Source organism: Coloeus monedula, assembly GCF_965178545.1.
Source record: "Coloeus monedula genome assembly, chromosome: 4".
NCBI lineage: Eukaryota > Metazoa > Chordata > Aves > Passeriformes > Corvidae > Coloeus > Coloeus monedula.
In genome coordinates this window covers 18,586,727-18,658,815 of record NC_138784.1, presented here as the reverse complement: position 1 = coordinate 18,658,815, position 72,089 = coordinate 18,586,727, and the positions used below count along the sequence as shown (strand labels likewise).

Genomic DNA, 72,089 nt, shown 5'->3' with positions numbered 1-72,089 from the left:
TGTCATTAAAGGAACTACATTTGCACAAAGCCTTAATAAATTCTGAATATGAACTGACAGTTTTCAGTCAGGATCTTCAAACAGTTCTTAAAAAGAGCTGTTGGATCCTGTCCTCCCTGGCAGGCAGACCTTCCTGGGCCACGTGTTCTTGTATGTTTTTTTCTTATTCTGGCAGAAATGCCTTGGAAGCCTGTGCTTTTATGGATGATTATTATTAACATTATGAGAAAGGTACTCTGAAATACAAAGGGATTGTTTCTAACAAGGGGTTCCTTGGTTAAACTGGGCTAGAAAACCCAGCTGTCCTAGTTTACTGGAGCTGTTTGCCCTTCTAATTCTCCTTTGCAATGTGAGGGAGAAACAAGGTCTGGTTGCTTTTCTGCATTTGTATTCTTTTAGGTGCAGGGTGAATTTGCAGAGACAGCTGATAGATAAATCACTGCTGCTCTTGTCCATGCAGAGTGCATTTAAAATTCAATATTGTAAATATGCCACATTCTCACTTTTCTACAGTTAGCTTTTGGCATGGGGCCTCACTTTGTGGTCCTAAATGCACTGCTGACAGGCTTTAAAGGCAACAGTCAAAATGTAGCAGAAGCTTCTGTCTCAACTTGGCACCTAAACACCTCCTTCCAGGATTGTGGGGGTGAGTTGCCAAATAAATTCTGCTCAGTGTTATCTGTGCATCTGGCCCTCTCTTGGCATGGGATGGGCCTGTGCAGTGGGAAATGAAGCTACAGCTTCAGCAGAATGTTGAAATGTAGCAAATTAAAGCCCCTAGCCAAATGAAACTTGGTGTGAGAGAGTGGGTCAGGCAGGTTCAGCGTTCTGCCTGGGTTGCAGAACTGTTGTAATTATCCTGTGTGGTTTTTAATACTTCTGAGAAGAAAAAAAAAGGTGCACTAATTTTTAGAACTCCACTCTGTTGCCAGCACGCAGCTGGAGTCTGAGGGCACCTGAGCATTTCAGCCAGATGAAGCATTTGTGAGCACTAAGGCTGGGTCAAAAATTACTGTTGCCAGCACAGGCTGAGTTACTTTTAAAGTAATGTGACTTCTTGTGGACGTAGCCATTAGACTGCCATTGAGATTGTAATTTAATTTCAAGATCGGACCCTTTCTCTCCGTTCCAATGCAGAGCATCTGCTGGAAACATGAGAGGACACACTAAAAAATGTAATTTTACTGTTGGCCCTTCTTAACTTTCAATAGTTGGCTTTTTTCTTTCCCCTTATCCTTGAGGGCATTCTTAATATAACCCTCACACGTAAATTGGTACAGATACACTCAAACACACAGGTGTATTGAGAGAGACATTGGAATGTGGTGTGCTTGAATAGATTTCACACCTTTCCAGAAACAACCTAGGTGATATGAAAGCTCTCTTGGCAAAAGAATGCCCATATTTGAATGAGGAAGCTCCTAAAATAACTATGTGTGGGAGTTGCTGAATATAGTTAGTCTACATTTGTCTGTCAGAAACAATAAATCTCAAAAAAAAGAAAAAAAAATCTTGATAAGTTGATAGTTCTTTAATCTTGAAGGTGAAGTAACACCCAACCAACTCCTGAATCTGCTGTGCATATGGCAGTCCAAATGCTTGTGAATGCTGGTAGTTCTGCTCAGAGCATTCATGCTTTCTGATACCAAGTTTGTTCAATAGCTATCAAAAGCAATTTACCAGGAAGCAATAAAAGAAAGCACTTTATCTGAAGCAGGGACTTTCAATTCATGTCACTATATATATAATCCATGTTACCAAAAAACAAGCCAGAGTAGTGCTTGGTTGCCACCTTTGAAAGCATTTCACATACTTGTGGGCTCCTAGCAGGCACAGAAAATTCCCCTTGGTGCCCAAATGGTCCTTTCAATAAGATTTTTTCAAAGCATTGAAAGGCAACATCAACAACAACAACAAACAACAAACTACCACATCAGTGCTTTGCTGAGGATGTGGTGTGGATTGTCCCTGGAAAATGATCTGAGGTGGATATTTGAAGGAATGGAGTCCCTACGTGTTTGAGATGGCAAAGGTGAAGCTAACTCAGCTCTTCTAGCTGATGCCAGAGAAAAAACTGCTTGTTTTGAAGGGCACCCAGTTCATAGGAGATTTCACTGATGCCCAGAGGCTTTCATTGATCTGACGGGTGAGAAACAATAAACAGAATACCTTTGGGTGTGGGAATCCAGTAAACTCTTCAAGAACAGGTAAAACTTGTTGGTCTTTTCCTGCAGTACATTCTGAACCATAGCATTTGTACAGAGAATGAAGTTTGAGCACAGTGTTCACGCTGTTCTTTCCTCTTACTTTTGTACTTTGTGAGCAGAGGCTTAGATGTGCAATATTAAAGGGGAGTTCTGTACATATCTGGCATTATTTGCTTCTTTCTTGAAGTGCTTGCATGCTTTAGGAATAGAAACTCCAATTTTTATATGCGACTCGTGATGGCAACTAGGCTTCTTAAGGCTTCAAACATCCTGCAAGGAAGAACCTAGGCCAAAGTTTTCCCTTATGACAAGGTTTTTGATGGTTCCTAAACCACTGAATTCTGTTTACTTGGTGCCTTGTGTCTGGACTCAGTGCCTGGGCTCTCAGGGCAGCCTGCAGCTCAGGTTTGTAAGGACAGGACTAACTCCTTTCTTAGCAATGACTGGTGACTAGGTTATGTATTTTCATAGAATTACAGCTGAGGCTGTAGTTAGCAGACACCCCTTAAATTTTACATCGACTAAGAAGGAAACACAGGATTTATCTTGTGAACAAACTACCTCCAACTTTATTACTGCTGTTAGATTAGCAGATTGCTGCAGTATTCTGCCTTGGAGGCATAACAAGTAAATTATTTCAGTATGAAGTTCTTTCATGCAATTTCAGGCTCTTCCCTCCTAAGTTATGATGTCTTTACCTTTTGTTTTGTTCAGCATTTACTAAGTGACAGATGCAGTACAAACTTTACCCATCTATTAACTGCTACCCACAGGTCTATCCCAGGTCTTTCTCCATTCCCAAATTAGGAACAAGGTTTCTAAACAGGTTTAAAAATGTGCTCTCAGTCTCCCTGGCACTTTACCACATTGCTTGTTTTTATCTAGGTTTCCAGGTGAACTAGGACCTCTAACTCAGGCTGTTAAAAAAAAAAAGGCAGCAGAATAAACCCAGTTTCTAAGTCATCATATTAATTACAAAAGAAGCTCCATAATTTCAAACAGTACATTATTATCCTTCTCCCCTTTACCCCTAATTTTACTCTATCTTTAAGAATGGAGAAAAGAATGAAGACCTATAAACCAAAATGAATCTGTAATCGGAGACCTAGCACTTTAATGATGACTTCTAATGTTTACTACCTAAAATGCTCATTAAAACTAACATGGTAACTGTAATGAGAAAAATGAGTTCCACATTATGCAAATATTTGCACTGGTGGCCCAGGATTTGAATTCATCTGGATTATAGCTGGTGGAAACAGCTAACAAACAAGGTCAAGTTTCCTCCTTGTGTCTGAGAGCTTTTTCACAGCTGACTGGGTTGCTCACTCATCAGCTGGGCAAGACCCAACATCCTTTAAATTATCTCTTAAGGGGGGTGTGACTGCTGCTTTATGTGGGGCTCACATACAAGCTCCTGATCAGGGAGCTGATTAAAGGAATTTCCAGAGCTGGCCTGGTTTGGTTGATGGTGACTACTACAGCTGTAATGTGAGAGTTCTACTCAAAGGAGAGCATAAAAGGATAAAAAGTATGGTGAAGGAAGCTGTCAACATTATGGAAAATCAAAGCTCAAGCAAAAGTACAGTAGATTCTGAAAACAGATGTGGGGGAGGTCTCTTACAGTGGTGATTTTAAGGCCCACTTCAAGAAAGTCTGTAAGCAACTGTTTGGTTTTGTCTCTCAAACTCATATTTTTCCTTTCAGGTAGGGTTATATGAATTTTTTTGGAGGCAGAACTCTTGGCTTGATTAGAACAACAGCAACAACATAGAAGTACAGAAGCAATCAAAACTTGTGAAAAATCTACCTGCTTTGCTGTGAAACTAAACTTTGTGCTGGGGAATGAGCAAACATCTTGTTTTGGTGTCATTGGCCAAGCCCAGGTAATGCTAATGTTAGTTGGAACTAATGTTGCTCTGTCTGCTTCATGTAGCTAGGCAGGGCCACTTGGAGTTTGAATTTCCAACCAGGGGATGAGTTTGCCTTCAAGGGGAAAATACTTCCCAGTCTCCAGCTAAAGTTACCTCAAAGATTTTTTTTTTTCTATCCCCATAAGCCTAAACTAACCAGTTTCACTTTATGACAAGAAGTTTTAAAATCCTAAAGAAATTGCATTGTACTAAAGGGGAGCAACTGGAGCTGTAACCACTTGCACTGTGCACAGAATGGGAAATACTGAGTTACCAGGCTGCTTTTCTCTTGCCAAGTCTTCCAAAGTGGTAGGTATGGAGCATCTCTGGCCTCTCTGGATAGCCAGAGAGGCTATGGCATTCTAGCATGGCACCACTGAGCTGGTAAGAAGTTTTTTCCTAATGCCCAACCTGAATCTCCCACACCCCAGCATGGTGCTGCTGCCCTGTTGCCCCTTGCTTTACCACCTTTCACTGCTGGAACAAGTTTGGTTCTGTGGTCTCTGGGGTTTAGTTTCAAGTATTTGTAGGTTGCTTTACATCCCTGCCACGCACTTAAAAAGTACAGTCTAGTGAGCATGAAGTATTTCAAACCACTCTAAATGCTGTTCTACTTTACTGCTGGGGATGAATAAGAGTTATAGATTCAGTTATGGAAATCCTTTAACAGAACTTGAAAATCCAAGGTGTGGTGATTTAATATTTTTTTACAACTTGCAGTTTTACCACATCTTTGTTTATACCAAGCTACAAGCTCAGTTTTCATATGACTATCCTTCCTAATAATCAAAAGCCTTTTAAGAGCTGTTTATGGGGACAGGTGTCTCATATCAGCAGACTTTAAAAAAATACTCCAAATAGATGTTATCTCTATAGTGCATGCAGCAACCAGACAAATGCAAAGAACTTGGAACTGCACAGACAGGTGTGAGAAAGCTGATCTATCTCCTTATCTGAAAATTACAAGGGTCAGAGATACACAGGTCTGAAAAGGTCATAGCAGGGAGGAGGAGATGGCAAATGATGGAGTATGGGAATAGTCTGCTAAATTCAGCCATGGGTGAAAGCCAGTGGCAGGTGAGTGACCTGTTGTCAGGAGGAAACACGAGCAGGCAGGGCTGTCAAATACCACTTAAAAATGCTGGAGCTGGGGTGTTTCCACCAACCATTGGGGTACAGTTTCTGACTAGTATGTTTGGGCAATTAGAGAACTCCAGCAACTGGGATAATATTACTGAAGATGCTTCCCATCAAAGCTCCTTAGGGAACAATGAATAATAAATAAGCATAAGACATTGGCTCTCTTGTCCCTTCAGAACTTTCCTTCCACATGAATGAAGTTTCAGTGAACAAGGCTGCATCTCCTGATGTAGCCCTGGGAGCCACCACTCTATCAACACAGCTACTGTTGAAATGAAGAAGGACCCAAACAGATGTATCTCACTTTGTTTTGGCAAGAAAATCCTCAAGTCACACTTGAAACACCCTTTGTTTTGAGACCTTCCTTTTCCTCAACCCTGTGGTGAATTTTCTGTGTCTGAAGTTTTGGATTTTATGGAGGTAAGCAATGTGTTACCCTGACTTCACTGCTAAATTTACAGGAGATGGAACTGACTTTGATGTGGGAGCAGAGATGGGACTGCTGGATTATTTCTGGTCTCAACTTTGTCACCTTCAGAAATTGTCTCCTAAGCCAGAGCAAAAACAATTTGTACTTTATAGTGTGCATGCACATTTCAGCATGCCTGTTGTACACAGGACATCCCAAAAAAACAGTAATTGATTTATCTTGGAAGAGGGTGGGGAAGAATCATATTTTGCTTAGTTTTGGAGGAAAGTTATTGTTACAGCCCAGAAAGAGAAAGAATGTTGGCAAGATCTTCACAGAAACTCTCCTTTTCCTCCTTCTTACCCTGACAAAGCAATTGTTAAATGACATGCATGTAACAATCAAACTGTCCCCTTCCAATAAAGGTGCCTCTGCTTAAAGGACAACAGCATCAGCCAGTGTAAACTATGGGCTATTTGCTGTCCTTTTTGTGAAGGTCCTGCTGGGGCTTTGCTTGCAGCCAGAGCTAAACATCCTGGGGTCTGCCTGGGGTGAAGGAGAGAAGCCTTGCCAGTGATGCTGCCAGCAGTCAGGAGGATGTCTTCTTGCCTGAACCACAGGGCCATGAGCATTTAACAAGAATTTCATATTTTATTAGAATTGTAGTAAAATATTTTTCAGGCTTGAGATATTACAGTGATTTTTAATTTTATTTTTGCTTTGTGTCTACTGAGAAACAAAATTCCAGCCTAGGTCCTACTGCCTGACTGCAGGAGTGGAAACAGTGACAGAGCAAAATATGCATCTACCACAGGTGGTTGGTATGAACATGTGAGAGATCAGGGACGGCTCTCCAGGGCTGCACCTTCATTACCTTTGTTTTGTTTCCTGCTGGGAATCAGCTCACTGCTGTTTGCCAACTTCAATGGAGAACCTGAGAGCAGGCACACATTTCCCAAGGCTTTGGCCAGCCACAAGGAACAGGACTGTTTGATTGATGCTGGTAAGTGCATTTTTTCCATGAAGTGAGTGCCCACAGGATGGGTAGAGAGCAGCGTTTGCCTCTGTGCTGTTCAGAGCCCACCCAAGCTGCTGTGTTGTGCCCACCTCAGATTTGTTCAAATGATCCTTGGCCAAGCATCCATCCCACTGCTCTAAGGCAGATGGGCAGAGATTCAGATGGCTCAGGGATGGGGCAGGAAGCTCCCTGCTCCTGTGGGAAAAGTGAGTGTGCACAATGACAGAGCATCCACCGTGTGCCTGACATTTGGTCACTGAAATCACACAGGGAATCTTGCACATGGAACAGTAAATGTTCCTCCAAAGCTGCTCCAGTGCTCTGCTGTGTTGGATCAGGGTGGGGGTGCTGGACTTGTTTTTGTTCTCATTCTGAGTCAGGACATTAGGATTTGAAGGCACATTTCCATTGGATGATGCACAAAATGGTAACAGTGGGGCCCAACTTCTAAATCTACATATAAACACCTTCTTAGATCAGGCCTCAGATTCTTATGCTTTTTTTCTCTCTTTTTTTTTTTTTTTTTAATGCTTATTTAACAAATCCACATCTGTAGCCACTACAGTGGATGTGAAGAACATGAGGTTGCTTTGTAAAACACAGGTCTGTGCCTTTCAGATGCACTAAATAGCTCTTCTTTTATAGGTGAGCATATCATAGACTGTAGAATTCTTTGTGGCCTATTTATTATCCATAACAACCCTCACAATGGGTTAATTACAACCCTGAGGTAATGGTGAATTTGTCCACCTCTCCTCACAACAGCAGAAAATAACTGATGTAATCAGGAAACCTATCCTTGGAGGATGGGTAATCCATGCTGTGTATGCAGCAGGAATTCTTTTAAAGGCCTCTGCTCAAATCTTTCACACCAGAAGACAATCATTCCTCCATCTCTTTATGTCATTCAAACTGTGCCAAATCTTTTGCAATAACACTTGCAACAACATTACTGCTATCCAAAATACCAGTTCTTGACTTCGAGGTTTTAAGTAATTTCAGGTTGAGTAGTAGTACCACTAAAACAAAACACAAAAACTCCCTACAATGCTGGTGCAAATATTGCTTTGTAGATTCTCCTTTTTATCACCATGTATATATCATCAAACCCGAGTTTCTCATCCCAGCCTCCCTTTACGTTAAAAACTCTTATCTCTTGTCCATATGCTTTTAAAGTAACAAATATTATCCTATTATAAAAATAGTATTTCAAGGCTATATGTATCATATGTTTAGAGCACCTTTTTTTCCCAGCATCTGGAGAGAAGGAACTCCTTAAGAACCCCTATTTTAATTTTCAGAAAGATATAATGCCTCCATTGCTCTCACTGCAGCATCCTGCGTGCTGCTGCATTGTAACTGCAATGCAATGGTTGCCAAGGTTCTCCAGTCTTTAACAACTGTGCAGGGTTTAAACTCATACACAGTTTTTAGCTGGGCTAAGCCCAATGTCCAGAGTTTTGAGTTAAAACTCAAGTGTGCTCGTGTATCCTAAGGCACAGTGTGCTTTCCAGGCAGAGTTCAACACTGATAGTACAACATTACTGATTTATTTTGTTGTTATTCCAAGCCAAACACAGCTATTCTGGCTGGAGCCCATTTTCTTATGACCTTCATGGGCTTCAGAAAGTTTCTGAACTTTCTGAAAGATTTCTCCCTCCTTGGCAGCAGCTAAAAAAGCCCCTATCACTATTATTTTTCTGTGGCTCAGACATGGCTATTTCCCTTTCTGGTGAAAACACAGTAAGGATGTATTTTTGAGGGTCAAAAAATGCCTTTAAATTTCTCTAGAACTGAGGAAGACCTTAAGCCTCTTACTGAAGCTGCAGGAGGTCCCAGATGTTTAAGTACAATCGAGGTAGTAGTGGTATCCTTCTGAACCCCAGAAAGAAGAGCAAGGTGGGGATTTTGGGGACCCAGCTTTTTTCAAGGTGCAAGTGCTGGTAGTTACACTCAGTCCTTAGCTGATTACAAATCAGAGCCTCCAAAATGCAGGCACAGGTAAGAGAGGGCCTTGTGCAGATTTGGAGGGAATAGGTATGGGTCAGCACTGGAAAAAACTGCCTGATGATGAGCACTGGATTTGCAGCTGGAGTCCTTGTTCCCTGTCATGGTCATGGTGCTGCTCTGTGATGATGGGTGTGTGCAGAAGCCCCTGATACCGTGGGGGTATTTGCAGTATTGGCTCCAAATTGTAGCTGCTAAGGACATGCCTGCTTCCTCCTCTCTGTATCTGTGCATATTTAGGCTGGTCTGAGAGAGGACTAAGAATAATAAGATACAAATAAGAGAATGGGAGCTTGGGTTGAATAATTGAAAAGTTTTTAAAGAAATGTTAAGTTCCTAAACTTGAATTATTTACGGTCACACTGTATACAGCACTGGAAGATACAGCTGAAGGAAGGATGCAAGCAAATTCTAATTTCTGATCCTAAGCCTAGAGTGCCTCTAATGTGTATTTTAGGATGTTTTTAGCTCTGAACATGTGAAATAAGACAAAATTAGTTTATTTCCCCTTCATATGCAAAGCTATTAATAAATCCAAAGTAAGCCTGTAGAGAAAGGAAAACCCCATATCTGTGTATAATGTCTGCACTAAAGCCCTTTTTGTCTTTGGTGTATTTGAGCAAATCTCCCTGCTGGGTTTTCAGTGGGCAGGTTCTGTGCAACATCTAAACCAATATTCCAGGCATAACTCACATGGTTGCACCAATATCTGATGTTTCAGGGCTTGTCAGGGTGTGCTGTGATGAGCTCAAATATGCATTTCTTCGTCTCTGATTTCTGTTCCCAGATCTTTGTCTCCTATCGGATGATGCCTTAAGGTCATGTTATCTTCCCCATGGGATGGGTCTGGAGTATGAGTAAGGAATGTAAACTGAGGTTTTAATCAGCAGCAGTTTAAGTAAAGGAATGGAAGAGCAGCTGCTGGAGTTTAAATAACTTGGGAAGCACCAGATCTGAACACTTTGCGCAGCTTGTGCATGATTCACTGCTCATCAGGCTGCCTCATGAGCCATCCCCCAAGAGAGCTGTGAAGAGACACTGTTGGGCTTTTTGGCCCTGAAAACTAAAGATGGGAGAATCTGGCAAGCTGGAAGCTAAGTGTGGTGACACAAACAGGCAGCCTGACTGCCCTCAGCTTCAATGGGCTGCCTTTGGAGCACGGACTGCCAGCCTGAACAGTAGCCAGGGGAGGGCTGGGGTTCTCGTGTGTGGTCTATGATGGTGCCAGCTCATTTCACCTGCAGTTTTTTTATGGGTCCAGAAGGGGAGGTTGAACCTCTCTTAATAGACAACATGTTCCTTCTCAAAAGAAAAAAACCTCACAAAATGCCAAGTAACCCAAACCCCGTGTCCATGCACAATATAACGCAATATTTTACATAGTTTAATTCTCTTTAGGAAGGGAGGGAGAAGAAAAAGCACTAATGTTTAGTATTAGTGACAGTAGAAAATAAGGTAGGAGGATGAAATGAGGAAAGGAATGACTAGTTCTCTGGCAATGTCTATAATTTACTACAAAATTATCTGTACTATTCAAGAGTTTCTACTAAAACAATTCCGTGAAAGATGGTTGTAGTGGGTAGTGGTTAACACACAAGACAAGAGGACCTGGGGTCAGTTCCTTGTTTAGCCAAAGACTCTTTGGGCACTGCTCAGCATGTTTAAATTCAAGATTTCAAATCTCCTCTCAGGAAAAGAGTAAGTGGGAATGTTCTATTTCCCAAGCCCAAGACTATGGTGAGGATGATTCTAATTATTTTTGAGATCTCCAGCGGCCCGTGGTGAAGTTTACTGGCAAATACCAATTAAAGAGAGGTTAAAACCAGCAGATTCTGGGTGGTTTGACAGGTCATCAAAACTGGACAAAGAAATTATTTGCAGGGGGACTCTGATGCCAGTAGGAGCATTAGCACAGCTTGCCTTCAGTAACACTGACCTGCTGCAGAAAAATCTAAGTCTCCATACCTAGATTTAATTTAAAAATTCATTTGGCCTTTTGAAGGAAGGGCTAAGGCTTGAAAATACATTTGCTGCATCCCAGCCAAATAGGTTCACTAATAACAAAAAGACCAAAACCAGATTTTTTGCATTAGAGAGAGCACTTTATTATTTCTCTGCTTTGTTTTCTTTGGAGTCTTGCTGAAATGTTTTTGATTGCATACAAGTAGGAGATCAGTTGTAATAAGGCGTGTCTCATATTTCTTGTGTTGCTGCCAGGCCTGAGATACTTCTTTGTGACTTTTGAACACTGCTTTGATTTTAAAGGGGCACTATCATAGATTTTTTTACATTGAAAAAGACCTTTAAAATCACCGCATCAATAGAAACAACCCAAAACCTCTGAATTTCCTTTCTTAGGACATTTTACTGAGAGGTACACATATATCTAAAAGTACCCAGCACCATTGTTTTGTTTTGTTTTTTAAATAGCATGTGAGTTTAACAAAACTAAATGTGTGAGTATTTCTAAAAGCTCCCCTCCTGATCTTTTAGACTGCAATTCTTCTTTCCTATGTTACTCTGTAGTCAGGTTTACTCTTTGTACATTAATATTGGCGACCACTTCTTTTTAGGCAGTAAAAGTAGACTTGTCCAGGTTTCCTGGTATTTATTCATTCACGGCACATGCAGAGTTACTTGGGTTAACAAGTTAGAAGAGAAAGTTGGATTTTAATTGTGTGTTTTCTATCATATTTGAAAAAGTTACAAAAACAATTTCCTCAACATGCGGTGCTGTTAAGTTCCCTTCCCCTGTGTTGTTTTTGGACCTGCAGTATTTTGAATATGACATCTTACAAAATATAATAGTATTTTTAATACCTCCTACTGGAGTGCATTTGATTTAAGTTATTCAAAGTGAATGTGGAGGGCTAACAGCCCTCTGAAAATGATCAGTGACGGGAAAGCAGCATTGTTTGCTTACCTCCCCAGGGGACCTTCTGTTCTGTGTGCACGTGTGGGACTTTCTGGGACTCCTCAGAGAACTATGTGCATCTGCCAGCAGAATTCAGCTCCCTGATATCCAGAAATACATTTGGACACAGTGCAGTGTAACCATCTGCTGGTTCTAAGTTTCTGGTAGGAGCCAGACCTTTAGCCAGGAATGTTGAAATGAAGATGCCTGGTGACCTGCTCGGTGAGGTCCCTACTCCAAGGATTTTGCATCTCCTTCTGGACAAGAGCAGCCATAAAAGCTCCTGTGCCAGCAGTTCAGCGTGAGGGTACAAGATGGGCTCTGTTCGAGCAGCAGCGCTTGTCAATACACGTGACAAAATATCCATTGCCATAAAGGTAGCTCACTTCCCCTAACTTCAGAAGAGTAATGCCAGATCACAGCAGCTGATAACTCAATATTTGTGTGAGAATTTCCTATTGGTTTAATGGACAATCTGACCCCTGGGGGTTTTTTTTTGAGAAAAATCTGACTTACTAAATATAGCAGATGGGGTTTTTTTTAGTGCTTCTTTACCATCTTGAGCGTCATACCATGAAAACAGCCTTCAGGTGCTCAGGAATTTTTTTCCCTCCTGTTATAGATTCCCACATGTGCAGACACAGACCTAAAGTTACCAAATTGCGTGTAATTGCTGTAGGGAGGATGATCATTTCAAGTAAAAGAATATGAAGCAGGATTAGATGAATTCCTTAATCAGCACAGAGCCCAGCCTCTTCTGTGCATGTCTATTACTTCAAAAATAAAAGCAAGACCACACTCCCTTCATTATATATAGATTATCAACAGAATTGTTTCAAAATTGCAATTTTCCTAAAATAATCACTGAATCACCCACGTATAATTTCTACACCAACTAGCAAAGAATGGTGGGTTCAAGTGCAGCCTAAAGTGTCTGAAACATAGTGCCTTAAACCTAGTTCTAGTTAAAACCCTTTCTGGACACAGATAAAACACAACAGCCATATGAGGGAGAATGAGAGAAGCAAGGGATGATAAAATCTATGTAAAATCAGTTTTGCTGCTGTTACTGATGCAATCTCAATGGAAAGAGGCTTAGGAACCAGTGAGCCCATGAAAACAAGCAATACAAAAATAGTAATTTTAACTTCATTGGTGCTTTTATAATGCAGGTAGTGAAATAGCTTCTTGTGCATACTCATGGAGGCTGGAGAGTCTTACTTAGCTTGTGTGAAGAAACAAAAGAGTGAAAAGCTACTAAGTTCTGAGCAGTGCACTTGATGCGTATCCACTGTAGAAAATTTTTGGTATAAAACAGTCTGAAAAGAATTTGCTGCCAATCAGCATTTCAAACTCCTCTGTACAGAACAAAGGCAGTCACCTGGAGCTCTGACTAGTGGTAAACCTGGATGAAACTTCATCTCACACATCCTGGGGAATCCATCTTTGGTTATTCTAATACGGATATATACAGTGACAACAAGGTGATTAGGATTAAAAACTGAAAAAAAACCTACTCTCTGGCCACTCAAGTCTTTATAGAAAATAAAATCCTTTTTTTTCTGAGATACTTTGTGGTTCATGATGGCAACAGCAACCATGTGAAGATGGTTTCATTAACTGCTGTATGATTTCTGTCTTCCATGGTGTTACACTCTGATTCAATCTTTTAGTGAGTTATAGGCTTTTGTGGTCCTGCTGTTGATGAAATCCGCCTTCTTAAAGTCAGCCTTTGGAATGAAAGAAACAGAACAATTCATTATCTTCAGTGCTGATTCTGCAAGGGAAGGGTGGGTCCAGCTGCCTAAAAGCTAAATATGGAGCCATGGTAGGGGTCTAGGCAGAGCCTTGTGCAGTCACAGAGACAGAACAGGCACTGCTTGTTTAGTCCAAGACAGATGAGATGAATAATTGGAATTGCTTCTCTCTCTCCATTGACTGTACCAGGAGTCCGTTCTAGCTCAGCTCTACAGACTCCTAACTTTTAGGTGACTAATAGCTGAGATTAACCTAGCTGAGGTTAACCCTGTCAGAACAAAGAACACAGGGCAATGCCAAAATGGCTCAGGATTTTATCCATTTTATTTGATCAAGTGATTTCTGTGGTTTATTGGACTAAAGTTTCAAAAATGTCTACGCATTAGATGGTTCTGAAGTTTTCAGTGCCATACCTGGTATATCTAGGGGACCTGATTTGCACAGGAACAGCAAATAATCAGCATTTTTGAAAATCAAGTCTGACAAATGTGTCTTATAGGAGTTCCTAAACTACCAGTGACTTCAGAAAATTCATGCCATCAGGGATATTGCTATACAGTAAAGTCAGGAATGCAGTTGTAAAAAACCAGAGGCAACAAAAGCTGGTAAAGAATTTATATGGCACAATACCCTTATTCTTGAACACAGATTTCTGGCCTGTGGGGCAGTACTGCTAAGTGTGATGAAACCCTGTTAAAGTTTATGCTAAGGAACTTTTTTGCAGCAAATTTCAACCAAAAAGATCTTCAAAGAGAAACAGCTGAATAATAAATGCTAACAGCTAGCTTGAGAACTTGGAACAGTTTTAGGTTACAGGGAATTTGAAGGGACAAATTCTGAACAGCAACCAAACAAGCACTGAAAACAGTTTGCAATGCAGGGTGAAGGTAGGTAGGTGGAAGTTAACTCAGCTTTGTGTTGAAAAAGCAGTCACAGAGCTTCAAAAAAACCAAACCAGAAACAAAGTGGTTTATGGCAGACTCATGCTGGTCACTTTTTGTTTGATTTGACTATGACTGTAAACGTTTGCCAACACCTTTCCCAGGCTCTGGGTTTTGTCTGAGCATAACTGACACCTGGGCTACCAGGCCATGCAAACAAGAACAAAACTGCTCTGGTTTTAAAGCAGGAAGCTGCCTCGCCCTGCCTTTGTTTTTGCTGGCACTGTAGATCCTCTGTGCCAGGCTGGTTCAGCCAGTGTGGATGGTCACCTACTCTGCATCACTTCTCACCATCTGACACTTCTGGCAGGCAGCAGCAACACTTTTCATTAGCTTTGCCAGTGGATATAAAACCACAGAGGGAGAGCACATGAACATGGATGAGCAGAAATTAAGGCCGAGCGTTACTTGGGATTACGTACAGGTAACAGGAAAATCACATTCAGGGACCATTTGAAATCCTGTCATAGGTTGACTCATAAATGTGCAGGAATGCTAAGGGGCCCCAGATGACAAATAAGAGAGTTCCAGGTCTAAAAGGACAGATTATTTTTCTTTGTGCTTACCTTTTTGTAAGCGCTGTGGAGATCGGTGTGTGACCACAGGGAGTAGAGGAGGACCGAAGCAGCCCTGCTCGCTTTGCTGAACATATTGCTGCAATTTTGGAAAAAGAATGATGAAACATATTTAAATTCCCACATCATAATCACAGTACATGTACAGACTTCAGCAAACATAACCTCATAGCATTTGTTTTGTCTCTCTTTACTCCTCAACGCTGGTTTGCTACCCTTTAGGTATTGTAGCATGTTCCGTGCTGTCCTTATTTCTGTAACAAATGGAACATGCCTCCCTGCATGTTCTATTTCCTGCATGTTCCTGCTTCACTCATTCTTCAGAATTAGGGGGCAAATCAAGTGCTCTGTACCCTACATCTTAGAGCAGCTATCATACTATTGATTTTCAGCTGAGGAAAATACACCTCAGCACAACAAGCATTTGAAAGAATCTTTCCAGTAGGTAAAATCTCTGGTTAGTTAGACAGGATTTAAACTATTCAGGGCCTCAGGAGGCCTCCTTTACTGAGATTGATTTCTTCTTTCATTTTGCAAAGACAGATCAAGGCAAACAGAATAATTATTCATATTTATAAAGCATTAATTATCTTTTGAGTAAATACTGATTACATATTAAAGGATGATTAAATTTTGAATCTACTCTCTAAAATGCCACTTTATAAATTATTTTTAAGTACCGATCTGTAAGTTCTGTAAAACCTATCCCTGCATTTTATTGCTAAAGATTTTCAGAGCCGTGTTACAATGAACAGGAAAGACATTTTTGGTACAGATGAGATCTGATGATTAGTCACTACATATGTAGCAGAATTTAGATAATGTTGTGCAGTTACCTTCCGAGGAGTTATTTAAAATGCTGGAACGGGGTGAATTTAGCTATGGATGGCAGAGTTGTTGTAAGAGATCTTCCTGTATTTCCCAATCAGTGCAATTCTATTCCCATCACTCGTTTGAGCTGTCCTGTACCTTGAGATGAAGCGTTTTTTCTCCCTGAGTAGCAGAGGCTGCAGGCTTTTTTTGCCCAGGGAAAGAGTGAGACTTGTGGAGCCTCTTACCTGTCATTCATGCTGATGGCAATGACCTTGGGCAGGCCGTGGGCACTGAGGAGCAGGCGGGCGTTGTGGGAGCTGCTCTGGGTCAGGTTGAACAGGGTGTAGCAGATGGAGGCTGTGGTTTCACAGGCAATGTCCGACCCTGGCACACGCTCGGGCAGTATCGACACCAAATCAGGCAGAACTTCTCTGGCTGCAAGGTGGAAGAGAGACAAGCAGTTCCATCACTAACAGGTGCAGATTTACCTTATTCCTCCCATTCTCCCCCATCAGGGTGCTGTGTGCTGCCACTACATGCTCATGGCTTCATCCCTGCCTTACAGCCCCACAATTCAGGTTAAGCTGCATCCACCCTACATTGGACAGCCTGTAATTTGCCTCATGCACAATCCATTAATACCTCATGTGCTGGTCTGACCTCACCAGGCATGTGCCACTTCCCTTTTGGAGATGTTTTATATTAAATTTATCTCCATTTGATATGTAGGTTCATTTTGCTTGATAAATTTAGACTCTTGCATCTACAAAACAGTTGGCCCTCTCAAATGTTTTCCTTTGGCCAAAGTTTTTCTTTGGGAATTTGACCTGAATTCACACATGCTTTCAGTCAATCAAAAAGAGCATCTTTCAATAGAAAAAACATTCACCTGAAATTCCCCCAGTTCTCTCTACCATGGGTAAAGCAAGGAAATGGCTGTGAATGTGCAAGATGAAGCACCTGCCCCCAAAGCTCTGTGTTATTCTGTGCTTCCCATGCTCTCATAAATTATTTTTTTCTGATGAAATCCCCACTGCTCATCAGTTTAATGTCTTCTCTTTCAGGGGGATTCACCACCTGTAATTTTTAACACCATATAGATTATCCCTTTGAAATCAGCCCAATAACATGTTATTATATTTTCATTAATAGGGAATGTTCGCTAAGGATTAAACAAGACCCAGGAGACTGTTCTGCAGAATTCTGGAGGTTAATCTGCCCCATGAGCCATCTGTATACCTGTAATTTCCCCTCTGCCCCTTGGTGGGAACACAGAAAAGGACAACAAATTATATGAACACATTTTATCCGATCAGTAGGAAAAAGTCTTAAATACATAATATATTGAAGTGAGAATATTCAGAATAGAAATGGCTTCTATTTAGAAATTAGATCCTTTAAAAAATGAACTATTTTTACTATAGCATCTTATAGCTTCCATTCTCAAAAAATTTTACAGGAAAACTGTGTGGGCTGCAAACTTCTAAAGCTTTCTGTCTAATAAAAGAGAGTATGATCTTTGCTAGAAGAAGTAGAGATGTTCTGTGATTTCTTGCAAAGCATTACACAGCTGTGGCAGCACAGAACTCGGCACTCACCTTCCTTTACCCTATTTTGAAGCAGAAGAACTCCCTCTCCAAATCTGTAGAGGGACTTTACTTCAATTATGTATTTTTGAAAGGAACACTAATGGAAGCATCTGATGAGGAATATCCAATATAGTGAAAACTTTGTTTAGGCAAAACCCTTTAATTTAAACCCTGTACAGTGACTGCAAGTATCCAGTGAAAAATCGACTAAACTCACAGATGAGGATTTTTTTGCACATTTCTTTTTTTTGAAAGCAGGAAAATTTAAGGTGAAGAGAACAGAGCGAGCTCTCAGTCTTTGCTCACCTATGTCACTTTGCAGGGAGGTGTTTCGAGACAGGTTCCTGAGCAGTGAGACTGCTGTCTTCTTCACAGCAGGGTGGCTGACGTGCAGCATAGCTCGGATGCCTGGGAGGCCGTTTGCCTTTTGAACAACAGTCCGGGCCACTGCGAATGGCATCTGTGAAAAGGCAGTTCTGTGTCATCACCATGAATGCAGAGCCTCAGAAAAAGCTGCACACAGCCAGTCCTCTGTGCCAATTTAAGCATATTTAAAGGAGTTTTAAACCAGATGAGCTGCAACAGGAAAGGAAGGTGATAGAAGGGAAGTTTCAAGCCCTCTTTCTCCCAGGTGCTCTTTACCCAGTTCCTCAGACAGGTATTAGTTTCTTCCACACCAAAGTGATCTGCTGTTATATCAGAGCCCTCCTCTCCCCACAGGACTGTCTTCCATGAAATTACTTTTTTTAGTGCTTTTGGCATCTGCTCATCCCTCATTGTGTAATGAATTAGCAAATCCCACACATGGAGATGTACACAGAGGGAGAAGAAGCAGGCCCCGTATTTGCCAAGCAAGGAAGAGCTGCACTGCTGGGTATGACTCTCCCTTCAGTGTTCTCCATTGTCCTTCACCATGTCAGTAGCCAGTGACTTGTCAGTGATTATTTGAGCACTGCAGCCCTGAACTCTACGCATTCACATCAAGAACTAAGTGACAAGAAAAGGGAAAAAGCTGACTTACTGGTCCAGTGCCAGCTGTGAGGTTCTGAAGAGCTCCCAGGGATGCTTCCTGGGTGTAGTTTCTGGTACTCTTTGCTATTAAGGAGAGGTATATCCTAATCAGTGTAGAATGCCACAGCGATTCAACACCTTTGGGATTGCTCCTTTCCTCAGGTAGTGGGGTGTCCTGCTGCTTCTAAACATGTAAACAGATCAAGCCTTTAGAAACAGTGACCTTTATAACTTAACGCATCACAAGCTAAATTAGCCATTTTATAACTCTCTATGACCAGGTTATTTGCAGACTGTCAGGTTCTGAGCTCAAATAATAATGTGCAAAATTTCAGTATTTAATGATAGTGGCCAGTCCATCCAGTGGAGTATTCCTCAACTAATAAAACATTTTCTATGTCATTGTCATAACCAGCAGCTGAACGAGAGAATTGGTGTCAAGAAGGACTATCAATAAATTTGCATTTTTGGGGCAAGGAAGTGTCACCCTCCCAGATACATCAATAACAGCCTGTTAATTAGATTACAGCCTTATTCTCGAGAGGTTGCTACAAGGTATTAACCAAATGAGATGTAACTAATCATGTACTTTACCTCTTTTACTTTTCTGCTCCGTGTTCCAAAACACCCTGGTGTTTTATCATTGCTAGAAATATTTCTTCTTTGCATATATATGCTCTGGGCATAGCTCTCAGGGAGCTCTATCTCTAGCTGGTAGGAAAGATTGTGAAGAATGCACACACAGTTCTCTGTGGCCTAAAATAACGAAAGAATAGAAATTGAAAGCTTTGGCATGCGTTGAAGGGACACGTATAGACATGGGAAGAGATCTCATTTTTGGATCTTCAGCAACTGACTGCAGAGCTTCTACTGCCTTATGGAAGAGCCGGGCTTCATGCCCATGATCCACCAGACTGCCCTTACACTGATAAATGAAACATGCCCTGGGATGTTCCTGAGCACCAAGGCCAGCTGGCAAACGAGGCTGCATTCGGAGTGGGGTGCGTGCCTGTTGGAAACCGTCCTGGGACATTTTAATTCCTGAACTGTGCCTGGGAATTGTTTGGGCGAGTGCTACTTGACACAGGCCACAAGTGTGCCAAGAAATGTCTAAGAGCTGAGTAAAGATGATCATGTACACACTTCACCATAGCATAAGCAAGAGGGAAGCTTTTTAACTTCCCCAAGGAGAAAGCATTTTTCTGTGGTAGAATGCTTTTTAAAATAAGACATTCCTTTCTGAACGTGGCTAAGGTCAGGTCTACAATTTCTGAGTGATGAGTCTAGTGGCAAATTGCTTTATTACCAGTTCCTCCTTTCTTGAAAGTCAAAAAGGAATGAGTGGTTTTGAGACAAAATGCAGCAGGGAGATATTGGCACACGTGTAATGTGCTGGATTCTCCCTGAAGCTAATGGCACTGAATACAGGCAGACGGGGAAGCTCAAGCAACTAATCCTAGAAGAGAACTATAAATGTGCAGTAATTACCACTGCACAGCACAAGTCATAGCAGGCCCACCAGAACTGCCTCACAGGCTGCAGCTAACGTAAGTGACAGCTGGTCTTCTCACCCAACTTCACCCAGCTGAAAGACAAGCCCTTGCTCCAAGAGTCTGTGTTCAGGGTTCCCCTGCACTAAGTGGTGGGAGGAAAGAGGGAAACTGGCATCTGGAGGTGTCCAGGTCCTTGTAGTTACTGGCTTAGGCTTGGGCAGCAAGCAAAAAATGTGCAGCTTTTTTTTAAAAAAAAGCAAACTAGGAAAATTAGTTCTTTTCTAAATGATGTGAGCTCCTTAATCACACTGCCACCCAAAGGGATTTAGGTTCTTCCTTTCCTAAGGGGTATGTAGCATTAAATATATAGGAGAGGAACTGGATTAGTTTTTTAAGCTTCTAGCTAGCTAGCACCCTGAGACAACCAAAAGGGCAACATCTGACTCTTTTGTGTTTCAGCATTTCTGAAAGCTGTGATTTTATCTCACTTTTTAAAAATAAAAGAGAGAAGTTTCTACCTTTCTCTCTGGTGTTCCTGAAAATGTTTTCCCAGTGCTAAGTTACACTATTCTTTTAGATTGCAGGATAAAAATACTTCAAAAAGCTTCTTACTGGGATTTCACCTTTGGTGGCAGTTTTAAAAGCCCTGGAAATAAGTTTTGCAGTTACATCACAGCTGTTTCTGAACATTGACTTCTAAACAACAATAAAGAATGTTCACTTGGCAATTTCCCCTAGGAAAACACTTTTCATCTCAAAGAATACCTTGTCATTAGGCTCATGGTCTGCAATAGCTCCTTGGATATAATACACAAGAGAATCAATTAAGCCCTCGCATTCTCTCATCTTCTTCCTTCCTTCCGGGCCGGCAGAGCTCATGTTTCTGTGCAGGAAAAAATATGTTGGGGAGAAGAGATTTAGTCAAAGGTATTTTCTTGTGCTCCTCTGACAAACTTTTCCAGCTAAATCTTAAAGATACTGAAATTCAGGTTGACTGCTTCTTTTCTTCAGAGGTGTAAAACAATCTGAGCCTCTTCTAGGTAAAACTTTCACTCCCAGACAAAAACAAATACTCCAGGAAACAAACTGCTCTGTTTGGATGAATAAGGTAAGACCTGGCTCAAATTTTCATCTCAAAGTTGAATTAATCCTTTTTAAGCAGTTAAAAAAAACCCTGGACTTTTTTTCACTATTCCATTTGTAGTTATATTTTTTAATATTTAGGATGGTGAAAATATCGGAGGAAAGATACTTATAAAAATTTCCATGCACACAGATGTCCTTTAGAATTAATTTACTTACACCGAGCCAGTTCTTGATCCAAGATGACCCATCAACAGACAAGATCTGAGAGTTTTAGCAGCATCTCCACATTCTTATGCAAAGACCCACTCTTTGCCTGGCTTTCAAGTAACATTTGCTGTCTTTGTAGTAACCCAAGTACAACTTATAAATGAATTTGAAAAGTGATTTAAAAACTCTTGAAAAACCAAACACATACTGCTTGAAGCTGCTTGGCTCTAATCAAGCTACTGATTTCCAGGGAAGAAACAATATTTACAATTTTGGGGCATAATTATCTTTACAACTCAACAAAGTCTGAATTATGGAATACTGGAATTATAAATCCAGGCCTTATTATTTTGGACTCCTGCAGCTCTGCTGGCTAAAAGACTGCATATTCCAGCGTCTTTGTTTGAAATAACGTTAAATATAACCCACTCTTAGCATCCAGCAAAACACACAGGGACATGTTCCTTTACATAGTTTCAGGTTGCATATTTTGCATGCTTTGCCCACTAAAAATTACAACGTTTACAATTTTATTAGTGACAGATCCAGTAAGGTTTAAACTTTCCTGTGGCTTATGACTGTAAAATGAATGTAGCATTTTATACACCTTTTATACACATTTTATACACAGTGTCATTTCACTTCTACTATTTTTTTTTCCTCTGGGAAGTACACATTCAGGTTAAATACTTCAGGTTAAATACTAATGCACTGCAACTACAATTTTACTCTAGGTCATGATGTTAACAATGTCTCTGTTTATGAGCTCATTTATTCTCTTGTGGAATTATATATCACAGAATCAATATTCAGATTCCACAACATGGCCTACTATAGACATCCCCTTGGAATTTAATTTACCAATATATGTCACATTCGATGCATGTCACCCTTTCCTATGTTTATGCTGAGAGAAATGCACACAGTACAGCCCTCCTGGTGCATTGGAAAAATAGTCTCTGAGGCACAGAGACTAAAAATACTGTTAAAGATAAGTGTGGAATTTCCCTCTCCAAAGACACTTCAGCTGATGCAGTGTTTTGTTTAGTCCCAGTACCAATACTACCCCCTCCACTTTTTACACCTGATCCTGCTGAATGCTTGTGCAAGGAGAGGCCATGCCCCAGTCTTGCTGCCAGCATGAACAGAGTAGGGCAAAGAGCTTTTATAGCTCAGGAGGCAGAGAAGAGCCTGAATCAGGGGCACTGTCCTGCTCTGCAAGGGAAATTAATTACTGGGCTCTGTTTCATTAAGAAGCTGATGCCCATCCAGTGACAGATATCAGTGCGTGTCCGTGTGCATGCTTGTACACACATGGGTACTCCATTGTCCACCTTCCTGTTTCCTTAGCAGGACAATGTGGACTGGGAAGGGAAGAGCTCCTGCTCTCGCACTCATCCAAAGACAGCTGTAACCACCTTACTCTAAACAGGTTTAGAGAAGACCATTGCAGGGAATACCTCAGCTGGCAGCTTAAGTTTGCTAATTGCTTGAGAAATTCCAGCAGATAAAAATATTATTCGATTGGTAAAAAAATAAATATTTCTGAGAAGTGTCACAGAAATGTAAATTTAAATATCTTTTTTTTTTTTGAAACAATGGAGACATTTTGCTTAGAGAATTTCAAAACTGACTTCATCTTGACTTCCCAAGATTTGAGATTCCTGAAAATTGGAATGCCAGCCTCTGAGCTCCAGAACTGGGCTTTGTTGTAGTGGAGTTCCTGGAGTCACTGAAATACTCAGTGCTTGCAGCATGAGGAGAATGCAGTTTCAGGGAGATTGCTGCTTGTGGGGATGCTCTGCTTTAAATGACTCAGAACTTACATTTTGGCAGCACCTACCTACAAAAAAATCCCTGACTTATGCCATGCTCAGCTGTGGTAATCCTGGTGACATGCTCAAACTGTGCCATTTGCTGATGTGGATGCACTCTATCTGTCTGCATGCCTCATTTATCTCATCTTGCATTTGCTGCTTCTGGCCCCTCCTGCACACATTCATGGTGCAACTGTATCTGTAATCAAAATAGCTCTTTGCCCACAGTCCTGTGGCATGTGGGGAGGACCAGCTAATTTCCTGTTGGGAAATATTATTTTGATCCAGAGTTGTGAGGTAAATACAAAGAAATGTGACACAGTAAAACCAAGTGTGACTTTGAAAGAAACAGGATGATGGTAATAAATGTTCAATTAGCTGATAAATGGCACCAAATGAAAGGGATACTCCCTCTAAGCCAACACTGAGTCATACAATGACTGTTGGAAAAGGTTCTTGAACCGCTGTGAATGGTCCGCTTAACTGATAAGAAGAAGGATTTTGCTCCTGGGACTCATTCTGCTAAAACTCGTAATGTGAATTTAATTCAATTACCAGACAACATTCTGGGAAATTCTATTCCCTTCATGCCTTGCACAGTCCAAAAATTCACCAAGGAGGGAAAGGTATCTGGGATCTATTTAGTAACTAGAGGCGCCAAGCTTCAGGCTGCCAGTTGGAAGTAACAAAATTCCTTTCAGGAATTGGGGGAGCAGATACACTGAAGAGGAGGCAAGGGAAGATAAGAATGGATGGAAATAAACTTAAAGGAATGGCAATGCTATGCAAGAGGCCTTGGTTCAAAGGCTTGTTATCATCAGTCATTTGTTTTACGTTCTCTCTTAGAAGCTGCCATTATGAGTCTGAGCTTTTCAACACACGGGCAGAGCTTTGGCTTCCCTTCTCTCCAGAGTAAATGGAAGCAGATGTTTATGCAGACTCCTGGGCTGAAGTGCAATGATATGATTTCCTCCAAATACAGCTTTCCACTGTCCTTGTGGGTCACTGTGCAATTCACAAGAAGCTCAAACGGGAGCTGGGACAGACAAAGTGCGAAAAATAATAATGAAAAAGGAAGGCTGAATTTTATTTTACTGTGTGAGGAACCAGGAGCAGAGAAGTTAGCTGACTTTCCTGGAGGTAGTTGTCTAGAAGATTTTGAAAAACTAGAATACACAGGGGCACAGGATGTGTCCTTACAGAGCAGTTAAAAAGGAAGGCTCTGCCTTCACTCTTCCCAGTGAAGTACAACAGCTTCAGCACCTAAATTAAATGTTTTGCAGGAGAAAATGTGACACCTGTGTATAAATTTGGGAAAGTTCAGAATTGCAGAAGTTTTGGGAAACGGTATTTCAAGATAAAAATGGAACCAGTTCACTATCAGCTTTCAAGGTGTTATAAAAACAGCCTTCCACTAAGCTTTCCTTTCAGAGGAAAAGTCATGCCAGAGGTTCACCTATGTATATAAATAATATCAAAACCATGCATTCTACATGCTGGCATCTTATCCTTTCAGACTCAGAGGAGTATGGGGAAATATCTTGACGATTTTTATCCATTTGTATTGGAACTGGAGGCAGAACTTTTATGTGTAGGACTTTCAGGCCAAGAAAAAATGACTTTACCTCTGAAATTCAACAGGATTTCTCTAGAAATGTCTGTAACACTCTAGATAGTTTAATACACCAGTTTTACTTGTTCAGCTTATTGTCATGCAACCAGTGAAGACTGTTATTTGGCTTACTCTGTTCAGGCAGAGTGCTTTTTATCATATTTCACAACTAAACAATGCTATTACTTACTCTAACTGCTAGTGCAGAATTCTGGCGTGTACACAGCTTCTTTTTTATCATGTTAAGTTTTGTGACCTGTGGTTTCTGCAAAGCTTTGCTTCTTGCAGGGTTTTAAGACAAAACACAGACCTAGGGAATGGGATTAACAAATCCTGCTAATGTCAGACTTCCTTATCAGTGACTGCATACACTGACACAGGCACCGAGATTCAGGACCCCACAATACTTCTGGCAATAACTGGGGACTGGTCTGGTCATGCACTCATTCCAGTGCTTGGAATTACCTGCAATATTATCTGCTAGATGTGGCTTCACTTCTCCTGCTGCTGTTTTGTCAAAGAGCATGAAGGAAGCTTTAATTTATAATTTGGTAACGGTGTGGTGCAGTGCATGTGCCCCCACCAGATGCTAGTGTTAGGTTTGGGTTGTGGGTGTCCCTTCCAGTCAACAGTTGTATGGAAATTTTTGAAAAGAAGTTCTGGCATTCTCCTACAACTAAATGCTGTACTATGCATAATGTATTGCACTTCAAAGTACTATTTTTACCCTCTAATAGAAGCTGCAGGCTATAGACTTTATCAACATGGCCAACAAACATGTTAGCATTACAAAAGGGAAGACTAATTACAGATTTATATTCTGGCAAATAAATATACTCTTTAAACATATTCATAAGCAACATCATTCCCTCAGTTCACACTTTTATTACTCTGAGGTGTGCCCTTCTTTTTACTTATGCAGAGATTTTTTGTTATTAATACATAAGGAAGGAATATTTCTAGTGGCCTAATCTGGGAGGTGAGTCAATCTCCAGAAAAGAGATGCAAACTGATTAATCTTAAAACTCTCAGCTATTTGGCCAGTACAAATAGGTAAGCCTCATTAAAAACTATTCTCTGCTAGAAAGTATGTGGCAATCCTGCAGATCATCTTTACCTGGGAATTTTCAAGCCCTTCTTGTCCTGTTTATAATTTTCAGTGTTGAAGTTCTTAAAAATGAGAAGGACTAGAATATGAGCATCATGTTTTTAAAACAGGTAATGTATCCTTAAGCACCTACATAAGGGCAGTTTTAGAGACTTTGAATTAGGGCTGGAGAGCTCACTGCAGCTCTGGAGCAGCCCCATGCACTGACTTTGTGCCCAGAGTAAGGTTAAGCCCAGAATCTACTCTCCTTTGAAAGAACCCAGGTACTGTTATGCCTTATTTGTCATATAATGAGTTGTGTCAATCTGCTGAAACAAGCTCAGGAAGAGCAACACCGAGCTAAACCTGAGAATGATCTGTGCCCCCATCAGCTGCCTCGTAGGGAAGAGACTGTTCCAGAGTCCAAACACCAAGAGAGGAGCAGCCAGACTGGTTTCTGCACAAATGCTCTTGGGCTAATTAACATGAAAAACACAACCTCCTTCATTTCCTAGACAACACTACTAGCATTAGCTAGAGAGGTTTTATTATGGGTGGTTAATGTTCCTTTGTATTTGTTTCTGAGTCATCAGAGTAAATAAAAGTTAATTATTACGTAGAGATGGAGGTATTTAGTAGTCAGTGGGCTGACAGGAAGTCTGCAGAAAAAGGTGCATTATTGTTGAGTATTTTGTATAGCTTACAATTCATTTGTCTTCTGAAACCACACGAGTCAGATACAGAGCTGTTTGCACAGGAAAAATCAATGCCAGACACATACAACTACTCTGCTATAGGACATGTTAGCATAGCAGGTATGTGTGAGGCAAAACTGGGCAGCTTCCCAGCCTCCAAACTCCAAACTTAATTCCTTGTACTCTGCTAGAAGGAGTTTAAACCTCAGGCCATGCCCTTTGCAGTCATGTATTACTCCTTAGTCAGTTCAAACTATGTCCTTCCGTGCATTTTTAAGTGCGTAAACTTACTTAACATGGAATGACTTTGAACTCACAAAGGGCCCCCATTTTATAGACTGTTAGAGGTGTTTCTACTGAAGATGTGATTTTTATGCTTCAGCCATTTAGGGGTCTGTTCACTGAGGCCTTTGGTGTTTGTCTGCAGTAACTGCTACTGTGTCCACGAGGCTATTAGCAGACTGCAGTACTAAATACACAAACTATAAATCTATTCATCCACCCCATGGCTGCAACTTGCTTCAACTTGTGCAAAACGCTGGACTGGGCTTACTCTGGTTTAAAAAATGGCTTCTCCCTAATTTAAATCACTTTCTAATCAGTTTAGGCACAGACTATGATATGTCAAAGTAAGCATCTTTGACAGCAGCTGAAAATGGAACACTTTTATGTGCTTGTAGGTACTATGTCCCCTTTCCAAGTCATCTATTTAGACAAGACATGATTGCGGCTTTAGATGAACTCTGTGTATTTACCGAAAAATAATTGTGCAGACCTGTTTTATCATCAGTATTGCTTTGGGTAGTTGCAGAGTGCTCACCTCAGGCATCCTGTGGCATTATAGAAGATATCAGGGTCAGGTAGAATGCTTGATTTTGGGTAATCTCTGTCTGGCCAGCCTGAGTAGGGGATGAGGACAGCTTCAGTCAGCGTCTGCAGGGCTTCTCTAACCAACAGGTGCTTCAGCTGGTCATTGGAGGACAGATTCCACAGCAAACCTATAATACCCACAATAAAATCAGAGTGGCAAAAAGACTCCCTTGCACTTTGAAAGACTTAATCTCATACCCCTTGAAGTCAATGAGTGAAGAGCCTGCCTGGCACTTGATATCCTGAAGAGGAGCAGAAAGGATCGGTAAGTGTTCACCAGCCCTGATCCAGGGACGTGGAAAGAGGGCAGAAAAGGGGGCACAGTTATCCATGTGAATGAAGTAAAATCTCTACACAGTCAGCTTAATGCCCAACCAAGAAGTGCAGTTTTGCATGGCTCTGCATTGCCCATCTGCAGTGATCACCTTCTCTGTTACCAATGCAGCACAAGCTAAGGGAAAATAAACTCACAAAAGGGATAGATGGGAGGTGCAGGGAGTGAGTTTACAGGAAATCTGCTGGAAGACAGGAGATGCCCATTACCAAGTTTCTCTAACACTTCATAGCAACATTTCTCATAAGAGGGAAAGCTGTTAACACTGGCTGGCTGCTTCTGTCCAGACATTAGTCACTAAACAAATCATTAAGTAATGCTACAAACCTTCTCTATTCGCAATCTCCAAAACAAATTTCAAATATAATCTTGTAGAACTTAGCAGGTTCCATTATATTCTATTCCAACACACAGCAATTCTTTTTAAAGAGCTCTTCACCTGGAAAATGACACGTATTTCTGCTTTTCACTACAAAGGCATTCATTGTTTCTCCAGCTTGCTGCTCTAAGTTTCACAGACCACCTCCTCCACACACTGGCAGAGTATTAGTGAATGTTCCTTTCATCAGCTCACAACAACAACAACAAAATGTTTCTTTTGTATCTCCTTACACTTTGAATCTAATTTCAGGTATTGTGAACAACAGTAAAATCAAAACAAAAGCCAGCCAGAAGCAGCCCATTCCTTCTTCTGGGATCAGCTCTTCAGCCTCTGAATCAGGAGATAAAAGGAAGAATGTACTTTTCTGAAGGGTAAGTAAGGCTTACAGGAAATCAGACAAGCAGTCCAAAGGGCATTGGTAAGGGAAGCAGGTTTAAGACAGAAGGGCACAAATGCAAGGAATTGCACAAGGACAGAATATACTTTTAAAAAGAACAAATATATTTGGAATTACAGGCAGATACTTAGAATTGTCAAAAGACAATTTGAGATATTGCTCTCACTGTAAATCTTCCAACAAAACCCCTACCTTTACCCACAGGCACTGTGTCTCTGAGCTCAGAAGGATTCTCTCAGTGGTATTCTGGGTGTGGATGAATTTGCTCACATTAGAAAATGTCTTTAGGAGTAGATTCTTTCCTTGCACCTATGCTGTAATGCATAGTTTTCCCTTAGATGGTTATTTGGAAAAATGGGTTGGGTCTGCTTTTAAATTTACATTTCTTTTCATGACAGTTCTGCTTGTGCTGTAATCTTCCCCGCAGGAAAAACTTCCTTTAATTTCTTATATTAATGCTGCACAATAACAAGATCAGGAGGTTAGCTACTCCCTGGAGGCTCATCTGGCTTATCTTCAAAAGCTAACATTTTTTTGTTTTTTTCATGCCACAGCCATTTTACTTTCTGTTCCTCAGTATGCTCTCCAAATACTATAAAATTCCAGTCCTGCCTTAGCTCCTGTGCTGTCTCCAAATGACGCCCTCTCCTACTAAGGAGAAACCTCACTCCTTTCCTAAGAGATTTCTAAGTAGCTTGTGCGTCAAAAAAAGGACAAAGCCTCTGTTTCCTTTGCTCTACCTGTTATCAGTGATTTTGTGGAGCTAGCAAATTCAGTCTCATTCCCTCTGTGAAGAGATCATATGAGCACAGAAATTCCATAGAAACTGGGCAGCTCTTTTCTGCACAGGGGCATTAGGCAGACTGGGTCACAGCAGCTTTCAAACCCCTGTCATCACCACAAAGCTGCTTTGGTAGAGCAGTGGTTTAGTGCTTATTGTGTGTTCACAGACTGTGAGGCAGTCACAGCACGTGCTGTAATCAGCATTTATCCCCACACACTTTGGCTGCTTTTGTTTTTTCAGAGCACAATAGAAGGCCCACTGCATGACTGGGCTCAGTCTGTAGTCCTCAGCCTAGGTCTTGAAGAAAATACAGGCCATCAAAATATTCTTTGGGAACATTTGATAAAATATGGATTAATGTTAGGCAGGTGCTTGTCCATATTAACATGATGGTCCTAGTAAACCAGTGACCTTAAAGATAAACTTCTAAGCCTGAGACTGACTTATCTCATGTGCACAAGTACCATACTTCTGACAGGTAATGAAGTACAGCATCAGAAAACTTCTGTCTCAGAGTTCTAACTTCCTTCTCTCCTGAAATTTCCTTATCTTTGTATACTTTTGTCAGGTGGAGTGCTTTGCTACCATGCTTCCCACACAGCAGTAGAAAAAAAAAACTTCCCTCAGCTGAGCTTAGACATCTTTATTAATGAGTATTGCATGCTTTCAATCCTTGGCCAGGAGTCTTTCACTAAAGTTCAGTGAGGTATTATCAGTTACCAAGATGATTTTACAATCTCTTACGGGGAAAGACATTCAGCTGAATATCATACCACACATTTGGAAGTCCCTAATTCAGGGAAGAAGTCAAAGAAGACAAGTAATATGTATGATGTGGAAAAATGGAAAGACAAACGGACTTCTGGTGCTGACTGGTGGAAGGTTAAATCTTTCACATTAACCACTTCCTGGAAGTGTTACAACACTGCAGTGAGACTGCATTCATAGCCATGATATTCCACTAGTCCTGTAGGAAGTCAAAGCCAATGCAAGAAGTGAAATTCATTCATCCAGACTGCCCTTTGCTCTTGTAGGCTCCTTGCAGCTTTCTAGGGACCTGGAAAAATTGTTCAAGCGACAGCAAAAAGTATGCCCTAGTGGCATTTTCACTAAGGTACCCAGTGCACTTCCTCCTGGCTGCACATTTGGTCTTGAGCAAAGAGAGAAATATTTCTCTCTCAGTGTATTTTTAAAGCCATCCTTTCTAACTGATAGGCATGAAAGCACATCATAATATTTTGCTTTACACAAGCTACACCATCCTGCTTGGCATAAATATTTTGTTGGTGTCTTCTTTGCTTTGTGAGTAAATATTCCTGTTCAGTCACAGCAGTAATTGCTGAAAGAAGATGCCCTTCACACATTGGTGAAGGGGAAGACAGTAATATTCACAATATACATGTGAGTTATCACGCACAGTCAACATTTTTGTCAGAAATGATGAAACTTCTAGCAAGAAAAGAGCACTGGCTTTCTGGCCACTTTACCACCATTTTCACTGCTTTCCTCACTGCTCTGTAATAGCACTGAGTGTTAACACACTATACAACAAATTACTACGTGACCCAATTCTGCAACCGATGAGTGTGAAAAACTTTAAAACATTTTAATGTTGCAGAGCTATAGAACTGAGTTAAAAAAGAGCCAACAATACAAAGCTTTGTTCTCCAGCTTAGAGAGCAGAGTATTTCAAATACTTCAAAGAATGCAGAGTTACAGAAGGTCTTGACATGTCTTTGCTTCAAGACAGGGCTGCTTGACAACTTCGGTATCTCTTCACACACTGCTCTCTTAAAAGATTTTGTTCCTGGTATCTTTAAAGATTGCTTGAAATAAATCCCCATTCATTTATTCATGTTTTCCATCTATAAAATATAAGCCTGCTCTTCCTTTGCATGCTAATCAGAATGGATGTGGGTCACAAGCAGTGGAATTCCAAGAGACACACTATGGGGACACAGGACTGCAGGGATGAAGTGGGCATTTCTTAACTGGCTGCTGCAAAGCCAACAGGACAGCAACCACAGGTTTGTTTGTGGGGAATGCTAGATATTTTCTCCCACCATTTCTCCTGCTACACTGAAGTACAAGAAGAGGTGTAATATGGGGCTTCTGATCCAAAGGGCTTTTCCTTCAAATTTGCAATGGGCCCTGCTAATTAACAGCTCTTCCTCAAGGTCATTGGAAATAAAAGGGTGAGAACATTGGCCCTGCAAAAACAAAATCCAGAATGTCAGTCACTCCACTGATGGTGCTGTGTGATCTTTATAGTCAAATGGCTGTCCTGGAGGAATTCTCCCCAAAGGAAGCATGCTGCTGCTGTGGCAGAGCTTTCCACTTGTCACAGATCTGCAGAGACAGACCCGGGTGGAAACAGCTCGGAGTAGGACACCTCAGAGTAGGAATCCGGGGCAGTGGAGTTTGTGGGGAATAGAACAACCACTTTCTATCCATGACACATGACAGTTCTGGGTGACTCTCTTGCAACAAGGAAATTCCAGTAGGTGCTGTCAGCACAGAGTCAAAAAATGAAGGCTGAGCTGCTGTGTAAGTAGCAGGCATTAATTATGGTCCCAGGCACTCTGAGGGAGCCTGATTTTCTTTTCTGGAATATTGAGGACTTTAGGCTTCCTGCAAGCAGACTGATATAATTTCTGAAGAAGCTTTAAGAGGGGAAGCTGCAGTTCCTAGTCTTTTGTTATTGACTGAAAGACTGGTCTTGAGTAAGGACCTTGGAATTTTACCCTATGGCAGTTGCTTAGAGTAGGTGACAGTGTTTTTGTATTTAGTCCCTAAACACGGGCTTAAGTAAACAACCATGTACCTTTCCCTGAAAGCTTTTGCACTGCTTAAAGCACTTCATGCTTGGCTGCAGAGAAAACACTACCTGTGATTTGTTTCTTAGTCTCTATATCCCTGGTGTGCCGGAGCAGGCGGAGCAGGAGTGGGATCCCTTTCTGCTCTGACACTTCCAGTTTGTTGTCATTGTCCTCAAACACCAAGTTTCTCAGAGCACCACATGCTGCCCGCTGAATGTCCTCATTCTGAACCTCGAGGAGCTGTAAAAGTTTGGGGATACCACCAAGTGAGAAAACCTGTGAGGAAAACAAAACACAGCAGAGAATAGTCAGATGATGTAAATTATAAACTCCACTCTCCCCCTGCCCCAGCAAAAGGTTTAAATAGTTATAGGAACTTCTTTCATTTGCTCCTATTTGAGAGACTTGAAGCACAGATCATTAATCATTTGGACATGACTATTGACTTCTGGGCTTTTGTATGACTAATACTTAAAATCCACAACTAGGGGAGGCAACATGTTTTCATAATTAATATCAGAGAATGAAACGAAATCTCTTCCAGCTTTGCTGCAGATTTGTTCTCTCTGACAAGACATTTAATCACTCTGCTTTTTAGCTTCCATGTTGGTGAAATGAATATTTGAGATTTAATTTTTTTTTCCTCAGCAGCCAGCCTGATGAAAAGACAGTATTCCCAATGCATGTATTGAAAGTGTATTAAAACCCAATACATTACACTTAATACTTCTTAACTGTGCCCCATAGAGAAAAAATAGTAGAAGTAAGCATCAAAATGTAGACCATGAAACATTGTAAGCCAGCTGTCTACTGAACTACCCACATTTAGCAAAGACTACTTTTCAGTGTTTAAATCTTCAGAAAATGACGTTTTGGCCCCAAATGAATGAAGGATTTAAAGGATGTTATTTTACAGCAGCTGTATGGAAACAAACAGTTTGTTGTGGTGAATGAGGAATCCCACATGAACTGTGATATGACATAAGCAAGCCTTAGCTGATTCAGGAGTGAATTTACTATGGAAAGTACCTTCCATTAATGTACAATTGCCAACGATCTCCTCCAGCATCTTAAAATGCCATATGGTTTTGTGGAAAAACTCACCCTTGTGCAGAATCAACAGCACATGAAAGACTCAGAAATCTGATGCACCTGTCTTAAACAGTCCAGAGTTTAATGATAAAAAGAGTTCAGTACAACTGGCAGGTGTTGGCAACACCAAGAAATGAAATGTAAGAAAGCCTTTTGTCCTTCATGGAGTAAACTCCACAGCCTGGCAGCCTCTCCTCTGATTCACCTGTACAAAAGGCACAGCTTCTTGCCCCTGCTCTGCTGATCTGATTCCCCCTGCAATCACCCTGAAAATGTCAGCAGAATAAAATACAGGAATATGTATGTTGAGGGCAGTGGTGCATAGAGCATGCTGAAAGCCCATCAACCTGTTTTATTGCAGCAGATCAGCCCTTTTGACAGCAGTACTGTAGTTGTTTGGTTTTTTTAAATATTTATGCAGACTTTCTGTCAGTAATTTTAAAGCATTTATAGCTCTTGTAAAAGAAGTCCTATTTCAACCTAATTTGCTGAGAATTTACAACAGCTATTGACTGGTCCTTCTAAATTTTCATTAGTAGACAAAATTCACCTAAATACTGAGAGACCACAAGTTCGCAAAAAAAGAAGAACCACTAGACCCACAAATTCTCAAACATCAGGGAACAAAGCATTGAAGACAAAGAATACAGGCTGAAAGGCTAAAAATGGGAAACAAGACAATTGCCAACGTGAACAAGTCTGATGGGCACCAAACAGAAAAGCTCATCATAGGATATGTGGGATAGAGAGGAAAATAGAAGGTGGCTTCAGGCTGACTGCTCCAATCTGAACACTTTTACTCAGCCACTTGTTTTTCTGGGAAGCTGCCTGAGAGTGGTCTGTGTAATTATCGACCTTCAAACACTCAATTCTGAAGCTCTGTCCCCAGTTTGAAGTTAAGGCTGCCACTAGTCCTGGTATTTTCTTCCAAAACTGATTCTGGCATACCCTAAAGCAAGTCAAAAGGACTGAGATATGTTTGGCTGTCACTGAACTGGACTGCAGGCACATGATTATGGAGGTAAGGCTGGGATTACTGAACATACTACACACCAAAGCAGGTGTAATAAATGCTTTTTAGTTGTTAAAATAGACTTACACTTTAATGTACAGAACTGTGCAGCAGGACAGACATATTTGTGTTCAGTAGTGACATTTAAAGAAAAGGAAGAAGAGAATATTTTTCATGTACCCTTTCAAAAAACTTGTAAGAGACTTGACAAATTTTTTGCAAGAGACTTAAAAATTTGGTTAATCTAAACAATGTAGTAATGCATGTGCACAGTCCCAGCAAACCCTTAACACCGTGGCTAATGTGTGTGCTGTTTCAACACATTTGTGCAGTCCTAAAAAACCCTGAATATTGGATAAGTTTGCACCATACTCAGAGTTTTCTTTTTTGGGATATTTCTGCATGCCAGTCAAAAATGAGAGACAGGAGCAACTATATTGACAAAAAGTTCAGACTCCATGATTTATAAAGGCTGAAAGAATTAAGTTTGTTCGGCCTGAAAAAGAGCAAACTGAGTGGGTATACACTGAGTGGGTTCAAAACAATCTGCAGCAAAACACACAAATGAATGCATTTTAGGGAAAATATCTAACATCAGTATCCTGTAAGGTTACTTGGACTGCCTTCTTTCTTTTCATGTTGGCACACAGTGCCATGAAGTATAGACTCTTACTTTCTCTACCTGATTGTAACTGGCCTAAAAATAATTGCTTACTTTTCTTCTGGCATCTGTTTTTTGGAAGCACTCATGCTGTATGAAAGTCACTGCAGCAAGGATCCTGGGTGTGTTCTGTGTGTTTTCACTCTTCAGGATGTTCACTGCACGCTCCAGTGTCATCTCCACTTCTGGGCTCCTTAAAAGCATACACAGAGAAATCTGGTGAAAAAAAACTGCAGAAGAAGTATCATTCTTGTAAAACCAGACTTTTTGTATTTTCCAAGTAACTCTAGCTTTTCTTAGAAATTTTTTTCCTTTCCAGTAGCAGAAAATATCATAATAGCTTTAAGAGATACTGATGTTCTGGGGAAGAGAAAGTCATAAACAGAAGTGCAGTTCTGGAGAAAGAAAATAATGATTTAAGTTCCAATAACAAAATGGGAATATCAGTGGATGTTTCTATCAGTGTTTCCATCCAGTGGGTGAAGGACTGGGTGTGAAAGGAAGGATGAAGAAGTGGATGAAGATCAAAAGAAGGCCATAACCATGGCAGAGTGACTATTACTGACCATGAAGATACCTTCATGTTTTCCTCAGTAGTACTGATGATTGTTTTTTTATATTTGTCCTTATGCCTTTCATCAGTGTCTTAGTTCCCAGATTATATCTATGCAGGACTCTGTACCCCCTTTTTTTCAAATGACAGAAGTTGTTCTCATTTGAAATAGATGGGCAAAGCCCTTTTTCAGGTGGGAAAAAATAAAAATACCACTCATTAAACTGAGTAGGTAGAGAGCCTATGCTAATATTAAAAATATGTGCCACCACTTCCCTTCCAACTTCCAGAATGTTTGCTTAAATTATGATTGTGTTAGACAACCATATAAAAAAATTGGAAGAAAAATGGAAAAACCACATTTTTTTCCCCAGTAAATGGAACATAAAACAATTAATGGCACAATCAGGTACATTAGCTCTGGGACAGGTGGTTATGCTCCCCAGACTTTTTATTTACTTTTGGTTTCAAATGTGCTGCACCCAGATTAAAAAAAAAAAAAAAGAGAGAAAAAAGTTGACAAGAATGTGAGCATTCTGTTTTTTTTTTAAATCCTGATAGTTTTGTAGTAGTAGATCTGCCACTGGCCAGACAGGGATGAGAGGGCAGTCTGTGAACCACCATGAAACAAGAAGTAATTGGCAATAACTCCCTACTGCAGAGCTACCAGAATCAGAATGATTTGCTTGATAACCATCTCATTAAATGAATCTACAGTTCGAAATTTTAACTCAATTGCCTCTTATTTTAAAATGGGTACCTGGGAAATAAATTAGCTTAAGTTGAAACTTTAAATTTTTTTTCTTTCAACTAAGCAGAAATATTAAATAGGAATTAACAATGCTCAGGAAAGTAAAATATGGAAAATTAGCCAGATCATATTTCTTCTTTTTACTCCACAGTGGAACTGAAAAATAGGCTTTTCAACCTTGGGGTTTACTTAGATTTCTTAAATTAGCAAAGGTTTTGAGACCATGTTATAAATGTGCACATGTGATCATGTCAACCTGTTAGCAATAATTTTCGAGTGTTTTGACCAAATTCAGTCACCTTCTGCGAGCAGCAGACATCTCTGATGTACTAAATTGTGTCACTTCACTGACCAACAGCTGAGGAGGACTAAAACCACGTGCTACCCAAGGTCAAGGCTGCTGCACGAACTCACCCCTCAGGGCACACAAGAGAATTTATGTGGGAACTCGACCTCAGGATGCCAAGGGTATCCCAGAGTAGTAGAAGTCCATCAGGAGTCACTGCCAGGCTGAGATGGACACATGGACAGCCAGAAGCTGCATTTCTAGGTGCTGGGGGTGTAGATCTGCACTGAGACTGACAGCAGCTCACCATTCACAGTTATCCCTCCATGCAGCAGGCAGAGGATTTCTCTCCTGTTGTGCGCTGCCATACTTGGCCTGCTCTCCATTGGATAAAAATAACATTCCCTAATGTTTTATCTGGCAGCAATAAAGGATGCAATACAATCTCTGACCCTCAATGGTATTCACAAAGCTGCAGCACCCAAACTCTTGTCAAAACAGAATTTGATGCAATGATTCCGTTCCCACCCTCAAAGTACTTACAGGCAAACTCAGTTAGCTCTGCGGCTGATTGGCACAGGAAGTGACACCAAATGGTCAGCCAGGCAAAGGTTGTTAAACAGAACAATGATCTGACAGGTTCTGACTTCACCTTAATTGCCAAAATATACCAATTTTGAGACATATACACAATGATTTTGTGATGGCTCTCAGCACATTCAGAGGTCAGATTATGCAAGCTGCCATTTTTCAGACGGCTTCAGGTTGAATCTATTCTTTCCTAAGCTCTTCATCATAAGGATGCTATTAACTGATTCTCTTCACCAGAAGATACAGAGATACAGACATACAGAGAGAGCATCCCGTGCTGTTTTTTTCTACTTTGCTTTCATAGCATGAGCTAGTTCTTTTACAGGAAGTTTGAAAATGCTTTTATATACATATCAAATGCTGTCCACAGCTGGTCCACTACTTCTCTTTAACCTTACATTACTATTTTACATTCTCTTAATTCACTTGGAAAGACCTAAATTGTGACCTGCATTAAAAAAAAAAGGTATAAATTTCTGGAAATACCAAATTACTCCAAAAACAAGCTTATCTCCCTCCCCCCCCCCCCCATACTAAGGGAGCAACAGGTAAGGTAGCAATATGTCAGATTAATGCAACCTTAAAATAAGAGAATGAGAAATTACAAGAAAACTGAGAGTGTCTACAAACTTCTTGAACTGAGAAACCTTCCAGCAAATGCTGAACCTAAAAACTGGCACTTAAGGAATTATGCTGTCACAAAGATTTTCAATAGGTCACAAATCTTTCATCTGAGTTAACATGGTCTCAATCAAGCCACTTGCACAATGATTCAAGATTGATTTTTACATCTGCAGGTATTCAAATACTTTGGTTGATGCTTGTACAGACAACCAGACTCCAGTGTCTGCATCTTCAAAAGAAAAGGCAAAATTGCTCCTACAAGTAATTAAAGACAAAAATTGTTGCTTGTGGCTCAGAAATGCATACAAGAATGTGCTAAAAGTTAAGCAGGTTATTAAGTCAATGGGATACATGTTTGTAAATTGTCTTACTGAAAAACAAAGTCCTCCCAGGTGCCTATTTTTGGTATTACTACGCTCAAATCTTTAGCTGTTGTGAGCTCTCAGCTGGGTTTTTTGGACTTACTTCCTGCAAAGTCTAAATACTTAAAAGTCAACATAATTAATATCAGATCTCTTAAGTCCTGCATCACCCAGAGGTGAAAATTTCAATCCAGACCAGAAGAGACCATAGTACCATACATGCTTGTAAATATAATCATAATACACAACATGTAGTTGACAACAAAAAAATACCTGATCTGCACATAGCAGTGGTATCAGATGATGCCTTTCTCACACAGTAACAAACTCAGAAAAAGAACAAAGATGGGTCTCCAGAAAAATGAACTTAACAGCTACACAGTTACAGGAAAAGAGCTGTTTCTTAATAACACTTGTAAATTACACTATGATTAACTTAAAGAGAACTCTTAGGATCCTATTTGAATTACGAAACAAAACCAAAAACCAGAATAAACATGCAAGTAACCATCTCCTGTCTACCAAGTGGCTTTTTCTGTCCACTGAAACTTAACAGCACTGGGAACATTCAGAATTATTCTAAAATGAATAGATATTCACTCCTGAGGGGAAATTAAGAAATAATAAAATTTCTCTTTTGAAAATGAAACTGATTTTAAACAGTCTGAAATTTTCTCTAGAAAGGAATTTTTGGTGGAAGAAGTAATTTTGTGAAAAAAACCCAAGCCACCCTTTCCAGTATTTTAAACAATTTTTCTGAAGTCTGGGGTCAGATTTGGGACTTTCTGGCATGGAGCCAACAGAGTTCAAGTTAAGATAACTCCCTCAGAGCATGTAGGATCTCTTGGTAGTGAGAAGCTCTGTGGTCCTGGGATTCAGAGCAGTTTGTATTTGTTCTAGGAATGGATGGTGTTACAGAGCTAAGAGAGATTTCTGTCTGTGTTTTACCTGAAATTTATAAAAACTAAGACATGTCCTTGAAACTATGAAGGGTTTTTAACTGGAAATTGTTAATCTGCCAAAAGCTGATCCACTGCTAGATTTCTGACCTATTCTCATGAGAACCAGTGTTGATATCGTGTGGGCTCTTGTGAGCACAAAATCTGCCAACACAATTTTGTGTCTTGTGACTTAGGTTGTAAATTACTCAGAGACTACTTTATGTCTCCTTATAAAACTGATTAACTCTTGGCAAAAAGGGTCCCAAACTTCAGCAGGAGGTGTAGATCTTGCACTGTACATGCACACAAACATTTTTTTCTCCCTTTCCTTTGTTGCACTGGAAGTGGATTTTTAAAAGTCAGTTTACTTTCTGCATCCTCTGCACTGATATTTCATACAAGGTGCTGGCTGCTGAATCACAAGCTATCAGTTTACTTTCCCTTTGTAAACAAACATGTTCCTGTCAGCTGTGACAGCCCAGAGCCAAAGCAGGTCCTGCACTGCGCTTACCCAAGCTGAGATCCATTGAGGGTCACCTGTTCACTCTGCAGGAAACCATTTCTCCCTGCTGCGGCCACAGCAGCTGTCACTGGCATCCTCTTCCCATCTGTTTCTGCAGTGACACTGGCTATTGAAGCTGGCTGGGAAACTTCCCTCCTGCTCTGTGTGTTTCTGAAGGCTGTTTGGTAGAAGCTGGACCTCACAGATTGCCTGTTCTGAGACCAACGGGACGCAGTCGGCGATCTCACTTGTCCCATCGCGCTCTCCGAGGCCAGGTAGTTTTCCTTCTCCAGAAGGTTGGTCATACTGCGGCTGTTGCCAGGCTGGTGGTACAGAGGGACAGTGGGGCTGGGGTAGCCACCATCAAGGACAGCATCGTTGGCAGCCCCCATGCGGGATTGTCTCTTAAAGGAGCGTCCCCTGTGCACGGAGTCGCGCAGGCTGTAACCAACGATCTCGGAGCGAGCGTATCTTGGTGGCACAGTCCCGCTGGATCTCACACCATCTGCATGCCTCATGGAGAACCCAGCTGAAATCCCTCCATCGTAGTGAAAATCACTTGACACGTACGCCAATCTTTCTGGATTTCGTTGAGGGGAAACCTCCAGTCTCTTCAGAGGTTGCCTCTGAGCTCTCTCCTCCATCGTCCTGTAAGCAAATCTTGTCCCCCAGCCATTCGTGTAAGAGGATGGCGAGGCAACCTGCTCCAGGGGGCACAGAAGAACAGGAGCCACAGTAAGGTCACAGCACTTAGGATGAGCAGCAAAGAAACCAAACCAAAATGTAAAGATAAGAATTCTACAGTCTGCTCTCAGAATAAAAAGTAAAAGTGAACACTGCCGAAGTTGTGCATTACATGGGATTCTGCCACACTTCTTTGTACTTCCGTCATGAAGGCAGGAAGAAGTACAGTCTAAACATCAGGAGACAAAGTCTAAGCATCCAGTCTTCTGTCATAAACTCAAAATAATTGCGTAAGTCAATTATGGGAGGTAATGAACAGAGTGATTATTAATGGAGATCTTTGAGTTTGAAATTCCTTGGGGATTAACACCAGCATCTGCTACTAAAGCTAAATTCAAGGCTGTCTAATAGACAGGAGAAAATGAATCAATCAGACATAAAAAATATTATACTAAAGTGTCTGGATATTGAGAATAACCTTAGTAATATAAGGTTATTTAGCACTCCTGTTCACATTGTAGTAGGGTCTAGTAAAAAGAGATAGGCCCTTCCCTGTTTGTCTAGCCTCTTAAAAATTAAGGCGATGGTAAAACATTGCAAGAAAATCAAAATGATCATTTCACCATCTCAATGACTTCCCCAATATCACAGCTGCAATTTTGAATTATTTTTTTCTTCCTGTACCTAATGGGGAGAGACTGTACTGGATCATCATCTTGCTTTATAATTTTCTCTTTTCTAAACTCAACACATCCACTGCCAGCCTTTCTTTGTAGGATGTATCTTTAAGATTCTTACTTTTTGGTGTCATTTGAGGACTCTCAATTTTTATACCGTTTTCTTGTTCTCTGTATTGGACTCCATACTCCATTCAAAACCTTCCAGAACTAAATCAGCTTGGGACACTATCTGGCCTTGAAATAGAGGAGTCATGGACCAATTTTTTAAAAACTAAGTAAGCATAGGGGCATACAACCATAAACCAAAGCCCCATATTTTCCATTTCCATGTTGTGTTAAAGTTTTGTAATATTAAAGACATTTTTTAGGGTAAACAGAGAAGTTCACGCAAGCTATTAATTGAAGGAACAGTGCTTAGCAGACAGATGCCAGACTGAATTCCCTTCATTTCACTGCTGAGGACATCCTGAGGGTGACACTTGACTCACAAAAGGAGTAAAGGTCACTGAAACGAGCAGGGTCAGGCAAAGATCATTGGATATATCTGTTTATTCTACAGAAGTTATGCAAGGATATCTTTATTTTTTGTTTGGGGATAATTAATGTTTTTGTGAAGTACTAGACCTTGTGGCTTTTCCCAGCTCTCACACAGGACACTTGGTCTCTCTTTTCCCCCCACCCCCTGCCTGGCAAATGGTATTATTTTCTTGGGACTCCTATGTCACCTCTAGTTTTCCTTTTGTTGCTCTCTTCTGGAAGGAATGGCTCATATCAAATATTATGGACTGCAGGACAGGTGAGATAAAGGATGGAAGGACAGAGAAAGAAATATGTTTAAGTCAATGCTTCTAACTCTCCCCATAGAAAACCAGAGCTGCTTCACTGACTGTTCAAAAGCTGGGCTATTTCTTTTAATAACAAAAAGCCACTCTTGAATAATCTAAAATTAGGAAAGAATTGTCACCTCCATACAGAATTATTTACTAAATAAATGTTTCTGTTCTCAAGCTGAATTGATTTCAGTTTACTAAGCTGATCGTGCAGGAGCGTTGCTTTCGAGCTGTGTTGATTTCCCAGTTGCTCCCTCAAAGAGGTTCATACCAGTTAAGAGCTGTGTCACAAACCCTGCAGAAAACCAATTATTTATCTTAGCATTCAGGCCATGACCCCAAGAAAAGCTGGTCAAAATAACAAGAGGATTTATGATTAGATGGTTTAGAAACACCATTGTGTTGCAAGGCCTATACTGCTGGAATTCTTGTAATGATAAAACAGGTTACAGCAAGAGTATTTGAAATGATAAGGAACCACTCTACCTTGTGAAAACTAAAGTATTTGTGAAACTAAAGCAATCTGTTTTCCTTTGGTTTTGAATGCTTAATTCTGTTTGCCTGGGCAGCATGGCCTCTGGCCACCCTGAGGTAGAGAGATGTGCTGGTTGAGCTGCTCTCTGGTGGGATGGATGAAGATCTGACTTGTCACAGCCTTTGCCTTAGTGGAGTGTAAATATGATTTTTCATTTTCTACCCTGATGCCAACTCTCACAAACCCAACAAGACTGCAAACAGCCCATCTGCATGACTGACTTGAATTTGGCTACTGGCACTGGAAGGAGGGGTAAAACATTAAGAGATTTCATTGTAAACCCCTCATTTTCTAAAAATCAGACTTTCAAAAGAAAACAAACAAGGAAACAAATCTTTAACACTGTCTAAATGTTATTATTTGTGGTAACAAAATGAATAAACTGTGCATGTGATACTCTATTTATTTCTAGTCACCGTCTTTTCCTCACCTGGCTTGCCTGGTAATATGAGAAACTGTAGGGAGACCTCGGTGCAAAATCATTCTCCGTGATCCCCATGTTATAGACACGCTCTGGTACACTGGATGCACGGTGCAGGCTGCCTGGAACCAAAGACTAATATTAGTAAGAGCTTAAGGAAACATGGCATTGTTACAGAGGACAATACACAGTACCAGGGAAAGGTAGCAGCCAGCACTGCCATTAATAAATACAAACTGAAAATTGAACAGGGAAATGATGGAACGGTATTTGCATTTTCCTGGGGATACAAGCCATTTTTTTCAGTTCCCTATATACTTTACTTAAGAGTTATTTTGAGCTTTTAGGAGTCTAGTCACTTGTGCAGCTATGAAAAATGTTTTAGCAAAGCAAGCTGACACTTTAAATGTCCCAGATAATGACAGCTGATTTAAGTGCTAAGAAATGGTATCACTGAACTAAGAACACTTATTTTTCACTGCAACCACTTTGAATGTACATTCAAATACATAAATGCATGGTTTACACTGGCTGACTATAAATACCATGCAAAGTACACAAGAGATGAAAATATTGCAGCTGTAGATTGGAGCCGAGAAACAGGGGTTGATGCCTATCTCTGTTACTGATATGCACCCCCAAGATGCAGATTTCACCATGTACAGTTGTAAATAAACAGCCCACACTGAGTATAGACTCTTTATTTCACAGCTGTCTACCTCAACTGCTGCTGTTTCTCCTCCCTTAGGTGCTAATTTAATGACAATGTAATGGAGCAAATAATGCTTCACTAATCTCCTCAGTGCTCCACCCAAGAGCACAAAGAGTCTGTGAACAAACTCTATGGCTTATGGTGCTGTAAAGCTGGGTTGTCCAGTGACACTTCAAACCTGCACCTGAAAGGTTCACTAATCCTACAAATAATGTCAAAGATCCACAGTGCATCTGCTCTGATTCTTTTTTTCCATGACCCAGCTCTGAAAATAGAGAAGTGCATTGTGATTATTTCTTCCATTAAAACCCCAAACAAGCCAACAAACCCTTCAGGCTGTTCCTTTTTTTCACTAATAGAATGCATTTTCAAAGAATGAGTGCTTCTATTAACAAAAATTTTAAAAGCAACAGATACTAATGAAATAATTATTTATGAGATTCCTGTGTTATTACGAGAATCTGCATCTTGGACTATAATTAACACAGCTTCAAAGAGGTGAAATAGAAGTTGAAAGCATAAAATAATCATAAACGTGGCCTGTGTGTGCTGCACAAGTTTAGGCTGAACAGGTAACAGTGGTCAATAAAGAAGTTAATTGGCCATCAGTTTTCAAACTAGCAGATATTACCTGAGATACTACAGCAAAGAAATCTCAAGAACCAATCATTAATTTGCCCAAACTGCTGAAGACCAAATTTGTGTATCCCATAATATAGTAAAATACAATATAATATAATGGCAGACCGATAATTTGAGGACTGATTCAATCATACTTTGCAATACTTGTATAATCATACTTTCCAATTCTCTCATTTTGGCAGATTTAAACATGTATGAGGGGATTTGTTAAGACGCATTCCCAGTAACTTTGTGTCATGAGAGTGGAACGGTGCAGCTTGGTCAAACTCATGATTTGGATTGTAATAATTCCTTCCTGACATTACAAGGTTACCATAGCCCAAGGGTTACCTGAGTACATGGGAAAGAGGCATACTCTAAGGCAATCTCTTATACTGCAAAGATTTCCCACCAATGTGCACCAACACCCCAAATCTACAAATTTATATGGATGTCTCATTTCTGTCATGTAATTCCCATCCCAATGCACTGTTTCAGGTGCCCAGTAAGAGCCCATCTCAGCTATGTGCTGGCTTTTCAAAGATTCACTTTCTTCATTGCTGCATAGTAAAGGACTTTCATATACTAAATCTTGAAATATAAATACATATAAATTTCTGTTTCTTTACAGTTAGTATTTTTTTTCCTGTTTACTGTACTTAGTGAGAAAGTACCCTCAGTTATTTATCTACTTAGGGCATAAGGATCTTTTGAGCAAGTAATTTTGTATGTTTTAGGTAACTGTAAACTTGTGTTTACTAAAAATAAAAATACAAAAAAGAGGATAGGTTAAAAATGACAAGGCCATCCATTAACTGGTTGATGATAAACTACATATCTAAGAGTTCCTTGCTTGCAAAAACAAAATACAGTCAATCAAAAATTGTACCATGCAGTTATCTTTCAAGCAGTCCTCTTTTATCACCTTCAGTCTCCCTGTGAAACTATCCATCTGTAAAAATTTTTCAGAGACAAACACAGTATACGTCAACCTCTGGAATTTCACTTTGCAGTTATCTCTTGCTCACTCTTATCACATCAGTAAATTATTCTGCTGGTCTTTTACCTGTAGATTTATTAGGCAGACAGAAAAGGCATGTCTTTTTACTGTGTGCTGGTTACTTGTGCCAAAAGTCAGTGTGTTAAAGGAAAAAGTGGTAACTGAAATGCTGTGCCTTTCCATTAGTTATGAGATGCAGAATAGGTGACCAGATCAGAGCTTGCCTCTGCCAGTGAGGCTTCCTTCAGCCTTTTTTCATTGTACTACAAAAACCTTACATACCCAGTGTTCTGCTGTTCATTTTTAAAAAGCCATTAATTATTATTTTTTAAATCTATATTACGGTCTCATTTACTGTTAGGACTAATATCTTCTGACTGTGATTCCCTGATTTGACTGTGACTCCCAGTGTTTTAAGTCTCACAAAAACTCTCTCAGGAAATATGCACATGATTCAGTTACTCATCCACAGGGGACAGACACCATTTGAGAGGCCATAGGACACTGCACTTGATTTCCAGCAGCCAATCAGGAAAAAAATGAGTTTGCTGCAAGCCCTGCATCATGTCTGTCAACCCATAAGGGTATTCTGGAAAACTCAGGCATCTCAGACAGTACCAGACACCCATGTGTGGGCAATTGAGTGGAACTGTTTACCACAGTCTCCCCTCTCCCCTGTCAATATGAACTAAAGCAGCTCAGGAAAGCCTTGGATGTGGTCAGGGGAGGAGGTAAACTGAACCCCTCGGCTCTTCTCCACACCTAAAATAAAAGCTGTGCAAAAGTTACCTGATATTGCAACAGTTACAAGGAAATTCTGAGACCGGAAAAAGCACTTACAGTATCAGCAGGCTGTACAGATGACTGAGCAGAAATCCCATCTGTCTTCACCGAGGCTCTTCTCAAGGCCCCTTTGTTCCCCTGGATGGGACAGGCCCAGCACCTCCCAAGGCCTTGGAAATTTCTCCCCAGCAATCACTGCCTATGGCTGCAGGCAGACCAACCTAATGTTTGCTTTGCTTTCAAAAACAGCAATGACAAGAGGCATCTCTAAGATATATGATAGATGAAAAAGACAATCACCCTCCACTACGGAGCTGGGTGTATCAAATTCCCCTTGAATCCTGCACAGTGGTAACTCCCTGTTGTGAGTCTCTTTCAGCACCTTTGTATTTGAATGAAATTATTTGGCCATGAAAGCCAAATTCTGGCTTTGAACCTCAAAGTCATCAATGTTCACATCAGTCTGTTAAGGACTGAGGGACTGTCACACACCCCCAGTGCCTCCCTGCTGAGTGCTCATTGTCCCCTCCTGCTCAGGGCACCTGGGTGGCCACATCCCCCACGGGGACTCCTCAGTGCTCCTGGACTGGCATCCTTTCATCCTTTTTTATACTTCAGCACTCAGGATGGACTGAGATGATGGCATTTAATAATGGCATATCAAAACCATCATTGAATCACTTCCTCTCGAGATCAAAGAGCCTTCCTTTTGATTGTGCTCCTTCATCACTCTGCCAGCACATGCCTGGTTCCAGAGGAGTTTTTCTAACATTTTATGCTGGTCAGAACATTTACACAAGGGTTCAAATTTAAGGAAAAGATTTCTTCTGGCTCAGGAAGCAGAGGTAAAGAATGTAACAAAGCCAACAAAAATTGAAAGTCAACACGAATATTTTTTCTACTTCCTTATCCCAGGAAGATATGAAGAGAAAAATTACTATGAAGCAGCTAACACATCAGCATTCTGCAAAATAGAAGGCTAAGAACAGAAGAGTGCCCTGAGCCCCTAAAAGTAAATGTAACAAGAAAATACTAAGAATTTTAGAAATTAATAAATGTGAGGAATTAATAAGGCTCTGATTTCAACTGTCTTGTATCTGATGCTGTTTATTTGGAAATCAAGCCACTTTGTTTTGTGTGATACATTACTGAATTCTGCCCTCCTTTTTTAGTGAGGATCTGATAAGGATGCCTTAAAAACCCAACCAAAATCCAAAAGGAACAAGATCAGAGGAAAGTGGACTTATAAACAGAATGAAGTTTCAAAGATTCCAAAAATGAATATAAAATAAACCAGCATGTGCAACAAAACACCAGTCATTAAAGTATATGATTCTGAATGCCACTTTTTCTTTGATAAGGTGGGACTACCTACCATTGCATTTCCATCCTTAAATAGCATCCAGAAATTTGATATGTCTGCTTTAGTTGTTCAAAACTTTTAACTTTAATTTATAAAGGCTCAGCAATGGATAAACTGGACAAGTTGCAGCTGTTGTTGAACTGCTTGAAAAGCTATTAACAGTGCTTGACAACATCTTGAAAAGAGTTGAGGACATGTAACTTCGATCCTTTGGCAGCAGCTGGAATCCTCAAATCTGAAGATTACTGAATTTCTATTATGAAAAAGAAACTCCTTTCGAAAGGGGAAAAAGGGCATGAAACAGCAAACAGTATGGGGGTAGGAGGCAAAAATAAGTTCTTCCATTTAAAAGTAGTGCTGAAGGCTAAGCAGATACCTTTAATTTGAAATTCTAAGGAGAAATTATGCTGGCTGACAAACTACTTCTTGTGGCTTCAAAGTTTCCTGTACAGTCGGCAGAAAATGGGCGTGCACAGATGACACTGGGCAAGACCTTTCCTACCACTGATTTTTCATACCCAGTGGTTATGTGCTTGGCTAATTTTAGGTGTGCATGTGAATACTGTGGTTAGCTATGCACTAAGTACCTTGCTGAGCAGAGCCTGAAATACTCCTACAGACAGGACAGTTATATCACAGGAGACTGCTCCTGCTCCCTCTGAATCTTTGTAAGCCTCCCCTGCAACTGCAAACAATATGGGACCCTTGAACAGAGCCAGAAAAGGGCTATAATTCACTGAAAGTGATGCATTTGCATGTAAAAGAGGGTATATTTTTTAAAAGTTCCCTACACATAAGAATTCAAATGTTTCTCAAAGCATAGCCCATTTTTGAGCAAGTCTATAGAGAAAGCACATTGGGACACACATGCAAGTATACGTATATTTTTCAGGAAAGTTGACATGTTAAATGCAAGATTGGCTATGATTCCCATTATAAACATATTTAAGATATAGACAGATATACATGTATTATATATATGTATAAATTCATGGAATGCATTCCAGTTCCAATTATTTTTTTCTGAGTTTAGCAGTGAGACTAAAAATTGTACAGCAACTTGGGCATAAGAATATGTTTGAAAGAAGAAAAGTTCATTTTTTTGCATGAACAAGACATGTTACAGACATGTCATTTGCCACTCCTGATCCTGAAGCTTTGGTGTCTCTGAAATGCAAGGGCATCAAATACTTGACCTTTAGAAAAACAAAGCAAACCAAGATAACTATCCCCAAATACATCAGGTCTGTCTGTTAATGTGTTCCAGAGAAGCCAAGACAACTTGAGAGCACGGGAACTCTGTTTCCATAGCATTTTATGCATGGTTTAGAGACATAAGCTCAGGTTCACGACACTACAATTTATAAACTATTGCTTAAAAAGCTTTTTGCAGGCTCTCTGCTGAGAGAAAAAGAAATTAAGTTACTCTAAAAGTGTTTAGAAACCGTATTTACATGACAGCAGCCATGCTAAGGACTGGCATGTTTACCTGCACATTGCACACCTGTTTATGTGATTTGTACACCTGACTTCAACAAGCAGAATATGTCCATGTCTGCATTGTATGCATTTTTTGCCATGAGGTGTTTTTTTAAATAGAGGCCAGACGAAGAACAAGAAAATATTTATCTGCCTGACAAGACAGAGGAGTGAAGTATGGTTATAAAGACTTTTGTCTCACAGCTTTTAGTAAATGAAAGGTGACAGCTTCTTTAAGGACAACTGAGCAACACGGCATGTAGCCTGTAAGTCACTCATATTTAAAAACAAAATTAAAGTTTCATGGTATAGAAAGTTTTCATGAATAGTTAAGACTAAAACCCTCGAGCATCTTGCCTTTAACCCTCACCCTGTGGGTGCCTGGGCTCTGCTTGGGGTACAAGGTGTGACTGCAGATTTCCTGACAGGTCTGGCCTTCTGGCTATAAGATCTTGGAAGCAAGGAATGACTGACGTCAATTTGTATCACGCATGTCAAAGAACTGGGTAAATAATGTCTGATAACATTATCGTCCTGTGCTTCCCATTCATGCCTTTCCTAGAGTTACTTTTCCAAACTTACTTTTAGAAACGTATGTATGTATGTATGTATCTATGTATCTATCGATCTATTTTTTATTTTTTTTAGTTGCACGGTTAAACAAGGCGAAAGATTAATACGATTCTTCCCATTTTACTTAGCAAACAGGACCAGTGGGTAAAGCTAAGGGCATTAAAATAAGCACATGAAGCGGCTGCTGGATTAGGGGAATTTCGGCTCGGTTCCCCTCTCGGGCAGCGGAGAGCCGGGAGCGGCCCCGCCACGCACCGAGTTACGGGGGAGGTTCGGAGGGAGAAACTTCTGACTCGCTGGAGTGGGAAAAGAGTAAAAAAAGAGACGACAGAGCCACGATTTTCTGCCCGAGCGGTCCGCACGCCCCAGGGCCGGGAAGCCGCGGACACGGGGCCAGCTGGGGTCCCATCCCGGAGCCGTGTCCCGGGTCCCTTCCCTTGCTGCCGCCGCCGCCGGAGAGCATCGCGGGGCCAGGACGGGCACTCACCATTGCACAGCGAGCCCCGGCTCTTCCTGGCCAGCGTCTGCTGGACCTGCCGGTGGATCCGCAGCGCCTTCTCCTCCCCGGCGCGGTCTCCCGAGAGCTTGAGCCGGTCGTCGGAGGGCAGCGCCAGGCTGGAGCTGTCCAGCTCGCCCAGGATCTGCTGGCCCAGCACGGTGCGGATGTAGCCCTGGTCGGGCCCGCGGCCGGCCATGGGCACGGCCGGGCTGCGCTCGGCTCCGCGGACCTGTTGCGCCTCCGCCGCTTCCCCAGCGCCGGGGCCGCGCCCCGCCCGCCGCACAGGTGCCAGGCACGGCCCCCTGCCCGCCCCGCCCCGCCCGCGGCCCCGCGGCCACCGGCCCTGCCCTCCCCTGCCCGGCCCCTCGCCGCTGTTCCCCTGCCCTGCCCTGCCCGGCCCCTCGCCGCTGTTCCCCTGCCCTGCCCTGCCCGGCCCCTCGCCGCTGTTCCCCTGCCCTGCCCTGCCCGGCCCCTCGCCGCTGTTCCCCTGCCCTGCCCTGCCCGGCCCCTCACCGCTGTTCCCCTGCCCTGCCCTGCCCGCCGCGCTGGAGGGTCCGGCCCGGCTGCCCAGCCCAGCCCAGCCCAGCCCAGCCCAGCCCAGTCCTCGCCAGCGGGGAACCCCCGCCGGTGCCCGTCGTCCCGCCGGGGAAGTGCGGGAGCGGCCGGGGCTGAGCTCCCGGGGCCGGGAGTGTGCGTTTGTGTTTGTGTGAGTGTGTGTTTGTGTTTGTGTCTGATCCGCCGAGACACCGGGTTCCTGTGACACACGTACTCCTTCGTGAACAAACGCACGCACGCATTTTAAACATATAAATACTCGCTGTCCTCATGTGCCGCCCTTCACAGATGCTTTGCATCACGGTATATATAACATAATTCTGGTTTTTTACACGTTTACACATTTTGTAGGCGAGTTTCAACCTGGAGATAGAAGATGCTCTAAGTGCGGTGGTCTGTGCTGTGAAGATCAAACTTTCAGACGGGGCTGTGTTGCGGGAATGGTGATAGGGCTGCTGGTTTGGGAGGTTTTTTCTGCGGTCTGGGATTTTTCCAGGCTGCCGTAAGGGATTGCAGAGAGATGAGTTGCAGCCGCCTTCTCTCGGTTTCGCTGTAAAGAGGTGATGAGGGAATTCCTCAGTTAAAGGCTGGAAAAGCCCCGACTGGCTCTGCCCCTGCCGTCGTGAGCGGGTTCTTGCCCGCTGAAGTACACCTGGAGGAAGGCTGAAGTCCTCACACTCTCTCAGGACACAGCTTGGAGTTACTGTTCAAACAAACACTCTACTCACGGTGGGTTGAAAGGAGGAGGAACAAGGGAGCATGCAGTGCTTTGGGGAAAGGAAAATGCAGGCTTTAGAGAAAGAAGTAGGAGATCCAGGGTTGCACAATTTAAAAAACTCCCAAATTCCACCAAGCTACACGTAGGTATCTTCACAGAAAACCCACTGATTCTTGAAAGCAAATGAAAACTAATGTGGCTTTTAACTTCACCTGTTAGTATTTCGGAGACATTCTGAGACTCAAAATGAGCTGTTGAAGCTTGCTTTTCACCAAAGTTCAGACAGCAGAGAGGGTACAGATGGCTGGGGAGAAACTGGGGTGATCCTTGACTTAGGGTACCCTGTAACATAGGAAACTGGGCACCTTCTCACAAAACTCAGGATGGGGAGGAGGAACTGGCTCCACAAGAGTCCAGAAACCTTTTACCCCTCGTTTTTTTTTTTTACTCTTTGTCTCCCTTCTGTTTTTTTCTCTAAAAGGGGGAGGGAGCTCTGGCCCTTCTCATCACTTGGACTTAATAATGTCACTCCCCTTTGTTCTAATGTGGCAGCCACAGGAGAGGTCATGTTAGTGATACATGAGAATAGTTTCACTGGTTAAGGGAAAATGAGTGACACACTCCTTCTTTCCCTATAAATGGGGAAAAGTTATATATTGGAGCAGAAAAGTTGGAGAATGGGGGGGGAACCAGCTGGGAAAGAGGAGCAGGAATTTGTGGAGAGGAGGAAATTGCAGGTATGTGGCAGAACTGCAGTTGACAGTGGTTCCTCAGGCATACAGCTTTTTTAGCTGTGCAGTAGGACAGGACTAACTTGCACCCTGACCTGTTAATAAAACTGTGTTCATGTCATCAGTCAATCGTACACTCCTGATGGATATTGACAGAATTAGGATGGGCAGGAAGTAATTGTAACAGAAATTTGCAAGGGTAAAAAAAAATTGAAAGAACGGACAGGATAGGGCAGGAAAAACAATGGGGAAGACACATCACAGCTAGAAAGGAATGTAAACTATGTCAGAAGCTATGTTAGACCCTTTTGCTGACATACAGACAGTCACAAAAGCATTTCCAGTAAACAATAGATACTTCATTCTCAGGCAGTATGAGTGAGGAGATTAGAAATAGTCTAAAAAATGTGAAACATTTCCTCCCCTCCTCCTTTTCCCTACCCTCTTCTCCATTCCCAAACTCCAGCACAAACACGAATTCTGGATAGTTTTTATAGTCAAAACCAATCTGGCTTAACACGAAAAATGCACCTGAAATGGATTTAATATTTAGAAAATACTCTTGTAGAGGACGTTCTCAGATGCCACTGATACCACATCGAGGTTTACAAGTTCTTGGCACACTGGCATTGCCTCTGTTGGAGGAACTGTTGAATTGTTATTAACTTTATTTAGCAAATATGTACATTTATTTGTGCTTGTGAGATCTGTGGCAAAAGAAATAGCAGTTCGCTCTGGGCTTTAAAATATTTAATTAGATTTCTGAGATGTGTTTCTCTCCTTATAACTAGGAATGCTGACTGGAAAGTTGGGGGTGGGGGGAGAGAGGAGAAAGAAAGAATTTTGCCTGCACAGCAATTCAGAAAATGCTTAGCCAAGATCTGAAATAGAAATGAATTAAGGTTTTTTTCTTAGCTAAAGAAAATAAACAAATATCATGTAACTGATTGCCCAATCAACAGCAGTTCCTTGAAGTTGATTTATTTTGGATTAATATCCCATCTCAACTGAATGAAAAAAAAAAGGCCCATGTCTTTTGAGAGCGAAATACTTCAGCAGTGTCATTTGCAGATGGAAAGCAACATAGCTGGGATTACCCCTAAAAGATTGCAACTTGTGGTGGATGTTTGCTCATTAGATTTTTGAAAAAGAGAATTAATTATAGTGCATATGCTGATTAAGGGATGTGAAACGCCATATAAAAACATTTGCTTTCAGCCCAGTGTCTGATGGAGTCAAGCAGATCAGGAAACCAGATTTTTTTTTTATAAGCCTTGTTTCTTATTCTTACCAGATGTGCTTGGCCTAAACCGTGCAACCTTTCTCCATCAGAAGTTTCCCACAAATGATATTTATAAGGAAGTTGTGGAGATTGGTCCTTTCACTCTTTTTTTCCTTCCCTGTCCTCCTGTCTCTGTGTTAGGACTTATGGAACCAGCTGGGTTTGTACCCTGGAAGCAGATGATTTTCAGCTGCAAGAAAAACGGGTGTAAGTATGAACATTGAGGTGTTCAGGTTAAACGTGAAAGAGCATCTTAAATACACCCAGAAATAACGTGTGTGAATCTCTAGGATCTCACAGGAAACAAAGTGCCATTCACTCAGGGCTTGGTTTTTCCCCCCTTCTTATTTTGGATCCCATGGCTGAAGGTGTTATGTGTAAGTACAGGCTGGTCAGGAAGATCAGGATTTTTTTCTACACGTGTCCTCTTCCCTCTGGTTGGATTTGCGTGATCCCCCCGAGGGAAAGGGAACCAACTCCTCCCCGCCAGGAGAAGCCCTTGGAGGAGCGAGAGGCCACACTGCCACCGCGTGTCCCCTTGCTGAAACGTCCCGGCCAAGCCTGCTCCTTGTCAGCTCCCGGCAAGCAAAGCCGGCAAAGCACTCTCGTAGAGAACACAGGAAAGAGTTAACTGCGTGCTTTAAAACCTGCGATGGGTATTTTATTGCAATTTTGTTTCTATTTTTTTCCAGTAGCATATATTTTTTTTCACCCTAGCATCATTTTTGGAAACAGAGAAGCAGAAGATAATCTATTTGGTCCTGTAGGATAATTTAAAGTAAATACATTTTTTCTGAGACGCCTAGAGGAAAAGTGCTATTTTTACATTGGTAATATGAGTGTGATAGCAGTCCTCTGCCTGGAGGAAATACTGCAATAAAAGAAGTAAGGGCTGTGATTGAGGCTCTCCCTGACCTAGACAGAGTTCAAAGGAGCAGCAAATTGCCAGAAGAAAGGAAAACCACAATCACACACACACACATACACACGATGAAAATTATTCTCACTGAGACATCACAAACCTTCACTCACTTCGATAAGGTGGGTGTGGAACTACTGGTTTTGAAAATCCAGGCCACAGCCTAGGGCTGACTAAATCACTTGAGAAATGTCACACCAAAACTGCTGTATGGCCATGAGCTTTGCTTTATGTGTCGAGAGAGCCAAGGACTGCAGATAACAGTGGCTCCTCTGGCTTTGTTTTTGGTTGTGCTATAGGACAGGACTCACCTTGTTAATAAAGCCCTGTTCATCGGTCTGGCCTCAATTTGTTTCTTCCTGCAGCTGGTGGAGTTGGTGTCTATCCCACCTACGCAGGGTGGCAGCTGGTGTTGGCCAGAATTGTAGCCCTCAGGTAAAATCTCTGCCTGAGCCACAGTCTGAGGAGGAGTTTTGCAGTATGACACTGCCACACAGTGCTTGATCTGATGGGAATGGGATGATACTGCCAGAGATCTGTGGGAGATCTTTTTGCTGGGGTGTATTCAACCAAGGAATGTTTTTGAATACTGTGCCCAGCACAAATTGTGGGGTTAGATTGAGCTCTGCTACAACAGAGCAGTCTCCAAGAGGGGGATGTGCTGGTGTGGCTGCCCTCGTGCACAGTGACATCTGTCCTCTGTGATGCTCTAAAAGGGTTTTGGTGCAGTGGAGGAGACAGCAGGAACAGAAGGAACTGAGATAAAGTTTTTAACATGCCTGACTGTGAAGCATCTCTGCGGAAATCCCCCAGACATATCCTGGGGAATGTTTTACTTCACAGTGGGCTCCTCTTCACACTGTGCATAGGGGAGAGTCTGCTTGGACAGCCCCGTCGGGAAGATATTTTTTGGAGATTAAGAATGGAGGAGACAGCATTAATCTAAATTTTCCATCTCCCAGCTGATCCTTTGTGTTTGGCAGGACCACTTGCACGCTGTGAACTGGAGGTGGGGTGGTCAGCGCGTTCTGGGGGAACTGGGTTCTGGGCAAAGCCCCTTCTGTCCCAGCCAGTCAATATCTTGTGGATAACATTCACCTGACTGTGCTCTTACCTACTTTATCGTGGCAGGCTCAAGGCTTGCTGGCAAGGCAGAAAAAACTGAGCAGCAGGGAAATATGGGCAAGGTTGGTAATGCTGCATTTAAGCATCAGTAAAGTAACAGCATGGCCCTGTCCATGTGTTGGGCTCTTTGCTACCTGAGGTTTGCTCTCTTGTTCTCATTTCTTTTCTTTCCAAATCCCTGTGTTCTGTTTTATCCTATCATTTTTAGACTCTCACGTCAACAATCAAGTATAATACCTTAAAAGTGTGGGGTTTTTTTTTCTTTCTCCTTTTTCAGTCTCAGAGATGCACACAACCAGTTTTTGGAACAAAGGTTATGCCCTGCATCTGTCAGTTCTTGAGTTATCTGTGCACTGGGAAGACAGCCAGGAAAGATCTAGGGAGACATATTCAAATGGTCTTGTCAGATACTGTGCTATGAAGTGCAACAATGCAATGTGACTGGTCTGCAAGCTTTGGAATGAAAGGAATGAAGTGGAGCTGATTTCAGGAAGCTGCAATCGCTGCTTTGGGTAACACACTTACTCAGTTGTCTCAGCTGTGGATGCTTTCCCATGCGTTACATTTTGGTCACTGTAGTAGAAGAACATGCTGTATATGTAGGTGGAGGTATAAATACTCTGAAAATGAGGGCACGGGAGTTTATTTGTGATTATTTGAGCTGTTATTTCATGCAGTAGCACCTAGAGGCTCTGAATTTTATCAGGGCCCTCTTTCATTAGGGGCTGCATGTGTGAGAGATTTTTGACTTTGCCTTGTGCTACAAGTAAACAATACATCCAAATGACTGACATCTCATGTTTATATACAAGTCAGGGATGGAGAAGTTAAATGTTATTCCTGAAGAAATGTGATATCCCAGATATTGAAAATCATCTCTTATTTTTTGTCTCCTAATTTTGAAATGTATGAGATGTGGTTATTGAGGAAAATATTAGAGTAACATTTTAAAACACTCTTTTTTCCCCCCTAGTGTTAGTAGAAGAGTTTCTGTTGGTCATATTTCCCCATCAAAACCTCTTTGAGATAAAACTAAGTTTGTTTGGTTTTTTTTTAATAGGAGCTGTCTACACCCATCCTCCAGGCAAAATGAAAATTCTTAGTTTCATTAAAATACCCTAATTTCTTTTCCTATTATATTTAGTGAAGTTGTAGAAATTAGTGCTAGGGGGGCTTGAGGAGGATATCTACTCATTTTCTGCCATAAAACAGGATTAGCTGTATCCAAAATAACACAGATATCTTCCTAATCTGCTTTTAATATGTTATTTAATGCATGATGGGAGATCATGTCTGTATCCTTCTGTTTATCCACAACCTGAGGATGCACACTTGAAAGATCTGTTTAGACACTCTTCTGCATAATGCCAGATTAATGCATCCTGCTCAGTTGCCATAAGAAAATGACAGAATGCACTAAAACTTATTGGAGATGAAGTTGGAAGAAAACTGAAGTGTACATGCATATTCATTCTGGAATTGTTAAGTGCACAAAGCAGGCACAAAGCTGGCTGGCCTCTTTCCTTGGGGAAGGAAAATCTCAGACTCCAGTTGCCAGAGTAGTTTATAAACTGTGTGTAAGCTGGCCAGCAAGGACTGCTGTCGAGAGCTGCTCCATGAGCACAATGATTTCCCAATAGTTTGGGGTATTTTTGGGGGGAGTTTCTTTTGGGCCAATCAGATTGATTATCATTTTATGGGTTTTGTAAGTGAGGTCAGGAAAAGTACAGTCCAACCAGATCCTGGCTCAAAATAAATGCAAGCAGGTTTGCAGTGTAATAAGCTGCCTGGTTTCCTGAACTTTTTAAGGTTTATAACTCTTTTTAGATTTTGCTGTTAGCATAGACAGTGGTGGGTATAATACAATGAAAAAGTTGATATCCTAGGCATTTCCAGCACACTTTAGGGAGTGCACAAGAAACACATCTTCCCTGGATCAGGGCAAAGATCTAAGGTAGCCTATCATACTCTCATAGTGGCCAGCAATGGATGCCTGGTATAAAAACAGCACAAAGGTGGAAAAGTACTCCCTGGGTGTCCTGCAGCTTACAGCAACGTGCTGCTCAGGGATATCTCCAGCCAGAGGCAGTACCTTTGAGTTTAATTGTCTTTAATGATTTTCCCCTCTTCATTTGAATGATGGCTTTTTGCATGACTGCTGCCCTTCTGTAATAGGTTATACAGCATAATTACGGGGTGTGAGAAGATACATTCCCTTTTGTGTTGTTCCAAAATGCTGGATGATAATTTCACTTGATGTAATCTATTTTTGGTATTATGAAAAAAAAGGAATAAGAGTTTCTTATTCATCTCATCTGTGCTACTGATTATATAGTTCACTATTATGTTCCTCTGAAACTAGTTTTCCAGACTGAAAAGTCCTAACCTTTTCATCTCCCTTTGCATGCAAATTGTTTCAGACTGTAGATCACCTTTATTAGCCTCCATTTTTCTTGCTCAATGTTACAATTTTTTAGATGGGATACCAGAACTGCACACAGTATTTAAGATGCTGAGACACCTTGGATTTACACAGTGATATATTCATTATTTCCTTTTTTTCCTTCCCTGTTCTGCACCTAATAATTCCTTTGTGTTCAGTTAACATTTTTTGTCTGCTTCTAAACTGACATTTTGAAGCCAAAGACTAGTGTAGAGGATTTTTTTTTTTTGGCTTCGTGCTTCCTGCAAGAATGTTGAATCTAAACACGTCTTAGTGGCTATTACAGAGTTAGTCCTTGATAGTAACATTGTGACATGAGCCAAAAATGACACTGGGAAGAGAGTAAAAACCAGACGCTCCCCCTTGAGTTGCCTGACTAGCTTATCCATGAAACATTCCTGTAGAGTGTCTAAAAATACCACAGTGACATTTAAACCTACATAGGAGTAATTAAATTCTACTATTATTGTGGTATCTCCAGTCCTGGCAGACTCTCTGAAAGGGATTTTTCCCTAGTTTGTCACTGTGGTTAACTGTCCTGATCTTGACCTGGATTAGTGGTAATGTGTAGACTTTGCCTTTAGAGTTGCTTTAAAATATTTTGCCTGACACATCTGTATGAGAGTTGAGACTTGCAATTGGAAATCAAACCACTGCTGTAGTTCTGGTGGTCTTGCAAGGTGTCCATGGGGCTTTGGAACACACATCAGCTTTAATGATGAAGGAGACACACAGTTTAAAATTGTGAAGGTCTAAAGGACGTAAACCAAAATATTTGTTAGAAACACATTTCTAACCTGTAGAGAGTAAGTGATGGTTGAAACCCAAATTTAAATTGCTTGCTTTGTTCCAAAGACTACAAAATGTTTTACATGTATTCATGAACCAAACTCAACAGCATCACCCAAACAGACAGTTTGGCACCTAGGGCCCTCCAGCCATCTGCAAAATGAGATGAAACCTTGGGGATGTTCTTACAAACATTCTCTAGCTGTGGCTTGATCAATATACCCAAAACCTTTGATGCCTCCTCTTTGCTCCCTTGTTGCACAATAAATTCATGGATATTTATCTATACCACAGCACCTGCCATCTGTTAATCCAGATGCTGGGTTTAGACAGTGGAAGCTCTGTGCCAGTCAGTTGTTCCTTGCTATGTGCTGTGTCTCCTGAAGTCAGCTGTTATTTTAATATTAGCAGGAGATTTGGATGCTGCTGCTTTTTTTGCCAGTTTGTGGGATCTTTTAGATAAACAGAAATATGTGCAGAGCCATTGTGCTCTCTGTAGTATCCTGCTACACTTTTAGTTTAATGGAAATTGTAACTGATGTTCCTTCTCTTGCACACTTTAAATTAGATATACTGTGCCAGCAGACACTGGATTTCCCTCCTCTTTGGCAGCTCCAGACAATAATTCCAAATGGAAGAAGGGGATAAAGTGCTTCCTGAAAATCTGAAGTAATCCTTCCGAGTATGTCCCTGATGTGAAGCCACTGGCAGGAATGCAGATAGAGCATGGATGAATATTGCCTTGGCCTCCACTGAATCTGTTTCATTTGGTTTTGGCAACACACTTGAGATTTTTTTAAAATCAATCTATCAGCCTCTCCACAATCTGAATCCAGTTTGGCTGATCTTATTCAAGTTGTACTTTTTTTTTACATTGATGAAAATTAATTGATCCCTAGACATGCTGTTGATGCTGATTTATTTCCTGCAACTGCAAAAAGCCCATATCTCAATAGGCAGTTTAAACCAGAATATTCAACCCAAAAGCAGTCTAAGCAGACAAGGACATTTCTTTTTGTCCAGATCTTATCCAGAAGAACGGACTGCACAATGTGCAGTGGCCAGTAATTTAATGTAAAATCACTGTGGATATCTCCTGTTAATGACAGGCTTCTTTCCAGCCTCTCTGAAAGCCCTACTGAAAGTTTTCCCCACTAGACCTGGAATCATGTGCAGAGAAAGATTGGAATTTCTTCCCCAAACTCTGTTTTATTAACGTGGAAAGGACACAAAAGGCTTTCAGTTGTTAAATCACAGTTTCCTTTAGAATATAAATTAATCATTTAGTGCATCACAATTATTTAAGACATTTTTATAGTTAAAATGGATGAAATATAATAAATGTCCTTGCTGACCACTCTGATCCTCTCAGGTCTGTTTGTTTCCCCTTGTCCATCAAGGGGACATTGCAGAAAGCCCTACAGCCTCCTCTGGGTTGCTAAGGATGTGCCTGTCTCAGGGTACTGTGCAATGTCAAGTTTCACACAGTTGATGCCTTAGGATCTTAGCTTTTATATTTTTCATATCCTGTAATTCTTTAGTGTATAATTCTAAACTCTATATAGCCTGTTAGCTACTGTTCTCCCAGTTTGGTCAGACAAAACAAATTCTCTCCAGGCCTGAAACTCAAAGTCATCTTACTGTTGCAGGTCCCAAGATATATAAACAAAAGTAAGTGGGTTAGCGGGGAGCAAACTTGGGATAAGTGACTTAATTACCTGAAGCTATAATTGGAGGATTAACCCCTGATATGCAAATGGACCAAACTTATAAAAGTATGAAAACCCATGACCCGTTGTCCATTTTTGGGTGTAGTCCCTGGGGCTCTGACTGCCCAAAGCGTACCTGAATGCCCTTTGATAAATACACCTGCTTTTATTCTCTTAAATTTGTCTAGCCTCTGTTTTTAGGTAGCCCCATCAAGTCATCATAGTTTGCTGGCAAAATGATAGGTTCCACTTCTTTCTTTGCACTTTCAATTAAATACTTCTGCTCCTTCCTTTGTGGTGGGTGTAGCAGCAGTTTGGCCACAGGGCAAGATTACAGGCTTGCCTTGCTGCAGCTGCTGCAAAACTAGAAATTTCTGTTTTATTGGGTTGGTTTTCTGTGAGATTGGCAGGTGAAGGAGCAGCACCAGATCTTCTGGCAGGAGCAGGCAGGTAACTGAATGGGTACAGGTCTGTTCTCTCTTGAAGGCTGCCCCTCACTTCTCTTGGGGGTCTCTCCTGTTACTGCTTCATGCCTTCTTCTCCTTTCTCCCTCTGTCTAAAGAGTTCAGTATAACTCAGAGTGCAGTGGCCCAGATGATACAGACCTGGCTCTCTTGCAAGATGCCAAATATAAGAAAAAGCAGAGTATGGAAAGGAAATTAGGTTGTTTCATCAAATATATATAGGCAAACATACATCTAAAATGCGTACATCCAATTTTATGCATTTTAGATGAAAAAGAAGATGAAAATTTGTGTGTACAGGAATTGCAGTCAGTTGGAAAACATGCATGAACTACTTTCCATTAGCTTTCCTCTCACTACTGGGATTCATCAGTAGCAGTTTGTTTATTCCCTCCTGGACTGAGTAATTTAGCTCCTCTTTCCTCCATCATAGGGCCATTGTTGAAAAAAGGCTCTCTCTTCTGTGCTGTATTCCACAGCTCTGAAACAACATCTTGCCAGCCGTTCAGATCAAGAAAATTGAATACTGTTAGTACAGATCTCCTGTGTTGTATCAGCTTTCTAGGATTGTTTTTTTCCTCAGCTTCCTCTCCTACTTCATTGTGAAAGCTGCTCTGAGCTTTTTGAACTCCTATTCAGTGCTGGGCTGTGTTCTGCTGCGAGGTTTGGCAGAGCGTTAGTAATGGGTGATGTGACTCTTCATTTTTTGTGTATGAGCACACAGAGGAATGCACAGACAAGCACAGACTAATTCTCTTATTCTTATATCCAGGGGAGTTCACTGGAGAGGAAGAAACTCTGGATTTCTTGTCTACTCATAACTATGAAATAGGACTGCAAATTGTTTTCCAGGGATGCTGAGGTTTTAATCAGTTGCAAATCCACGTGGACAAAAAATCCAAAGGACGAACAGCTTATAACATGAAGAGCATAAATTTGTGCACTCAGTGGTTGTATGTGGGATCAAGGAATGCATGTCTCATCCAAACCAGAGTAGAAGTTTGATCCCTTTTTAGCAACATATTTCCCAAGCTGTAGCAGTACAGAGCTCATTGTATCTTTTCATGGATTGCTGTTTGCAATGGAAGTGGGGGACAAAAATGCCTTGGGCTTCTGCCTTCTGACGTTTGACAGGCAATTTGGCCATAAAATAACATGGCTGCACTATATAATGTTTGGCTTGGTGTAGCCACACTTCTTTCCTCTGAAAGCCAAGGTATGACTAGGGGGATTGAAAAGGTGGGGTTACTGTGCCTTGCATCCTTGTATGAGCTGGGGTTTGTCCGTGCACAGCCTGTGTCCACCTCAGGAACACTCTGGATCTATCAGTTAAAAAGGAGCCACAGTAAGTCAGGCTAACAGGGCAGCAAAACGCTGCATGGGAAATCTGAGCTTGCCAGTTGGAAAATGGAGAGAATAGAAACTCCAGGAGATCTCCTACTTTGCTTTGCCTAAAGTCATACAGATCTTGAATCCTGAGATTCTATCCAGGACTTTGTCCCTTTCTGCTGGCAATTTGTTTGTTCTAATGATGAATTTAATGGCTCTTTGAGCCATTTCTCTTGTATTAATCATCAAATGGCAATAATACTGTTCAGGTAGTTAAGAGTCTTCTATCCCTGTATTCATCTCTTCCAGAAGGAGAAGTACTCAAAAAGACAAATTTTATACTTGCATTCCATTTTATAAAGGATAACTATATATTATTATGGGCTTCAGTGTGAAATAAAAGGGATTAAGAAAGAGTCTGTGTATCAAACACGAACTGTTTTGCTTAAACTTAATTACATTTGTCAAACAGAAGGTCTTGTCTGTGTTCTTTTTCAAAACCTGGTTTTTAATTATTGACATTGTTTCTTGGTTATTGTGCATAGAAGGATGTGAATGCACTTGTCAGGCACTTTTCCTACACATTGTTATTCCTTTTCAGAAATTATATGATTTTGTAGCCTACTGAGAAATAAATTAAAAAGCACAGAGATTTAGTCCTCGAATTGAGTCTCCAATGAAAGTTGCAATTGCTCAAAGTGTTGTTTATTTTCCTTTTTCAAACTTAGTAAAAGGTTACTTGGAATATATCTAATGACAATTTTGATGGAGTTATAAGAAAATGTGCTTATATAATACTTGACTTCAAAGTCACATGAAAACATCGCAATTAAGTTCTGTGAGACTCACTGAACTCTTTGGCTTCTTTATGTGCAGATTAGGGACTTTGCAGGCAGTGTTTGCCTGGCAGGAGCACTGATGGGGAGGTAAGGAGAGGAGCTGTGGCTTACCTTGAGCAAGGTGAAATCTGCTTCCAGCATAGAGGTGGGGAAAGAGCGACATTTTCTGTTTTCATCAAGAGGAAAGAAGTAGGAAAGGATGAAGAAAGAATAATAAAAAGAGGTGGGAAATGGTGATTTATTCACACTGAATATTGAGCCTTCATGAACTGAGAAATAATAGCAAGAAAATATTTGAACTTGGGGTTGAGTTAATCTGCTCCAAACTTCAATGAACTTTGAATTGTGTCTCTGTATTGTTAGTGTCTTTTTAATGGAAGATAATAAAAGATTGGAAATATAGGCAAGTTATGTGTTACAATAAGCATAGTAATGAGACTATAAATATACTAAATTGTTGTAATAAACATAAATCTGAAAATGTAAAATAAGTTTCTGAAAGCAGAATATGTTGGCATATCATAAAATGTCTCATTAAAAACTTGGAAACTTTATTTTCTAATTGGTACTTTAAACTTTTTACTGAGACAGATAATAAAGAAAAATGACAATTTCTATTTGGTCACACAGGCCAGTAAAAGTTTTAAGAAAGTTACTTTATATAAGAGAGAAGGAAGGGTGGGTTGAATTTATCACACTATAAACCAGAACGGAGATTCATAAAGTACTAATGAGTCTGCATGTTTCATATCCATATTATATTCTACAGAAAGTGAAGGTTACACTGTGGGATATTCTCTCCTTCTGGGACCAAATTGACCCCATGCCCATAAGGAATTGCATGTTGATACACTATGGATTGAGGCCTGAAGAACGTATAGAATGCAGTATCCTTTTGCAATGACATGGAAGTGAAAAAAGACAATTACCTCAAGGATATTATAACCCATCCAGGACCTTAGAGCCTAGAACGGGATTTTGCACAAGCACAACACTTCAGGAGAAACAAGGATAAAGTATGATGGCTATGGAGTAATGACTGGGTAGTGCAACCCACAGGCCACTGAAGGTGTAAAGACTTATTTTGAGCAACACTGGCATCTTTGGTGTTTTTTGGTTTTTTAAAAATTTTTTTAAATTTTACATTGAAATAGGAGTGATAAGTCATGGCTGAAGTAAAGACATTTCTTGCATGTCAAACAAAATGATGTATTGAAAGGTGTGAACTTTAACCATGACCATCAGGAGAGCTTTTAGCTTTAAATTTAGCTTCCAAGAGATGCATCTGAGATGTTAAAATCATTAATAGTTCCAAAATCTCCCACAGAGAAAAAATGAAAGGATCACTTTGGGCATTCAACTGTCAGAGATATTTCAGTTCACAGAAATAATCTGTGCTGTGCCAGATGCAAGCTAAATTGAGCTAATGGTACCTTTCAGGATTGAAAGGTACTGTCTTTTGTGAAATATTGATGGGAAATGTGGAAAAACCCATTTGAAATAATTGAATAAATCCCTAAAAATAATCATAAAATATTTTGTCTTGGAAATGACCTTTAAAGACCATCTAGTCCATCCCTGCAGTGAGCCAGGACATCAAGTAGATCAGGTTGCTCAGAGTTCTGTCCTGGAAACTAGAGGAACTACTGCATTATTGTCAAGCACATTTAAATAGATTGAGGCTAAACCATCTCACAGATATTTCAAATCTGGGATAGTACTGTTGTACACACAGGACTCCCTCAGGACTTTCTGGCCTGCTGCTCTTTGTTCTTCCTGGGCTGCTGCACAGTGCCTGAGTGATTTTCCCCACTCTCTTGGATCTTTATGAAACACGAGATTTCTTCCCTGGGAGTTGTTGACTTGGTAGCTTTTATCAGATTTTACCCCTCTCCAGTCTGTAAAAAGTCTACAACAGGGTGACATTCCCCTGAACTTCCCAGAAAAGCAATGTAGGAAAGCAAGTTCTTACAAGCTGTTGAATATTTTCTCCTTCGTGTTCAAAGAATGCAGTTCAAAAGAATATTGCATAGCTTGCACGTGACTCTTCCATCTTTGAAGGTTTGTATCAAACCACAAGGCCAGGATGCAATGATTTTGGTGACCTTGTTTTGTTGGAGGAAGACCAGCAAGGATGAGAAGCATCAAAGGGAGCAGCAGAGCGATGGGACTGTGAGGAATGGCTGGTTAGGCACATGTGTTGGTGTTTATCAGCCAGGCACATGCCATCTGCTGAAGGAAAAGAAGCAACAAGAGAATAATCACACTGAGTGCATTTTGCTTCTCCTCCCTCTGTAGAGACTTTTCTGTGAACCTTCCAGGGGAAAGAGGACCTGAAATATCCAATCATATAAGATGGTTACCTTCACTGAGAGGTTCTTTCCCTGGGAATGAATACTTGGCATAAAAGTTCTCAAATCATGGACAGAAAATTTAAATTAAAGCTTGCAGCTTTAATTAAGAGGACTGAAAGAAGAAAACTACAAAATAATGAATTCAAGGACTTTAAGAAAATGTGAGAATTAAACCACATATAGAATATGTACAGTTCTAGCCTGGCTAGCACAAATCTGGCAATAAATAACTTATAGGAAAATTTGCAGTGGAAAGGGTCAGGGTAAACAAATGGAAAATGAGTCATCTGTTGTTTAAATGCCTATTGATATCATAAGAACTTTAGATTTTGATCAGTAAATACACTGATGGAACTTTATATGAACCTGGCTGCATTAAGCTGAATTTTCAAAATGACTCAAATAAAGGATTGGCCCATTTCAGCAATAAACTCCAGCTTCTTTTGGAAATAAGATTTTAATGCTGTGATATTAATCTTGAAAGCATATTTTTATTCCCCAAATAAAACTAGAAAGAAGGAAAAGAAACTACAATATGAAGAAATTCGATTTGAAGAATTAGATGACTTTGCCAAAAAATGCTGAGTATGAATATGTTGTGTGTATTTTCCATGTCATCTGGAGGTAACAGACTGCCCAAGGGACTTTTCTCAGTATCTGTCTTGGCCATCAACTAGAAAGTATAAAACACCAAATTGTTCCTATGGATAGAAACTGACCCACAGTATTTCTTTGTAAACTCACAGCACTGTTTTGGGAATGACATATAAAATGGAGATACAATTGTACTCACACGTGTGAAATGTTAAAGAAGCCTTTTCTATATGGTGTGCATAAAAATCTCAATATTGTACGTAACATTTCCTATTGTACGTAACATTTCCTAGTGCTAAAAGGAGGTCATTTTAGTACATTCTTTCTTTCTCAATACCTACTAGCAGCAATCTTAGTACAACTCTTTTTGGCTGTTCTAGGTAGCTCTGGTTTGGTTGGATAGCGATTTCAGCTGAAATAAGGCTTCTCATCTCCAGCCACTCATCTGTTGTCAGCTGCATCTTTGTGTTCTGATTTGCAATAGAAAAACAGGAAGGCTTTTTTAATTTCAGAAGGTTCGCAGGGCTTCAAATATTGATTACTTAGGACTTCCTTTTGATATCAAGCAAATGATTGCTTACTTGTTCTTCCAATAAGATGCTCTATAGCTTTGAATGATAGCTGAATCCTATGGTCTTCTAAAGACAGCAAGGGAAATACGTTATCTCTCTTTCAGATTAATTTTGCTGGTAAAGAATCTTTGTGGGAATGAAGTAAAAAATTAAGGGACTGCTGCAGCTGTCTCTTTTTTCTTTCTTTTTCTTCTTCTTTTTCTTTTTCTTTTTCTTTTTCTTTTTCTTTCTCTTTCTCTTTCTCTTTCTCTTTCTCTTTCTCTTTCTTTCTCTTTCTCTCTCTTTTTCTTTTTCTTTTTCTTTTTCTTTTTCTTTTTCTTTTTCTTTTTCTTTTTCTTTTTCTTTTTCTTTTTCTTTTTCTTTTTCTTTTTCTTTTTTCTTTTTCTTTTTCTTTTTCTTTTTCTTTTTCTTTTTCTTTTTCTTTTTCTTTTTCTCTTTCTCTTTTTCTTTTTCTTTTTTTTTCCTTTTTCCTTTTCCATTCCCTTTTTTTTTTCCTAACAGCTGCCTTGAATACGAGCAGTGATGTGTACTCTGCCAAAGCTTTTCTGCTTGTAAAGCAGGGAATGTTTTTTGTCCCAGTGCTGAATCACATACCTAAGTGATGAACATACAGAAATTTGAGAAGGCAGAAAACCAGATATCTTTAAAAATAGCCTTTTCCAACCACATATCTTTTTTTTGGGGGGTGTGTGTGTAACTCTAAGTCTCATATCCTAGGTTAAATTAGGTCTTTCTGAAGCCACATTTGTAATTTTTTTAATTGATTTGTGTTTTAAACCTACACAGGAAATTTTTTGTTGCGAAAGATATATCATGCTGTATTAAAAAACCAAACCAAACCAAGACTGATTTAAACAGCAATTTTTCTCATGTCCAAAGTTTATTAAACAATCATCTGACAAAAAAATTGCACTAACTTTCCTGCAGTTGGCAAGTAAATAAGCATTTTACAAATATTATGTGGGATGTCCAAGCTAATATCAATTAATATGTTGCCAAGTTAGAATTTTAAATTGTGTTCAGGGTTATTTAATTAACTTCATTAATTTCGAGTAAAAAAGAACTGAAGTATACAATCCAAAATCATGCTAATAAAAAATCTCAATTAGCTGTCACAGAGTGTGGTTGACACGTCTGGTGCTGTGGTTGTCAACAAAACTGTAGTTAAAAAAAAACCCCCAATGTACTCCTGAGCAAAGGAAAACACCTTTTCTGGTCAACACTGGTTTACATGGTGAACATGACACAAAAGGTTCTCTGGAAGAAGGGGTTTATGGTCATGGGTCATGATCCCTCTGTGCAGCCCTTTGCAGTCTTTTTTCCATGGTAGGTTTAAGATTGGTTAAATCTTGTCATTTGCTGTCTGAGGGTATGGTAAAAAAGGTGATATTGTTGAGGCTCAAAAGTCAGTCACAGCTCTACTGCCACAGATGTTCAGAGAAGGAAACCCCAAATGTTCCATCTTATATCCGAGGTAAAGCAAGGAGATGGCCAAGGCTGAGGAAAGGACTCATCTTCTGCTGTTGTAGATGCTGAGTCAGGAGCTGGAGATATTTCATGTGTCCTCCAAGCTGTGGTGACTTTCATGAGGCAGAAGAAGGGGAAAAACAAAGCTGTCTAGAGCCAACAATTTAAGGAATTTATAACACCAGTTAAAATCCCAGTGTTGGACTCTCAGGGACTGGAATTTATCACTCTGTTGTACTGGGTTGTTTGTGTGAGATAAGATGAGGCCAAGAGGCCAATTTTTAATTGAACAACGATTTTCACAAATCATTTTAAGTGACCTTTGCCTTCAGCCTCAGCAGATACAGAAAATACAATGAACCACTGCAGTTTTAGTTACACCTTTTCCTTTAGAACCAAGCTCCTCATCACTGTCATGAGTAATTGGAAAAATGAAAAATACAAAATTTCAATGATAAGATAAATCCAGCTTCACATTGCCTCAAGGTATTAGCTGATACCAGGATTAATACGTTTTCCCAAATGCACTCATCCTCACCTGAGAAAGAAAAGCAGAGCTCCCTAGGGCTCAAAAATGGAACTTCCAAATTGGTTTAGTATTCATTTGTAAGTAAGTGAGTACAGTCTGGACAGACATTTTCCTTTCAGTTTTTCAAGCCCGCCTTTGATTTGTGCCAACCCAGTCTGAATATGGTCTTTCATCATACTCATGAGCTACTCCAGTCTGTCATTTCACTATGGATTGCATTTTGCCAGAGTGATCTACTGTTAAAGCACAAGTAATCATCTGCTCCATGAACAAGACATGGGCTAATTTAAAGGGAAAAGGAAAGGGAACAGGGGATAACTTAAGGGAAAAAGGATGCGTGGTTATCATCCACTGGAACAAGTTGCCCAGAGGTCTTGTGGGGCATTAATCCTTGGAGGTACAGAAAGCCTGGCTTGACACAGCCCTGAGCAACCTGCTCTGAGCAGGGGATGGGACCTGATGGTCTTCCAAGATCCCTTCCCATCAACTATTCTGTGAGACTGTCCAGGTCAAACTCCAAAAAGTAATTGAAATAATATTGTCTAATTTCAAGATGTAGCCAGCCTGTAACTTAATTTCTGATCCACCTGTTTAAGGCATAGGCAAATTCATATTGTAATTGTAATTGAAAAAAGTTAGGCCTGTAACACAAATTATATTGTACAAACACTCTTATTCTTGCAGAAACTCAATTAAATAGATATAGTTTAAGAAAAATAAATGAGTGTAAGCACCTAATAGCAGAAAAGAAAGTGCTATCAGGAGATTTTGGTGCAATGTTATTCTTCATTATGTTTATTAAGATTTGTTTACTAAACTGATCTACCTATTTTCTTCTCATCTAATTAAAATTAATTACAAGAGGAATAATTATGCTTACAGTCAGATCTGGTACACTGAGCAGATTATTTACTTGAGTTCTAATTTTACAGCTGCATCTGATTTTGCAGTATTGGATTTTAATATGTGGATGCTCATCTTCTTGCAGTTCCTAAAATGAAATTACTTACATTGTGTGTGATTACTGAGACTTTTCAAGAGTAATTTTGGTCAAGGGTGAGATAATTTGCCACTTTACTGTGGAAAGATGGAATTTAAGCTGAGGAGATGGCTGTGTTGAGAATATCTACCTAGTTTAAGTTACTGTCCTTTCTCTGAATAGTATTAGAATAATCATTTTATGAACATACATATTACCATTGGCTTGTGCTGGGCAAATAGAGAAATAGCTGTTCAGTTGAGAAAAAGGACATTTAGCAATTGCAAGCATATTGAAATCAGTGGGGATGGGTTCAATATCTTTCATGTAAGGAAATTGGTTGCTTGTACTAATACAACAAGTTTGTTTAGGTCTATTTATAAATGTGTATTATGTATTTCATTAAAAGCCTTAATGAAATAAAAATAAGGTGTGGTTTGCCTAAATGAAACAGGTTCAGCATTTTATCTGGAAGGCAAAAATAGATGTTTCTATCCCAATAAAATATAAGTTTTCTTCTTACAATCAGGGGTGATAAATAGAAATTAAATGCTCTGAAAAATTGTTAAAAAGTCTTTTAATTTACACATCAGCCTCAACCTGCAGGATGAGACTGACATGCCAGTGGATGGAGATGTGTTTTGATAAAATTGTTGTGGTGGAAAGGAAAAGAACGAAGGAAGTGTTGGGTGAGCTGCTTGAGTGCAGCCCAGCAAAGCTCAGGGGAAAGGCAGAAAAGGAAAGGCTCCATTCTCCCCACATGTGTTTTCCACTCATTCTGGTTGAGAGACAAAAAGCACAGTATGGTTACTTTTGTAAGAAGTAATTCACTAGTTTAAGAATAAATTGCCCAGTGCCTACTGTGCACCAGTGATGAAATTAATGGAACATAGCCACTGAGAATGGAAACTGGACTTACTGTCCAGGGAGGCATTTACTCTATAAACCAATAACACCTGAAAACAACCAACCTATTCCAAAACAGCAGCTGGCCTGAGAATGAAAGCAATTAACCAACTTTCAAAAGCAAGATCTACTGTAGTTTATTTATTTCAAATTTCTAAACCAGCTCTTTACAAGCCTTCTGTAACCAAAATACCCATTGTCTATAATTATTGATAAATTCTATTCCTGCTGAAAGGGAGTGCTTTGCTTATCTTCATGATGGTAGCTTCTTTTTATCTAAAATAAAATGCACAGAAATTTGCCCATGGAAGCTGAAATAGGTTGTTAAGAATTGAAACAATATAAGGTATGTATCACCTTGTTTATTTGTTGTTTTGGGGGTTATTTTTTTGGTATTTTAATAGCTAGGTAATGCTACAACGAAACAACAAAAAAATAACCCTAATGAGACTAATCAAGAACTCAGACAAGTATTTCTCCTTGATTGAATTTTCTGATGATTTTATGTAACCAGAACACACTAGAGTTTTTAAAAATGTGTGGCACTTTAATAAAAAGAGCACTGGAAATGTAGAAATGATATTGCATATATACAATTCATTGAAAGCACAAAAAAAAAGAACTCAAAAGCCAAATGTATTTAAAAACATATTCTTTAATGGTATTATTCCAACATAATTTTCTTTTCTTCAATGAATGTCCTACTGCCTTAAGAATGTTCCAAGCATTTTTCAAGTAAGGGTAAAAGGAGAAAATTAAGAGAGGGGTGTTGTTGAATATGCATTTTAATCTATAATTTTTTTATAATAAGTTTAAAAATCACCTTAATATAGTGCTTTAGATGCATACCTAAGAATTAACTACTCCTTATATAACCAAAAATCTTTTTCCCTGAGAAAAAATGAGACAATTTTGACTAAAGTCAGCATAATCCGTCTGCAAATCATTTTGGCAGATCTTCAAATACACAAAGTCTGTCGCTTTCTTTTCTTTAAACAGAAAAGAAGAACAAAGGGAGGATGCCATCAGGGGAGCTTTCTGACATTCTTCTTGAGTTATTTTGCCTCTTAACTGTTGAATGGGGCTCTTCTTAAATGGAAGTTCCTGCATCACTCTGATTTTTCATGAGTTTTTTCAAATCTGCTTAACCTTCTCTTTGAAAATTTGAAAACAGCAAGCTTTAGCAATAGTTCCAGGCCAAACTTTTCAAATAAAAAAAAAGAAGCTCCATGGAAATAAGTTCAGCAAGAGATTCTGCTGAGTTTTCACTGAGAGTTTAATGCCCAAATATTTTAATTTAAGAAATTGGATAATAGCTTTTTGCCTAGATTCCCTATTTTCTTGATCGCCTTCAAAATTTAACTAATTTATAACTAAATTAAACACAGCTTACTTCCTTAGGGGTTTTTAAATATGTAAGTGAAAAGACCTCATATTCCACAGGAGGGAGCCTTTCTCCCACTGAGCTTGAAGCAGGTCTTAGGCATAGGATATTTTTGTCTTTTTAAACCTGTGTAAAAAGACAGTGACCTGTATGGAAAGTTAGAGAATGTTGAAGTAACTTCTAAAAAAAAAAAAAAACAAACGAAAAGAGGACAACCTCATCCCTTTTTAATTACAAATGAAACTTTGGGATAAACAAAACCTATGCCATTGAAATATTTGAAATGTAAAAAACACTGAAGTAATTTGAAAAGATGCCATTGAAATTTGAATCCTCCTGTAAATTTTTGCACGGAAAACTGTTTCTTTTTTCATAATCTGACAATTTTATAGGAAGCTGAAATAAGTTTACAATATACATTTTCAGAAACAAGAAGCTGTTTTAGAACAGTACAAAATGGAAGGTTCTTCAAAATTCTTCAGGAGTGGCTTTTATAGAACAATTTTCAAATTCAATAACCACCCTTGCTGATTTTTAATTGTACACATTAAAGTAATGACTGAGCTAAGCATGATAAAAACCACACAGGATGTGTTTATTATACTGGCAGAGATTGTGGCAGCCCTGGACAGCTCATGTGCATTTGGAAGGATAAAGCTAAATGGACTTCTTGTCTTGCAGGCTGTTCAGGAAATTAAACTTACAAAGGATGGAGTTTAACTAGTTAGACCACTCAGGAAACAGGGAGAAGATTAAACTAAATCTTAATGAAGACAACTGGCAGCAGCTTCCACATCAAACTGCAAGCTGTGCTCGGTCCTTCCTACAGGACAGGACACCACACTTTGGAAGGCTGATTCTGGCACCCCCAACTCAGGCACTTCATTTCCAGTCCAGGAGCTTTTCTTCAAACTTTCCCTGATGCTTTGCATTTCATTCACCAGCAAACTTCTAAGGAGGTTTGAACG

General features: G+C 40.4%; 1 protein-coding gene across 1 annotated transcript; it reads right to left on the bottom strand.

Moving 5' to 3' along the window:
* Positions 1-13,269: 13,269 nt before the first annotated feature.
* On the bottom strand, positions 13,270-49,629 carry PKP2 (plakophilin 2; the record flags this gene model as incomplete). Its single annotated transcript, XM_082280038.1, has 13 exons — positions 13,270-13,338; positions 14,874-14,961; positions 15,941-16,130; positions 17,591-17,744; positions 18,306-18,479; positions 18,890-19,051; positions 20,554-20,671; positions 27,113-27,290; positions 31,947-32,154; positions 34,698-34,836; positions 39,263-39,954; positions 42,413-42,521; positions 49,418-49,629. The coding sequence occupies 13 exons, from the start codon at positions 49,627-49,629 to the stop codon at positions 13,270-13,272; spliced, it is 2,493 nt and encodes an 830-aa protein (XP_082136164.1).
* Between the last annotated feature and the right edge of the window lie 22,460 nt (positions 49,630-72,089).